Source organism: Humulus lupulus, chromosome 2, assembly GCF_963169125.1.
Source record: "Humulus lupulus chromosome 2, drHumLupu1.1, whole genome shotgun sequence".
Lineage (NCBI taxonomy): Eukaryota > Viridiplantae > Streptophyta > Magnoliopsida > Rosales > Cannabaceae > Humulus > Humulus lupulus.
Window position 1 is genome coordinate 244,027,180 of NC_084794.1, and position 72,089 is coordinate 244,099,268.

The following is a 72,089-nucleotide window of genomic DNA, read 5'->3' on the forward strand; positions in this document are numbered from 1 at the left end:
TTCTCACCTTTCCAATATACCCCTTTGCTCCAAGCTCTTTTATATTCTACTAAGTGTTGGAAAGCTGATGGGTTCTTCTCTATGATAGAGAGGGTTTCCTTGAAACCAAAAGTCGAAGTTGGGGATAGACCCATGTATGGGAGATGTGCTCTACTAGTGACACTTACCATAGAGAGTAAGGCAGGGCCACGTCAGTGAAGCATGTGTCTTCAAACGGGGCGAGGCCGCGTGGCATGAGACAATGGTCTTCTGAGGCGCCATTCGTGGTGTGAGGTGTTGTCCGTGGTGCGAGACAAGGGTCTCGCAAAGCGGCACTGCTTGGTGTGTGAGGTGCGAGATGATGGGGGTCACGAGGCGTCTTGGTGTGATGCGCTTGCTCCTTCAGCGAGGTGGGGGCCTCGTGAGGCGCATAGGTGCACGGGGCCTTTGCGTTAGGTACTCCGACCTCTAGATGCACGATGCTTTGGCTCGAGGCACTTGGACTTCCAATGAGGTGGGGTCTCGCGAGGCACCTAGGAGTGTTGTGAGCCTTTGTTTCTTCAACAAGGTTGGGACCTCGCAAGGGACATGGGAGTGCTTGTCGAGACTATATGTCTTGTGAGGCCTATAGGCACGGGCCCGATTGCATGAATAAATGACTTATTGCGATTAATTCAACAAAGGGTTAGACATTTTTTCTTTGGTGGATTTTTGGCATCCACATCATTATATGCATATGATTGCTAATTATTGTTGTTGTGGTTCAGTAAAAACAAAACATTATCTTGAAGGTGGTATCTAGTTACTACCATATCAATTATATTATTTTATTTAGTTGTAAATTACAAGGTAACTAGTTACCCATTTTGTAGTAATATGAATAACCAATTACCTATATTTGTAATAATATGGATTACTGGTTACCCAAATACCAAAACATACACACACATAAGAATATGATAGTAACCAGATAGTACCAAGTTACCTAACCCATATCTAATAAGAAAAATCAGATTTGAAAAAAAAAAGATAGATTTGATTTGAAAAATAATATTAGAAACTAAAAATAGGAAAATTCTAAGGTAAGGTATAGTCATGTTTTAGGCACGTAAATCAATTTTTACCACAATTTTTTTATGATGGTGTTCATTATATTCATAGCAGATCTCCTACAAAATTTTGAGAAATTTCAGATAATTTACGGTGTCAAAAACAAGGTTTAAATAGTTTGTTGCATGCATACCTCTTTTTTTTATATGTGTAGGAAAACAGACTGTTTGAACCCTGTTTTCGACACCGTAAATTATTTAAATTTTTTCAAAATTTTGCAGGAGGCTTGCTATGACTATAATGAACACCATCATAAAAAACTATGGTCAAAATTGATTTACGTACCTAAACGGAACCTTGCCTGACCGGTGCCTTACCGTAACATACCCTTTTATAAGAATTACCCTCGTAAAATATTATTAAATTTTGATAATTTAAATAGAATATTTTTATAAAATTGAGGATAAAATTAATTGTCGATATCATTTGTAAGAGTATATTAAAAAGCCATAAATTTTAAAAGATCCCAAGGAAGAAATCAAATTTTTTTTTTCTCAAACAAGGAAGAAATCATTTCATTATTTCAAACTTAATGGCCTATGAAGAAAGACTGTAACATCCCAAATTTCCTAATGTGGCTTAGTGCCTGGATTAGGGGGCCGGGAGGCAACAATTGAGTTATTATGTGAATTATACTATAATATAATTATGCTTGCATGTTAGAAATATTAAATATGTGTATATGAGCCCGTTTCTTATAAGAAGGGTATTTTGGTAATTTGACCCGTTCAGGGTATAAATGCAAATATGTGCTTGTGTGATTGAGACCACATTATTATGTGGATATATTTGGGTTACTCGACACGAGGCGATCCTAATGAGCAAGTTAGCGGAAAAGTCACAACGGGGTTTTATACCTGGGCTCGGGGTGAGCTTAGGGGCATTTTTTAGTAATTTAGAACATTACCGAGAATTAGTGGGTAATGGGAAATTATCTAACAATCATGTGGGAATATTTGAAGTAACGGGAATTATAGGATATAGTTGTGAATTAGCGGGATATGAGACAAAGGACAAAATTGCCCTTGAGAGCATATGAAGAATAGGCTAAGGGCAATGGGCAAATTAGTCATTTTCTGTCTAAGTATAGAATTTGGTGAGCTGGGATTTTTTGAGAAGGTTAAGGAAACTAAAGGAAAGAAGACTCAGCAGATCTCTCTCTCTCTCCCTCGTTTTCTCTGTTTTCATGAGGCTTGAGGATTTGTGAGGAAAAAATTGGTGATCAAGCCTAGGAACTAAGGTACTAAGCTTGGGGAGCTAAAGGATTAGCTCAAGAGGATCATTATAGCAGAGGTAAGGTCTTTAATTCAAAGTTCAATTATGAAGTTTCTGTGGTTTTTTACTGAAGTTTAAAGTTTTTGATGTTTGATAGTTGGGGAAAGAATTTTGGGTTATTGATGGATTTTAATCGGTAATTAGTTAGGTTTTGTTGCTGGAAAGGGTTGTGTTAATTGTGGGAATTGAGTTGGAAGATTGGGATAGAATTGGGTGGTTTTTGGTTAGGTTCGGTTAAGGGAAAAACCTAGAAAATCTGGGTTCAAAGGGCTAGGTCGCAGCCTTGTTCTTGCTATGTCGTAGCCCTATGGAGCAAGAAGAAGCCAAGAGGGCTTGGAGGTAGAGGCGGGTCGCGGCACCACAGGGGAGCGCCGCGGTGCGTGTTGGTTTTCTAAGGGGGCCGAGCCTCTGACTTAGAGGCAGGCCGCGGGATGGGTCCTTAGGGCCGCGGCCCTTAAGGGGATTTTTGGCCCTAATGAGGCTTTTAGATTGGGAACTTAACCATTTGGGCTCGGGGTCGATTCTACTTCCTTGTTGAGTGGAATTCGACATCCCGGAGACTAAGATTTGGTCTGGAAGCTTTTATTCTCCCGTTGTTGATGGAATTCCTTATTATGGTTGTGACCGGGCTACGCTAAGGGCTCAAAGCGTCGCTAGTAACTTGCATTCGGATTAAAGGTAAGAAAACTGCACCCATTATGTGAATGCGTGATTAGAGCTTAGTCAATGAAGAATATAGACATGATTAAGGCTTTGGCTCTGTTAATGAACATGATTATAATTGTGTTTGTGGATATCTGATTAGGTACACTGGAATGCACTTAATTATGATTATGCCTATGACTGATGTTTGAATGTATTATAATGCATTGTAATTGTTGATATGTATGCTATATGAGTTATGTGATTGTCTGTTGTGACTGGGAAGCTCGGTTAATAAACCAGAGGGTTATTAAGATATTAAATGGGGATCGACTTATTAGTCAAGGGCATACTGGACTTCGAAAGACTCGTATTATAAGTCGAGGGTCCTAAAGCTTCGACTTACAAGTCGGGGGCATGTGAGGCTTGGCTTATGAGTCAATGACTTAAAAGACTCAGTTTATAAGCTGAGATTGGCACTGTGCACGTGGAGGGCAGGCCACCATGGCTGGGCCACCCTGGGAGTGCAACATGCACTTGACTGGCTCGGATGCCAACAAATTGAAAGAAAGTGTGACACGCACTTGTGTGACCCTATGGTTGTTGATTTGTGTAATAATTTCACCAGATTCAGTTATTACTGTTTGACATATGTGTTACTCTGTGAACTATTTAATATGTTTTATTGCTGAGTCTTTTGGCTCACAGGTGCTTTGTGGTGTAGGTAAAGGTAAGGAGAAGCTCAACCAACCATGAGTCGGAGGGCGATAGCAGTGACATGTACATATGCAGTCCGCTCAACCACCGTGGCCGAGATGCTCAGGGGAACTAGGGTTAAACCCAGCTTTTGCCGCCTAGGTCGGCTTGTTATGTAACTTGAGTGTTGTAACCAACTTTTAAACTGATTTTTTTGGGATCCTATGTAAAGAACATGCTTTTAATTTAATGAAAATGCTTACGAGTTGACCAAAAGTTTTAATACCTAAACCTTTAGTGGCTTAATCACACGTTTAGTCCAAATGACTTGTTTAGCAAGTCTAGCACTTGTTTTAAACACACTTGGTGACGGACCCTAATTAGCAGGGCGTTACAACTTGGTATCAGAGCAGCCAAGGTTTAAGGGTTCCTGATGTTGGATTGGGCATGTACATTCACTGCTAAAGACAAGCTCGACTCAGGGTTGGATAACTATTAATATAGTTATGTGTATATTTGCTTAAATGAAATATGTGTGTGCTTTACGTGCTAGTCTAAATAAGAAGCATGAGTTATTCTGACAGGGCCTGGCCCTTGACTACTGTATGTAGGTTAAGAACGTGTTTATTAGCATGATAGATATTTGTAAATGTTATAGGATTGCTTATTAGCGTCATTGAACTTGATGAATGTCAGAAACGCTTATTAGCGTTGTTGTATGTGTACCCTGGATAGAGGATGCTTATCAGTGTCATTACATGCTAAAGGAAAATGTTTATTAGCATTGTTAAGTGGTTATGCATGCCCAGAATATGCTTATTAGCATCTTGTTTTAGTGATATCATGAATTTCTCTGCTTATTAGCATGATTATCGTATGTGAATTATTGGGATGCTTATTAGCATTGTCAATGCATGTGGATGTTTGTTCGATCAGTTTTGAACCGTGGGTAAATGTGAGATACTGTTATTACCGCCTGATAAGCCGAGTCATTGATTACAGATAGACTTGGAAGTATGATTCCAAGGAAATCTAATGAACCAACCTGCGCTAGGAATCAGGCCGAAAGTAATGATTAGGGCCAAAAACCCTCCACCAACCCCTAAGAACTAGCAACAGATGCTTGCAGACTTGCAAGCTCAATTGCAGAGACAAAATGAAGAGATTCGACAGTTGAGGCAACAACAAGTTTCGGCTAGGAACGCTGCATCAGGGGCCCCATCTACTATTCCAGTACCGGTCGTACAGCAGTAAACAGAGTTGGAGAACCGCTGGGAGTTGGTATATGAGCGGTTCAGGAAGCAACACCCTCCGGTTTTCGAGGGTGGCACAGATCCACTTAAGGCAGAGCAGTGGATGGCCATGATTACGTCCATCTTGTACTTCATGAGAGTTGTGGGCAATGAGAGAGTGGCCTGTGCCACGTACATGTTTTGGGAGGATGCCCGAATCTGGTGGGAGGTGGTGTCCCAAATTAGAAATGTAACTACAATGGGTTGGGAAGTGTTTAAAACCCTCTTCAATGAAAAGTATTACAACGAGGCCGCTAAAGCTGCAAAGGCCGAGGAATTCAGTAAATTGTTGCAAGGGAGTATGTTAGTGACTGAATATGCCCTAAAATTTGATAGATTAGCCAAGTTTGCTCCAGACTTGGTGCCCACTGATGGGATGAGGAAGGAAAGATTCCTTCAGGGGCTACAGCCTATGATAGCCCGGGATGTTAGAATTACCATTGTACCTAGAGTGACGACATGTGCTCAGGTAGTGGAGAGAGCCCTTACTGCAGAGGGAGCTGAGAATAAGATCTGGCGTGAGAACGCAGCCAGGAGGGATATGAGGAGGACGGGACCACCCTTCTCAAGATCAGGTAGGGGCGGAGGCCCCAGCGACCAGAAAAGGAAGACCCCGGATACTAGTTCAGCTCCTAAAACTGATAGGAGGCCACAGGGTGCACAGATTGGCCGCCACGGCGGCAATGAGAACTAGAAGACATACCCAGAATGTGCCAGATGCAGGAGACATCATCTGGGTGAGTGTCAGACGAAGGCCTGTTTTGTATGTGGACTTGTGGGGCATCTCAAAAAATATTGCCCAAGACTGAAGAAAGAAGAACCTAAGAAGTCAGACAGCTCAACTCCAGCTCGAGTATTTGCATTGACACAAGCTGAGGCTGAGGCTAAGCCCTCAGTGGTCACAGGCCAGCTTTCTAGTGCTGGCATATCTTATTCTGTGCTGATTGATTCTGGTGCTACACAATCTTATGTATCTAGTAGGATTATCGATAGTTTGTGTAGGCCCTGTGAGTTTTATGCTGTGGGATTTGGGACATTACTACCCACTGGGGAATTGGTGGTTTCCAGGAGATGGGTTAGGTCTTTACCAGTGATGGTAGATGACAGGGAGTTATCAGTTGATTTGATAGAGTTAGCTATGTCCGACTTTGACATGATTTTGGGAATGGATTGGTTAACTAGATATGGAGCAATCATTGATTGTAAGAAGAAGATGGTAACCTTTGAACCTGAGAGTGAGGAACCTTTCATATTCATTGGCACTATGCATGGACCCCGATTACCTATGATTTCAGCATTAAGGGCTAGAGACCTACTGCAAGGAGGCTGCATAGGATTCCTAACCAATGTGGTGGACACCACTCAGGTCATGCTAGTGGGACCATCAGAGACTAGGTTGGTCTGTGAATTCCTGGACGTGTTCCCAAAAGATTTACCAAGGTTGTCGCCACATAGGGAGATCGACTTTGTTATTGAGCTGGCACCAGGGACAAAGCCAGTGTCTAGGGCACCTTACAGAATGGCCCCAGCATAGCTAAAGGAACTCAAGGTACAGTTACAGGAGTTGTTAGATCTGGGTTTTATTAGACCCAGTCTCTCGCCATGGGGTGCGCCAGTGTTATTTGTGAAGAAGGACGGTTCTCTAAGGATGTGCATAGACTATAGAGAACTGAATAAGTTGACCATCAAGAACAAGTATCCTCTACCAAGGATAGATGACCTATTTGATCAAATGCAAGGTAAAATGGTATTTTCAAATATAGATCTTCGATCTGGTTATCACCAGTTGAGAATTAAGGATGAAGACATACCCAAGACGGCTTTCCGTACTAGATATGGGCACTATGAGTTCCTCGTTATGTCATTTGGTTTGACTAACGCCCCGACAGCTTTTACGGACTTAATGAATAGAGTGTTCAAGGACTATTTGGACCAGTTCATGATCGTCTTCATTAGCGATATCCTGATTTATTCACAGTCATAGGAGGAGCATGAGCAACACCTCAGGTTGGTCTTGCAGAGACTGAGAGAGCATAAGTTATTTGTGAAGTTTAAGAAGTGTGAATTCTGGTTACCACAAGTGACATTCTTAGGTCATATCGTTAGTAGAGATAGGATCAAGGTAGACCCAGCTAAGATTGAAGCTGTTAAGAACTGGCCGAGGCCAAGGAATGCCTCTGAGATTAAAAGCTTCCTTGGATTGGCAGGCTATTACAGGAAATTTGTAGAAGGATTCTCAAGAATATCGTCCCCAATGATGGAATTAACACGAAAGAATCAGAAGTTTACATGGTCAGATAGATGTGAGAACAACTTCCAGGAGTTAAAGCGGCGTTTGATTACCGCCCCAGTCTTGAGTCTTCCAACTGGTCAGGAGAAGTTTATGGTTTACTGCGATGCTTCGAGGCAGGGGTTAGGCTGTGTCCATATGCAGGCAGAAAAGGTGATTGCCTATGCATCACGTCAGTTGAAGGATTATGAGCAGAGATATCCATCCCATGATTTGGAGTTGGCAGTTGTGGTCTTTGCGTTGAAGGTGTGGAGGCATTACCTTTATGGAGAGAAGTGTGAGATATATATCGACCATAAGAACCTCAAGTACTTCTTTACACAGAAGGATTTGAATATGAGACAGAGGTGTTGGTTGGAACTGGTAAAGGATTATGACTGTTATATTCTTTATCATCCAAGGAAAGCCAACGTGGTGGCTAATGCCCTAAGTCGGAGAGGTCCAGGGCAGTTGTATAGTATGAGGCAGATATCCAAGGAATTAGCAAAGGATATGACCAGGGCAAGGATTGAGTTAGTAGTGGGCCAGTTAGCCAACATTACCCTACAGTCTACTCTCCTAGAAAGGATAAGGGAGAGTCAGTTACGAGAGCCACAGTTGGTGAAGATTAGAGAGGATGTTCTAGCTGGAGCAGCTAAGGACTATTCTTAATCAGATATGGGCCTGCTAAGATATAAGGGTCAGATTTGCATTCCGTTGGATGCTGTTATTAGACGAGAGATTCTGGATGAATCTCATACCACTCCGTATTCCTTGCATCCCGACACCACGAAGATGTACCAGGATTTAAGAACTTTGTATTGGTGGTCGGGGATGAAGGGTGATGTAACTGAGTATGTAGCCAAGTGTCTGACGTGTCAGCAGATCAAAGCTGAACATCAAAGACCTGCAGGATTATTACAACCCTTAGACATTCCAGAGTGGAAATGGGAAGACATCGCAATGGACTTTGTGGTGGGATTTCCTAAGACGATGGGTCAGCATGATTCAGTATGGGTGATTGTAGACAGATATACTAAATCACCTCACTTTTTACCAGTGAGGACGACCTATACCGTTGACCAGTATGCAGATCTCTATGTAAAAGAGATAGTACATCTTCATGGAGCTCCGAGATCGATTGTGTCAGATCGAGACCCCACCTTTACTTCCAAGTTCTGGGGAAGTTTGCAGAAGGCAATGGGCATGCAACTAAAGTGCAGTACAGCGTATCATCCTCAGACCGATGGTCAGTCTGAGAGGACTATCCAGATACTGGAGGACATGCTAAGAGCATGTGTACTGGATTTTGAGGTGTCTTGGAGTAAATATTTACCCCTGATAGAATTTTCCTACAACAACAGCTATCAGACGACCATAGGAGTGGCTCCTTATGAGATGTTGTATGGTAGGAAGTGCAGATCACTTGTTCACTGGGATGAGTTGGGTGAGCGTAGATACTTGGGTCCTGAGGCAGTTCAGAGGACCAATGAAGCTATTGAGAAGATCAGAGCTTGGATGCTTGCATCGCAGAGTAAACAGAGAAGTTATGCGAATCTGAAGTGTAGGAACGTGGAGTTCCAGGTGGGAGACTATGTCTTCCTTAGAGTCTCGCCACTCAAGGAGGTGAGAAGGTTTGGCAAGAAGGGCAAGCTAAGCCCTAGGTTCGTAGGACCATTTGAGATTCTGGAAAGGATCGGTCGAGTGGCCTATAGGTTGGCGTTACCTCCGGCATTGTCAGTTGTGCACAACGTGTTTCATATCTCGATGCTACGGAAGTATGTTTCTGATGAGACTCATGTGCTGAGTTATGAAGATCTCGAGCTGCAGACGGATTTGTCCTTTGAGGAGCAGCTAATCTAGATATTAGACAAGAAGGACAAGGTCTTGAGGAATAAAGTTATACCTTTAGTGAAGGTATTATGGAGGAATAGGAAGGTCGAGGAGGTGACCTGGGAGTTGGAATCAACTATGCGGGACCAATATCCCCAGTTGTTCAGGTAAATTTCGAGGACGAAATTCCTATAAGGAGGGGATAGTTGTATCATCCTAAATTTCCTAATGTGGCTTAGTGCCTGGATTAGGGGGCCGGGAGGCAATAATTGAGTTATTATGTGAATTATACTATAATATAATTATGCTTGCATGTTATAAATATTAAATATGTGTATGTGTGCATGTTTCTTATAAGAAGGGTATTTTGGTAATTAGACCAGTTCAAGGTATAAATGCAAATATGTGCTTGTATGATTGAGACCACATTATTATGTGGATATATTTGGGTTACTCGACGCGAGGCGATCCTGATGAGCAAGCTAGCAGAAAAGTCACAACGGGGTTTTATACCCGGGCTCGGGGTGAGCTTAGGGGCATTTTTTAGTAATTTAGAACATTACTGGGAATTAGTGGGTAATGGGAAACTATCTGATAATCATGTGGGAATATTTGAAGTAACGGGAATTATAGGACATAGTTGTGAGTTAGCGGGATATGAGACAAAGGACAAAATTGCCCTTGAGAGCATATGAAGAATAGGCTAAGGGCAAGAGGCAAATTAGTCATTTTCTGTCTAAGTATAGAGTTTGGTGAGCTGGGAATTTCGAGAAGGTTAAGGAAACTAAAGGAAAGAAGACTCAGCAACTCTCTCTCTCTCTCTCTCCCTCGTTTTCTCTGTTTTCATGAGGCTTGGGGATTTTTGAGGAAAAAATTGGTGATCAAGCCTAGGAATTAAGGTACTAAGCTTGGGGAACTAGAGGATTAGCTCAAAAGGATCATTATAGCAGAGGTATGGTCTTTAATTCAAAGTTCAATTAGGAAGTTTCTGTGGTTTTTGACTGAAGTTTAAAGTTTTTGATGTTTGATAGTTGGGGAAAGAATTTTGGGTTATTGATGGATTTTAATCTGGTAATTAGTTAGGTTTTGTTGCTGGAAAGGGTTGTGTTAATTGTGGGAATTGAGTTGGAAGATTGGGAGAGAATTGGGTGGATTTTGGTTGGGTTCGGTTAAGGGAAAAACCCAGAAAATCTGGGTTCGAAGGGCTGGGCCGCGGCCTTGTTCTTGCTATGCCGTGGCCCTATGGAGCAAGAAAGAGCCAAGAGGGCTCGGAGGTAGAGGTGGGCTGCGGCGCCTCAGGGGAGCGCCGCGGTGCGTGTTGGTTTTCCAGGGGGGCCAAGCCTCTGACTTAGAGGCGGGTCGCGGCCCTTAAGGGGATTTTTGGCCCTAATGAGGCTTTTAGATCAGGAAATTAACCATTTGGGCTCGAGGTCGATTCTACTTCCTTGTTGAGTGGAATTCGACGTCCTGAAGGCTAGGATTTGGTATGGAAGCTTTTATTGTCCCGTTGTTGATGGAATTCCTTATTATGGTTGTGACCAGGGCTACGCTAAGGGCTCGAATCGGGGATCGTACTCAAAGGGCGTCGCTAGTAACTTGCATTCGGATTAAAGGTAAGAAAATTGCACCCATTATGTGAATGTGTGATTAGAGCTTAGTCAATGATGAATATAGACATGATTAAGGCTTTGGCTCTGTTAATGAACATGATTATAATTGTGTTTGTGGATATCTGATTAGGTACACTAGAATGCACTTAATTATGATTATGCCTATGACTGCTGTTTGAATGTATTATAATGCATTGTAATTGTTGATATGTATGCTATATGAGTTATGTGATTGTCTGTTGTGACTGGGAAGCTCGGTTTATAAACCAGAGGGTTATTAAGATATTAAATGGGGATCGACTTATTAGTCAAGGGCATACTGGACTTCGAAAGACTCGTATTATAAGTCGAGGGTCCTAAAGCTTTGACTTACAAGTCGGGGGCGTGTGAGGCTTGACTTATGAGTCAAGGACTTAAAAGACTCAGTTTATAAGCTGAGATTGGCATTGTGCACGTGGAGTGCAGGCCACCATGGTTGGGCCACCCTGGGAGTGCAACATGCGCTTGACTGGCTTGGATGCCAACAAATTGAAAGGAAGTGCGACACGCACTTGCGTGACCCTATGATTGCTGATTTGTGTAATAACTTCACCAGATTCAGTTATTACTGTTTGATAGATGTGTTACTCTGTGAACTATTTAATATGTTTTCTTGCTAAGTCTTTTGGCCCACAGGTGCTTTGTGGTGTAGGTAAAGGTAAGGAGAAGCTCAACCAACCATGATTCGGAGGGCTATAGTGGTGACATGTACATATGCAGTCCGCTCGACCACCACGGCCGAGATGCTCATAGGAACTAGGGTTAAACCCAGCTTTTGCCACCTAGGTCGGCTTGTTATGTAACTTGAGTGTTGTAACCAACTTTTAAACTGATGTTTTTGGAATCCCATGTAAAGAACATGCTTTTAATTTAATGAAAATGCTTATGAGTTGACTAAAAGTTGTAATACCTAAACCTTTAGTGGCTTAATCACACGTTTAGTCCAAATGACTTGTTTAGCAAGTCCAGCACTGATTTTAAACACACTTGGTGATGGACCCTAATTAGCAGGGCGTTACAAAGACCATCATGATTATGGACTTAACTATCCTAGACATAAAGTTAAGTAACATTATCATCACTAATTGAAGCCAACCCAACCGTTTAATTAAGTTTCAACAGGCCCAACTATTCAATCCAAAAAAAGAGTTTCTGCCTTCTAGGTATGGATGCACATCTTCCCCGTGGGGACGGGGCCCCGCCGGGACCCACCCCTAATGGGGTAGGGAATCCTCGTCTAAATGGGGAATGAGGCATGGACATGATAATTTTCAATCCCCAAATGTTAAATGGGGCGGGGACGGGGATTGCACTCCTCGCCCCGACGGGTTCCCGTTTAAATTTTTATATATTTTTGTAATATTTTATATGTATTTTATATATTTAGTTATGTGTTATTGTGGTATAGTATTCACTTTTTTAATATTTTAAATAATAAATATTATGAAATATTTTAATTTACATATAATTTATGACTTTTATTTTAAAATTTTAATTTTATTTTTTAAATAAAAGGTTTCCCGTAGGGATTCCCCAGCCCAATAGAGGATTCTCCACCCCGCCCCCGACGGGGAACAAGCGAAGATGGAGCGGGGACGGGGATTAAAAATATAAATGGGGACGGTGACGGGGGGAACACTCCCCGCCAATTCCCCGCCCCTTGTGCATCACTACTTCTAGAGTGTTTGTCAATCAACCATTTAACCCCTACCCAAAAAAAAGAAGATCAATTTTTATGAAATAAATGAAATTGGTACTTAAAAACCTCTAACACACAAATAAAATAATATTTAAATAATATATATTTATGCATTCATTTCATTTCCACAAATGCGAAGAAGTCTAAAAATCACAATCATTATTGAAGTATTGAGTTGAGCCCTTCTACAGCTGACTTGCTTGGTCACCAAGACAATGACTCCTCCATTTCTTTCATTACACACTTTTATTAATGCTTAACTCTAAAACCGTGTTAAAGCACATTGGTTTGATCAAATCAATTTGAACCTTTTTTTTTTAATTTGCAAACGAATTTCCAATACTTTGTAATATTATTGTTTGCGGGCCTACCCATCAAAGCTCGTTCTCTATCAAAAAGTATATATTTTTTATTTCTCTTGATATAAATATTGCAACTTATATGTAATATATATTCTTGGGTGGTGGGTCATATTTCATCAGCAAATTCAAAATTTGAAAGTCAAGGACAAGATTGATCGATCGAAATACACTACCAAATCCCAAACAAGCCCCATAAAATGCCAAAATTGCCAAATTATAGAAGCGTTATCTCCATCCCCGGGCACCGACAGCCCAACTTTTACCTCTATCCATTTCTGAAATACTACTCTACGCGCTACTACACACTAATTATCTTGTGACCCTATAAATATCTACCGTTCATTAAAGTCATTCATATGCACTCTTCTCTTGATCTAACTAAAACCATACAACTCCAGTCCCACCTAGGCACGCGTGCACCTAATCAAAACCTCAATCGATTAAAAATCTAAAATGAAGTATCATTCACTAAAATTATGGCTTAAAATACCATCAAACAACATTACTACTCAACAATGCTTGCTATAGCTACCTTCAAAGTCACCAAAACAATGCTATAGCTACCTTCAAAGTCACCTCATTTTTCACTTTCCAAAAGAGATTAGCCTCGCCTAAATGGCATCTAGTCAATTAAAGACTCTCAAAGTCAATGTTCCGGAAACCCATGGTGCACGTTAGCTTTGGTAGCACTTTCAGCACTTGATCCCAAAACTTATCCATAATTAGGATGTTTGGTAAAAAATATAACACAGATATATTATTTGGATAATATATTTTTTCAATAAATTTAATATTTTTCTTACCATATTTGTATCTCTTCTATATAAAAAATATGTAGATAATGAAAATTCTTAGTTTTAATATTTTTTTGTTAATTTTAACCGAATATTCTAAATATTTAACAAAATATACTTTTAAAGTAAATTAAAAATATATATTTATTAATTATAATAATATAAATTCAAATATTACCAGATATTTAATAATTATATTAATATAAATTCAATGTTATAAATATTATTGTAATAATATATAACATATAATATATAATCTTAATTTTTATAAGAATTAATATTTAGTAATTATAATAATATAAATTCAAATATTATAAAATATTATTATTATACGAGTTTTTTTTTCAGCTGCAATTCTCATTCTTTACACTTTGAAACATAATGTCCAAAAAGTTGATTTTATATCAATTGAGTCTCCAACATTTTCAATTCATATCATTTAGGTCCCTAAATGCTATTTTTATTTTTTTTTCTTTCAAAATACATAAATAAAATATAAAAGAAAAGGTGAATCAGTCTAAAAAAAATTAGACCACTTAATCTTTTACAATACCAAACATGACATTGAAAAAAAATCATGACATTTAAAAAAATATTTAATAGTTTTACAAATTAAATTAATTTTTCATTAAAAAAATTCTTACCTATATTTTTTTAATATTAATAACTGAACTATCACAAGATTATCAATATTTATCATGTACATATTTATTTTTATTTTGTAATTTTTTTATAATGCAACTTAAAACAAATCATATATATATATGCACATAAATAACTTTATATACACTATTAAGTTTAAAAAATATATGAAATAAACAAATATAAACATAATAAAATTGATAATATCAAGATAATCGAGATTATATAGTTATTAGTGTTATCCTTGTTTTCCACCCATGACACGTGGCATGATCCAAAAGGTACATGAACCCTCTTAAGAGGTCCGAGCCCATCCTGAACCTGGTGAACAGGGAAGGATGAAACCTTAGATAGCCCAAGCACCATCGAGCCCAACAACGTTCGATGGGCGCGAGCATAACAAAGGAACCGGGACTAAGATGCAGGCCCGACTCATCTTCCTGGTCCCGACCTATCTATATCCTCTGGGATGCTAACTGAGGTGGCAGACTAACTAGTCGATGAAGATAGACCTTATCAAGAATCCAGGGGAGATACTCAGTGTCACGATGTCCATCTTGGCAAATGAGTCCAAGTCTTGGTGAATGAACCAGGACTCCAGTAAGTGAACCGGGACATGAGTAAACGAACCCGAACCAGACTTCCGGATAGGGCAAGCCTAGCTAGCCCCAATGCTGACCTATCCCCATGAAATTCAGCATTTGGTCTCCTTAACTAACCCGTAGAAGAGGGTACGCTCGGAACGTACATTGTTCCTAAAAAACAGTACTGCCACTACTCTAACAGATCATATCCCCAGGATCCCCTTAGAAGCCCATGGAGACCAGTCCAAACTAGCATATAATGGGCAGCTGTAAGGCTTAGCCATGCCTGAGCCAGCCAAATGGGCCTAGATTAACTACATTTTACTATGTAACATTTTTTGTATTATGACTCTTGTTGACGCAGTTTTTCGTCAACTTAAATAGTAGAGCAATTAAACAATAAAATATTGGTGCAAATGAATGAAGAGGAAAACCAGAGGATTTTTACGTGGTTCAGCAGTTAACTCTGCCTATTCCACGAGTTTGTGTTATTAAGCCTTGGGAGTCTGTGTTCTCTGAAAAGTTTCCGGAAAACCCCCAAGGCTTAATAACACAGACTCGTGGACTAGGCAGAGTTAACTGCTGAACCATGTAAAAATCCTCTGGTTTTCCTCTTCATTCATTTGCACCAATATTTTATTGTTTAATTGCTCTACTATTTAAGTTGACGAAAAATGGCGTCAATAGTTTGGTGCTTTCATTGAGAGCCATTAAACAGTACGTGCGTGAGTCTGTTCAGTCAGAGAGCCTCCCGAATCAACAATGGCAGCAAATGATTCCAATGTTCCTGAGGAGGAAATTTTAGATGAAGCTGAGTACCCCCGACGTGCTGGAAATCATCCTATGGTGAATTCAAATCCTGACGCGAGGAGTGGTTCATCCAACTCTCGGGGACCACCAACCCCCATGGATGACGAGGACATGTACTACAATCCTGAACGATATGTCCCGATAGTGGAGCTCAAAAATCGTCAATTGCGAAAGCAGTTGGCAGAGGCTAAGAAACGCAATGAAGAGCTAGCCAGACTAGCTGCTGAAGAGCAGGCGGCTCAAGCCCCACCTCCGCCAGATGCCCAGGCTCCGCCTCTGCGGGACGTTCACGTTCCACCATGTAAGGGCGGTTTAGCAGCGGCAATACGAAGCACTCATCCTTCCATGATGTATGCCTCGAGGACGGCCACGCAAAAACACTGCCACCCGAAGAGCGGAGCAGCCTCCGCCACCAATAGAACAGCCTGCTCCATCGAGGCCCCAGAGAAGTAACCGGGCTGGAGGTCCTGCCAACCCAACTACGGAGGCACCAGCGGGAGTAGGGAATAATCGAGCCCCCTCGGAGGCTCGGACCCAAAATCCTAGTACTGCACAGAACGTTGCAGAACCTTCTAGGCCCCGTAATGGATGGCAGCCACCATCACCAATAAGGCACCTACCATCGCCAATAAGGCATCCCTCACCAACTCGGAGGAACACACAACCGACCCATGGTGATAAGGAAAGGCGAGCTGGGTAAAGGCGTGGAAATGGGGAAACTGTTAGGGAGCATAGGGGTCCCCAACCCATGACAAGCCAAATGTCTCGATCTCACACCATTGAGACAAGGCAACCGGCAAGAAACCCGTCTCGAAACAACCATGCAACGAGTCATGTCAATGAAGGCTCGGGTGACACTAGATCGATTAGTATATATGACCAAGAACGTAGAAACACTGGGAATCGAATAAATCACCCAGATTTACGGGAATATTTGAACCATAATCGGGGGAATAATTATCCATCGAATCCAGATCTGAGGGATCATCTCAATGGATGTAAGAACCCTGGGCCGAGGCGCGAAACTGGAGTTGTAATCAATGATAACCAGTTCCCACTGCTTCAAGTCAGACCCCCCATAGATCCAGTCCAAGAAAGGATTGAACAATTGGAAAGAGCATTCAGGCTCTTACAAAATGAACAAGGTCTGGAATGGGACGAAGAGTTCGATGAAGAACTTGAGCCCTTCGCCCCGCATATTTCTAGCACCCCATTTCCTCAGGGATTCAAAATTCCCCATGTCCCACCATTAAATGGGAATTCAGACTCGTACAATCATTTAAGTATGTTCAACACAATCATGCGAGCTAGTAATGTGGGCTACGAGCTCAGGTGCATGCTGTTCCCAGCCTCTCTCACAGGACCAACAAAGAACTGGTTTGAAAAATATAAGAGACACTCGATTGCTTCTTGGAATCAATTATCAAGAGATTTCAAGAAACATTTCAAGGCCATGGTCGGCATTAGGCCCAAGGCATCTGCCTTGACCAATGTCCGACAGCAGCCAAATGAAACACTAAAGAGTTATCTCACAAGATTCAATTTGGAAGTCGCTCGAGCTCGTGATGTCGATGACAGTGGCCATTTAATGGCTATCCGAGCTGGAGTAATGCCTGGAAGTTCTCTCTGGGAAGATATGCAAAGGAAGCCCGTAAGGTCCTTAACCGACTTCAATCGACGAACTCAGAGGTTTGTTAATGTAGAAGAAGTAAGGTCAGCATTGAATATGACCTCTCAGCCCATAACTACAACAACAAACACAAACTCTGCATTGACCTCGGCGGATCCTATGACCTCAAAACCCCCTGTGGGCAACCCTTCTAAAAGGAAGAAGAATGAAGGGAATAATCCCGAGGCGGAAGGGGGAAAGAAGAAGAAAGGGGAAAGATATTTCTCCATATACAAGGTGTATACCGAGCTCAATGAGTCTCGGGAGAATATCTACCTGGCTAATGAAAACCAGGTCCCTTTCAGATGGCCTGACCCCATGAGAAACCAAAAGGCGAAAAGAGACTCCAACAAGTATTGCAGATTCCATAGAGATATCAGACATACAACCGATGAATGCAGGCAATTAAAAGAAGAGATCGAAGACCTGATCTTGAGAGGATATTTCAGGCAATATGTTAGGAATCAAAACCCCAATCAGGCTTCCACTAGCCATAGGGCAGCACCACCACCACCTGCCTAAAACAGCAACTCCCGAGCAAGGGAGGACGAACGACCCCCTCTGATTGATGGAGAAGATGTCACAACCATCTCGGTGGGACCACATATTGCATGATCGGGCAGGAACGCCCATAAAAGATATGTGAATAAGCTGAAAACCAGTGACGGGTCTCCTTACAAACCCGAACCCAGAGCTCCGAAACAGCAAAGGGTTGAATCTCAACCCATAACTTTTACTGAAGATGACACATCCCATGTGCACACTACTACAATAATTACATGATAAGTCGGTTAAAAACCGACTTCTGAATGTTCATAAGTCGGTTAGGAACCGACTTCCCATGCAATGACTTATGATGTGAAAATACGGTAAGTCGGTTGGCGCCAAACCGACCTTTGGTGTAAGACATGGTAGGTCGGTTACACACCGACCTCTGGTGTAAGACATGGTAGGTCGGTTGTACACCGACCTTTGGTGTAAAACAGGGTAGAACAGTCAACAACCGACCTTTGGTGTAAATCATGGTAGGTCGGTGTGGCACACCAACCTCTAGTGTAAAGCATGATAAGTTTGTTCCCAACCGACTTATGGTGTAGACATCTATTGTCTATTTTAGTAGAACCGACTTATGGTGTTTTTTATTAAAAAAGTGTATTATGCCCAAAACAAATCCTGCTTTTTATAAAAACAAACCGAACAAAACAAAAAAAATGTCACAGTAATATAAAATACTATAATTTGAACTGAGTATCCAAAATAACGAGTCTTAAGTTAATTACAAAATGACTCATATAAGCATTGTAAACTATAATTAGACAACAAAAGTGTGTATATCTTCAAGAAAGTCTAAGTTAACATTGTAAGTATATCTCCTTAAAAGTCTAAGTTAACAAAAGTGAGTGGACCTATGTAGTACTCATCAAATCCATGATGCATTGTGCTCATTCTTCACGTACTTCATTGATCTCCTCTTTTGTGTAAGAGTTCTTCTCGCCACAGTAAAACAAAACTCATTGCATGAGTTGAATTAATATACTTAATCTTGAGGTAAAGCTAGAACTTTAATAATGAATATTTTCACTTACGTTACTAGTTAGCCATCGCATTGAAAACTCATTTGTCACGAAGTCTTTCATCATCCTCATAACATAGAATCCACATTGTACTGGTTGTAATGGTTGATGAGGAAACTTAACAGTTCTCCACGCGACTTCCTTAGTTTTCGCATTATTTGTGCGTAAATGTTGAAAGACACTAAGCAATAAAAAGTAAAATGAATGTTTACTAGTGTCTGCTAAATGTGTTTGTTATTTTTAACAAAAGTAAAATGAATCGTAAAGGCAATCTCTAATCGCTTATTAGGATTACAAGCATTTATGGGCAGCTATTGTACATAATTGTCCATTGACACAACAAAATGAAGTACAAAATTATTCAGAAATTGTAACATCATATTGAGTGTTGATCAAGCTTAGACAATAGTCCATTTATGTACTATGTAACCGAAAACTTAGCTGAAACATAAAACAAGAAGTTATTGCAGAAAAAACAAAAACAAAGTAAGAAGTACTCAACAAGCATTGTCATAACAACACATTCAAAACCACCACCACCACACACATATATAACTCAATAACTAAAGAAGATCGAAACTTTGTTGTTTGTAGATATAGTATTAGTCTCATCATGTCTTATAATGAATGTTATTTATTATTATTGTTACGGTTATTTTTTCTTTTCTTTTCACATTTAGACTACTTACTATTATGGCTAGGATTTGTGAAATCGATTCAGGTATAAAGACACCAAGGAACAGTTTGAAATGTGATGAGGGTACTTCACTATCATCTATCATAGAGGAAGAAGAAGATAAAGAAAATTTCAATTTGAATATCCCAACTGTAAGAGTCTTAATTAATTATAAGGCTACAAATTACATTATTTATTTTAATAGTACTTTTCTTTAAATATTCATGAGGGTATTTGAAAAACCAGGTAGACATTCAAATCAAAACAAATGGAGAGTCAAGATCATCATCAAAAGTTGGAGGAGCTATTCGTGATTTTTCCTCCCTATTACTTTTAAGGTGCCAAATGTATCTTACAACATTCATTTAAGAAAAATCAAAATATGTGTATGTATATGCATGGCTTAATAAAATTCATACGTTGAATATTGAATGAATGTGGAACACATAATATACTAGTTCTATTTCGTTATAGCTTTAATCATTATACACACAGTCAACAACTTATTACTAGTATATTATATATAAATATATATAGGTTGACGTTTGACTAGTATATATACATGTATACTGTACACGAAAGTTATCCGTTGAATTAATTAATACAAATATAACATTCAAAGAAAAATAGGAATTACCTTAGACTCTTTCGTGATCACACCAATTCGTACATATCAGATACTAGCAGCTCACCAAGTACCAAGATCCCAAGCTTGGTAGCAAGATTAATGGGCCTAGTTATCTGCTTTAAGAAGAAAGCAGTTAAGAGTTCACGAAGACCATCATTACAAGAGTAATACTAGAAGTTCAGGTCATTACGCTAGACAGATTATCAAGCAGGTCAAAGAAAGTGTAAGCAGGAAAGTTGGTTTGGACATAACAAACACTTGCAGGAACAGAGAATATCAGAGCAAAGATGAGCTTGGTAAACAACTCAAATCCAAGAAAGTCTCAAAGGTTTTGGCTAAACTTGATGACCAAGAAAGTGGCAAAGAATTACTCGATATTAATATCAAGCACTTCCTGCGTAGTGGAATACGAAAGGCATCTGATTCATCATATGGTGCAACAGCCAATTTATATACGATATATATGGGGTGATTGAAGAAGAGGCTGACCTGACCGAAGACTGTTGGTGAACGAGGAAGGAGGCTGCTGAACGGTATGCTAGTGAAGCTGAGGATGCCGCGCGAAGCTGTTGCCAAACAATATGCGGAGTGAGAGTCGCTGTCGTAACCGGAGTTGAGGAGGGTGAGCTGTTGTCATTTGGGTCGCTCGTAGAATGAAGAAGAGAAAAAAAATATTGCGCGAGGTGTACAGTAAAGAAAAAGGTTGCGCAGGATACTTCAAATTTATTTGGGTTTTTATTTTCAATGCCCTAATTTTAACATGGTAAGTCGGTCCATTAGCAACCGACCTATGATGCAACATGATAAGTCTGTTCTAGAACCGACCTATGATGTTAAAATTAAAAAATATATAATTTTAATATATTGATATTTAATTTTAATATTATAAGTATAAGTCTCCAACTTAATTAATGTAAGTCTTTCTAATATTTATAAATATGTAATTTATTTAATTTAATTTTAAAATTTTAAAATATATGATTTAATTAAAAAAAAATTATTTTATCCTATGATGCTTACATGATAAGTTTGTTCTAGAATCGACTTATAATGCAACATAATAAGTCTATTCTAAAATCGACCTATGATGTTAAAATTTAAAATTATAAATCTCCAATTTATTTTTTTATAATATTTATAAATATGTCAGTTATAAATTAAAATATTTTCTTATTTTTAAAAACTAAATTAATTTTTTTATTCCAAATAACTAATTAATTAATATTTTAAAATTTTTAATATATGTAATATTAATAAGTACATATTTTTTTAATACTTATTTCACACCCAAAATAATTATATTTATAATTTAAATAAATTAATATATTTTAAAATTCCAATAATCTAAAAACATATTAGAGTATCTTTAATAATATATTTTTATAATGACATGGTATGTCTCTTCACATACAACCGATCACCCATGTCACATAAGTAGTCATTTCCCACACAACTGACCTACTATGTCACATGAGAAATCATTTATCACACAACCGATCTACCATATTATTTAAAAAATTATTAAAGAGATACTCTAAATTGTTTATAAGTTTTTTTTTTTATTTTAAATTACAAATACTATTAAATCAAAATATTTTCTCATTTATAAAAATCAAAAAAAAATTTAATTATTAATAATTTATTTATTTATTCATTTATTTATATTTCAAAAATTATAATATATATAATATTAATAAGTATATTTTTTTAGTACTTATTTCATACCCAAATAAATTATATATATATGTATTATTTAAATAAATTAATATATGTTAAAATTCTAACAATGTAAAAACAAATTAGAGTATCTTTAATAATATATTTTTGTAATGACATAGTAGGTCTGTTCCCACACAAACGACATACTGTTATCCCCATTTCCTGTCGGGGTTTTGGGCCCTCGCCCCGACCCACGGTCAGAGGGACCGGTTCGGTATTTGGGCCTAGTCCGCGGGCTACGGACTGGGCCTGTGTAGAAGGGTCCGGGACGTCCCTCCGGGTTCATGTTCAGCTTGAACGGTCCCAGCACTGTCCGGAGTGCCCCGGACCATCGCGGCCATCGCGTCCCGGTCCCGGGCCCAGAATGGTCCGGGCCCGAAGTAAACGCAGCGGGCCAAAGGTAAACGAACCTGGACCGCTTCATCCCCAGGCTATGGGTCAGGCGTCCAGGACACTGAAGCCGCCTCATTTCGCGTGGGTCTTGTCCCCCTACTTTTCACCTGCAGAAAGGGTCTCCTTGGGATTATCTGCTGGCGTGTCAGGACTGCGCAGCCAAGTACTCTGACCGGTCTTGTCCCCTGAATCGGCCTCGTGATTCGAAGTGGTCAGAGCCAAAGTGCCGTTTTGTCGGGGGAATGCTTGCATCTCAGGACAACTAATTGGGCCTGAGCTGGTTCGGGTTTGGTGTTCTGTATATCTTTTTAGCTCGGGCCTCCACTAGGAAGGCCCCTTGTGCACATTCCCCAAATGGGTCCGGGTCAGGCCCGGCCCAAACCTGATGTCCCCCTCGTCCTATAAATATAAGTTGTAATGCAACGTAGAAAGGGAGAGAAGGCAGAAACTCTGCTCAAATACAGTTAAACAACTCCATTGTAAAAGCTTATCCTAGCTCTAATACAGACTCGTGGACTAAGGCTAGTTAACGCCCCAACCACGTAAAAATCTTGGGTCGATCTTCCATTCTCATTATTATTATCAGTAAATATCCTTCTTTAAGATAGTTGCCGAAAATCTCGGTTAACAGTTTGGTGCTTTCGTTGAGAGCTGAAGGAAGCTAGCGCCAATGTCAGGCCTTTACTACGATGGTGAACACTCGTAACACCACCTTCGACCCTGCCAACCCGGAGCAGGGCAACGGAGACCCACTGCCTTCTCAGCGCATCCCTCAAAACCTGCCTGAAGACGTGCCTCCTCAGACGTCTCACCAAGACGAGTCGCAAGACTACGAGGGTGAGACAGAGTACGAAGTAGGAGACGAAGAAGAGTACTATGAGGAGGAGAACGAGGGGGAGTATCATGATGAAGCCGCGGATCCCGAGGTCCCTCGCGACAATCATCAAGACCCGGAGGTGACAAAACTGAGGCAGCAGATCCGGGATCAGGAAGCCAGGATGGCTGAGCAGGCGGAGGCACATCGCCGGGTGCAAGAGTCTCTCCATGCCCTGCAAGCACTGATGGCCGCACAGGGCCCGGCGGCCAACCCCGCAGTTGGCCTGCACCCAGAAACGCAACAACCCGCTCCCCAAGCGCAAACCGGGGGCCCCAGGGGGGCCAGCCCGATCCGTTTCCCAGAGCCTCCCCCCGACACGGCTCTGAAAGTCCCGGACAGGGAGCGACGGACAACTTGGAAAAAGACTACCCCCGTCAGTAAAGCCGGGGCACGTTCACGGCCGTTACCTAGGAAAGAGAAGGTGTGTCCCGACCCAGGACGAGGCCACCCAATCGATCCGCAGGGGGTACGGCCGCAGGACGGTCAGCCCCGGCCCGTCCCAAGGGCGAACGGGAGGGAAAAGTCTTTGCACCCGAGTGCCTCGGTCAACAAGAACCATCGGGAACAATCCCGCCGCGAGGATCGTGATGCTCTCAGCTCCGGGGACGACACTTCCCGGGTAGATTTACGTGACGGACTAAATGCCCGGAAAGAGCGGGCCCGCAAGCAAAAAATCCTTCCTCGAAACGGCGACCTCAGGAACGACATAAACGACAGGCGGAACGAGAGAATCCCCCTGGAGGACGGCGCGGCCAGGCAGCTCATGGAGCAACTGGCAGCATTAAAAAAGGTCACCGACCGCTTGGTCCGCAAGCAAGAGGGAGCGGACACTGACTCCGACGAAGAGGACAAGGAGCCGTGCGCGAGACATATCCTAGACGCCGTGTTGCCCAAGGGGTTCAAGATGCCAAGTCTCACCGCCTACACTGGAAGCACGGACCCTAGGGATCATCTGTCCCAGTACAACCGACTCATGACCGTGGCTCACGTCAGCGACAACGGCAAATGCCTCTGCTTCTCCATCACGTTGGGCGGTCCCGCCGAAGAGTGGTGGAAAAGGCTTAAACCGGGGTCCATCCAAACATGGTCCGGGCTACAGTCGGCTTTTCGGAAGCAATTCGTGGCCGCCATGAGGATGGACATGCAAATCAGTGCCCTCGCCAATATTAAGCAAATGCCCGCAGAAACACTGAGGGCCTACATCCAGCGCTTCACTGAAGAAGCCTCCAAGACAAAGGTCGACGACGGACAGCGCCTGGTGGCACTACAGTCTGGAATCCGGGTCGGGTCCCCGCTCTGGGACGACATGCAGCACAATAAAGCCGCCACCCTAGAAGAATTTATTAGGAGGGCCCAAGGATTCATCAACTGGGAGGAGGCCCAGATCCAGGCCTTCGGATGGCCCTCGGCTCCTCATCCAGTCCCTCAGAAGATTCCAGGAGGTGCGGGACATTTCCCCGCGCAGTCCTACGCATCGCCCCCCATCGTCCCGGGGGCGGTTGTCGCGCCCGGCATTAGTTACACGCCTACGGTGTACGGTCCTGCTGCTTCGGGATACGCCCCGGCCCAGTCAACGCCCTTCTCCGGGTATGGTGTCGCGCCAGCAAGGCACAGCATGGCCCCCGTCGTGGCCCAGCAATCGCAGACCGGGGTAACCGAGGCAAGCGTGAATCCCTCCCGGAGTAAGCGGGCCGGCAAAGGCCAGAACCGGCCGGAGTCGGCCAAAAAAGGGAAGAGGGGCTATGAGCCCCAATACTCGGAATACACTAACTTGGTGGATACCCGGGAAAACATCTACCTGGCTACAGAAAGAGCGGTCCATTACCAGAAACCTAGCCCCATGTTTAGGGGGGGGGGGGGGGGGAGGAACCCCAGAGACACCAGCAAACGGTGCGCCTATCACAAAGATGTGGGCCACACCACCGACGAATGTCGGTAGCTCAAAGATGAAATTGAAAACCTCATCAAGCTGGGACACCTCCATCAGTGGGTAAGGATGCCCATAGGCGTCCCGGGCATGACAGCAAATCCCGGGCAGTCTGCGGCGCCGGCAACGACTCGTGCATACCCGCCCCAGGGAGGGTATGCGCAAGGGCTCCCGGCACAGACCCCTCAGGGGGCCGTCGCCACGCAGGCCCCCGGTCCTGGGATGCCCTATCCTTCCGGGGCAGCGCCCCCTCGAGTGGACGGGCACGTGTCGACCATATCAGGCGGACCCCACCTAGGAGGCCCTTCGAAGAATGATCAAAAGCGCTATCTGAGCGAGCTGGACCATGACCAAGAAGTTTGCGCCCTCGTCCAGGCCCCTGCTCAGTGCCCCAAACTGATGAACCTCCCCATCACGTTCACGGAAGACGACGCCCGTAACGTCCATTTCCCGCACCACGACCCACTGGTCATAGATGCTCAAATTGCCAACAAGATGGTGTCCCGAGTGTTGGTGGATGAACGAAGCTCCGTCAACTTGTTGTTCAAATCCGCCTTTGCCGCCATTGGCCTGACGGAGGCTGATCTGGCGTCGTGCCCGACCCAAATCTACGGCTTCAACGGAGACGCACTCCTCCCCATGGGAAAGGTCCAGCTGCCTGTTACTCTGGGGGACGCATTGCAGCAATCGTTCAAGTTCTGCACCTTTGTGGTGGTGGATTGCCCGACCGCTTACAACGCCATCTTTGGCCGGCCCGCCCTGGTCGAGTTCGGGGCCATCACCTCCATCCGCCATCTATGCATGAAGTTCCCGTGCAGCAACAGAGGGATTGGGACGGTCCGCGGAGACCAGAATAGCGCGCGGAAGTGTTACCATATCTCTGCCCGTCCCGTTTGTATGGTCCGGGATGAGCCCGTCGGGCCGGCACTCCGCCCGCCCGAGCAAGCTATCCAGGACGAAGACGATCTGGACCCACGGTTGGGAGAGGAACGCACCCTTGAGCCAATGGACGAAATAGAAGAGGTATGCATCAGCGAGTCCGACCCTGCCAGGGTCATCCAAGTGGGAAAGAGCCTGCCGGAAGACATTTGGGCCGCCATTATCGCCCAAGTCAAGGAAAACCAGGATCTTCTGGCATGGTCCCACTCCGATATGACCGGGATCGACCGCAATATCATATGCCACGCGTTGAGTATTGACCCAAACGCGACCCCGGTCCGCCAGAAGCGCAGACCTTTGGGGACGGAAAGGGCCGAGGCCCTCAAGCTGGAGGTAGAGAAGCTGTCTTCCATTAACTTCATCCGCGAAGCCGTGTACCCCGTATGGCTGGCCAACCCGGTCTTGGTGCCGAAGCCTAACGGGACGTGGAGGACCTGCATCGACTTCACGGACCTCAACAAAGCATGTCCGAAGGACTGTTTCCCGCTCCCCCGGATAGACCAAATGGTGGATGCTACGTCCGGTTACGAGATCTTGAGTTTCATGGATGCCTACTCAGGCTACAACCAGATCTCCATGCACGTGGCAGATCAGGAGCACACCAGTTTCCAAACTGACAAGGGCATCTACTGCTATGTCGTCATGCCTTTCGGACTCAAGAATGCCGGAGCAACCTACCAGAGGCTCGTCAATCGAATGTGTTAGGGCCCAGCTGGGGCAAAACATAGAAGTATACATCGACGATATGCTGGTCAAATCCAAGACGTCGCGGGAACATTCGAGCGATTTGGCGGAGGCTTTCGCGGTTATCCGGAAGTACGGGATGAAGCTAAACCCTAAGAAGTGCACCTTCGGCGTCGCATCCGGGAAGTTCCTGGGCTTTATCGTGAGTTCCCGAGGAATTGAAGCCAACCCCGAGAAGATCAAGGCCCTGATCAACATGGCCTCTCCCCGGAAGCACAAGGACGTTCAAAGCCTGACGGGGCGAGTGGCCGCTCTAAGCCGTTTTGTCTCCAAGGCCACGGACAAGTGCGTCCCTTTTTTCAACGTCCTCCGGGGAAGCCAGCGGTTCGAATGGTCACCTGAGTGCGAAGAAGCCTTCCAGAAGCTGAAAGAGCACTTGGCCAAGGCCCCCATCCTAGCGAAGCCAGTCGAAGGAGAGCCTTTGTACTTATACATGGCCGTAACCGAGCACGCCATCAGCGCCGCGTTGGTGCGCGAAGAGGAGAGGACTCAACTCCCGGTGTACTACGTGAGCAAGCGATTACTAGACGCCGAATCTAGATACCCACTAATCGAAAAACTGACTTTCTGTCTGCTGACGGCATCCCGGAAGCTTCGACCTTACTTCCAGGCCCACACGATAAAGGTCTTAACCAACCACCCCCTGCGGCAGGTGTTGTAGAAACCTGAGGCGACGGGGAGACTCCTGAAATGGGCCATGGAGCTGAGCCAATTTGATATATCTTACGTGCCCCGGGTGGCCATTAAGGGGCAGGCCCTGGCCGACTTCATCGTCGAATGTTCCGGGGTCACCCCAGAAGAGAGTGCCCCCGCGGCCTGCACTTCTCCCGTTTGGAAAGTCTTCGTGGACGGAGCATCGAACGAGAACGGGGCCGGCGCCGGGATCATCCTGGTATCCCCGCAGGGACATCAGCTACAAAACGCCCTCCGTTTCCAGTTCAAAGCGTCGAACAACGAGGCGGAGCATGAGGCCGTCATAGCCGGCTTGCGTCTGGCCCGAGAAGTAGGGGCGGCGAACCTCGAAATATACAGCGATTCTCAGCTGGTAGTCAGACAGATTTCGGGGGAGTATCAGACCAAGGGAGAGCGAATGGTGGCATACGTAACCCAAGCGAGGGAGATGCTCCAAGCGTTCGCGGCGCATTCCATCCGCCAGATACCCCGGGAGAAGAACGTCTTTGCGGACACATTAGCGAAGCTAGCAACCGACGTAGAGGCCGAGTTGGCCGGGCTGGTCCCCGTCAACCATCTCCCCATCCCAAGCATAGGGACTCCGACCGTCCATGCCGTCGATCACTCCAATTCATGGATGGGGCCGCTGATCCGCTACCTGTCCACCGGGGAGGTTCCGAACGAGCGAGCCGCGGCCAGGAAGCTCCTGTACCAGGCCCACCGATACGTCATGATGGACGGGAAACTTTATCGCTGGGGACTGTCTATGCCTTACCTCCGGTGCATGTCCGGGACTGAGCTGGGCGCCATCATGCATGAGGTCCACGAAGGCTTTTGCGGAGATCACACAGCCGGACCCAGTTTGTCCAAGAAGATTCTGCGCCAAGGATACTTCTGGCCCACCATGAAAAGGGACTGCATAGACTACGTCCGCAGGTGCGAACAATGCCAGAGGTACGCGAAGATCCCTCGGGCCCCCCCAACAGAGATAACCTTGATGAACAGTCCCTGGCCCTTTGCAGTGTGGGGGATCGATCTTGTGGGATCCCTCCCAACCGGGAGAGGAGGGGTGAAGTATGCCATTGTGGCGGTAGACTATTTCACGAAATGGGTTGAGGCGGAGCCTATGAACACGATCACGTCCAAGAAGGCCTTAGATTTCGTCGTTAACAACATAGTGTGTCGGTATGGCCTCCCCTACAAAATCGTGTCTGACAACGGGAAACAATTTGACAGCCTCCACTTCACGGATTTCTGCGAGAGGCACGGTATAGTGAAGAGTTTCTCCGCCGTGGCCAGGCCCCAGGCGAACGGACAGGCCGAAGCCGTGAACAAAATCCTAAAAGGGACACTGAAGAAAAAGCTTCAGGCCTGTAAGAGCAAGTGGCCCGAAGAGCTCCCCCGCGTGTTGTCGGCCTACCAGACAACCGAACGGACATCAACCGGGCACACCCCATACTCAATGACGTACGGATGCGAAGCCGTCATCCCAATTGAAACGACCATCCCGTCCCATCGTCGCGACACGTATGATCCCACCCAGAACCATGCCTTACTCCAAGAATCTCTGGACCTTATCGAGGAAATCCGGGAAGAGTCGCAGGTGCAGTTAAAGATGTACCAGGGCAAGATCGCTCGGCACTTCAACTCCATAGTCAAGAGCCGTAAGTTCGAAACCGGCGATCTGGTCCTGCGAAGGGTCTTCCCTGCCACTCAGGATCCGGGGGTAGGGGTTCTGGGCCCCAATTGGGAAGGGCCGTATGAGATCCAGCAAGAGATATGCCCCGGAACATACCGCTTGAAGCGGCTCGATGGTTCCGAGGTTCCGCGAGCCTGGAATGCAGAACACCTCCGTAAATACTACCAGTAGCCTAAGGGCTCGTCCGAGTTTAATGTTTACGCTGTAACATGTACGCCTCAGGGCTAATTCCCTTTTATAGAACAATGAAAATGACGTGTGCAAAACGTCATAAAGGGCTATTATTTCCATGAAAATGTGTGCCTCAGGGCTATTATCTCAAGTGACCCCAGACCAGTCTCTGCTCACTTGCGGGGGGTGTCATCCCAGGCACAAAGATAAAAAAGGGAACCGAGCCCAAGGCCGGTCCCACCCCGGACGAACGATGTCCGGGAGTATAAAAATAAGAGGACCGTGCCCAAGGCCGGCTCCACCCCGGACGAACGACGTCCAGAGGTATAAATAAAAGGGAACCGTGCCCAAGGCCGGCTCCACCCCGGACGAACGACGTCCGGGGGTATAAATAAAAGGGAACCGAGCCCAAGGTCGGCTCCACCCCGGACGAACAACGTCCGGGGGTATAAATAAAAGGGAACCGAGCTCAAGGCCGGTCCCACCCCGGACGAACGACGTCCGGGGGTATAAATAAAAGGGAACCGAGCCCAAGGCCGGTCCCACCCCGGACGAACGATGTCCGAGAGTATAAAAATAAGAGGACCGTGCCCAAGGCCGGTTCCACCCCGGACGAACGACGTCCGGGGGTATAAATAAAAGGGAACCGAGCCCAAGGCCGGCTCCACCCCAGACGAACGACGTCCGGGGGTATAAATAAAAGGGAACCGAGCCCAAGGCCGGTCCCACCCCGGACGAACGATGTCCGGGAGTATAAAAATAAGAGGACCATGCCCAAGGCTGGTTCCACCCCGGACGAACGACGTCCAGGGGTATAAATAAAAGGGAACCGAGCCCAAGGCTGGTCCCACCCCGGACGAACGATGTCCGGGAGTATAAAAATAAGAGGACCGTGCCCAAGGCCGGTTCCACCCCGGACGAACGACGTCCGGGGGTATAAATAAAAGGGAACCGAGCCCAAGGCCGGCTCCACCCCGGATGAACGACGTCCGGGGGTATAAATAAAAGGGAACCGAGCCCAAGGCCGGTCCCACCCCGGACGAACGATGTCCGGGAGTATAAAAATAAGAGGACCGTGCCCAAGGCCGGTTCCACCCCGGACGAACGACGTCCGGGGGTATAAATAAAAGGGAACCGAGCCCAAGGCCGGTCCCACCCCGGACGAACGATGTTCGGGAGTATAAAAATAAGAGGACCGTGCCCAAGGCCGGTTCCACCCCGGACGAACGACGTCCGGGGGTATAAATAAAAGGGAACCGAGCCCAAGGCCGGTCCCACCCCGGACGAACGACGTCCGGGGGTATAAATAAAAAGGAACCGAGCCCAAGGCCGGTCCCACCCCGGACGAACGATGTCCGGGAGTATAAAGTCTGTCCGACCCGGACGTGCTGATCCTCGGAGCACAGAAGCATCAGGTCAACCCCGGAACAAACCCAGGACCTAAAATTCCAGGGAAAGCACACTCCGGGTTAAACAAAGTCCCAAGGGCCCCGAACAGAGCAAAGACTAGTCGTTGGGTCCAGTCACGACCGTTGGAACCGGGACAAAACCCCCTGCAATCAGTTAGTCGCGACATCAACTTCTTACTGAATGGTGAAAGGAGAAGTCTTTTAAAAACCAAAGGAAGAAGCAGTGTTTGAAATTAAATTACAAGCTAAACTAATTAACAAAAAGAACGAGGCCGAGACAAGGGCCTACAGCGCGTCCGCCCGGAGGTCCGCATCCTCCCTCTCCTTGGCCTCGTACTCGGCACGCTTCGAGTCGGGATCGGGGAAGATAAGGAGGTTCATGTTCTTGTCCTTGCACCAGGCCATATAAATGGCCTCGTTAAAGGTGACATCCACTAAGTTGTCGGCCTCCTCCTTCTCCCGACGGGTGGTGTCGTGTGCCGCCTTCTCCTGAAGAAGGGAGTCACCCAGCTCAAGAACACGGGCTTTCAGGCTCCGGATCTCCTCCTTGTCCAGGACGGACTGTGCCACAGCCGTCTCCAAGAGAGTCGCCCTTTCGACAGCAACCTTCGTCGTCCGGGACAACTCCTCTTCCACCCTGGTCTTGGCACGGCTAATTTCCTCACGCTCCGCCTTCGCGCGGGCCAGCTCTCCTTGGAGGCGGGCTGTCTCCTTGCTGAGATTTTCCTTGACGGTCTCCCTCTGGTTCACGGCCGCCTCTATTTCCAGCTTGGCCGTCTCCATCTTGAGGGCAAGCTCGGCCATCAAATCGGCACTCCTTTGAGATAACAAGGCAACCTGGAGCAAACGAAAGTTAGAAAAAGAAGTCACCACCAACGAATGACTAAAGGACATGAGATGAAAATTACCGCGGTAGCCTGGTGGCGGAGAGCCTGAGAGATGAACATCCCGTCCGGATTGGCTATCGTGGCGTACCTCTTCAGTTGGAGGTTAGACATAGTACTCCCGACCTGATCGAGCAGATCAGCGGCCATGGGGGCAATGTCCTGGCCCAGCTTGGGGCGGAAGCCCATCTCAGCAGCTAGCCGATCCACGATCGGCTGAGGAGCGCTGAACTCGGCGGGACGATCCGAAAACTCGACCTGGCAACGGATCATCAGGGCCTTGTAAGCGTCGTCTCTCCAGCATCGGCCGCTCTCCCAGGTCCGGTTGACCAGCCGGGACTGCTCGTCCCGCAGAGCGGACTCCCCCTCCTCGAGAAGGGTTGGGCGGAGAGGAAGGACAGGCGGAGCAGGGATCTCCTTCGCGGTTAGCCTACTCTCCCCGTGTGACTCCTCGGCTGTCTCTGACAACATCGTCCGAGGCCTCTTCCCGAGTTTTCCCACCTGGGCATCATCTCCGGGGCCTCTCTTCCCAGAGCTCCGGCTTGCGGCTTCGCCCGTTTCCAAATCAATTACTGGGGGCTGGTCCGGGAAGCCATCTGCGGCCGGCTCCACGGCCCGGAATTGTACCACGGCCAATGCCTCACCTGGGCCGGGCGTTGTTTCGGATCTTTCACTGGTTGGGGGGAGCTCAGCGCCGGCCACGACATTTGACCTCCTGGCCGCCTTCAAGGCTGATCTTTCCTTGATGAGCCTCCTCATCTCGCTGGCTGGGTCAGACATGTTGGAATCCTCTGTAAAAATACAGGAAAACGAAGTTAGTATGATAAGCCGAACGAGAAAGCACAACAGTAAGAAGAAAGTATAGCCCGGGACAAACCCTCGTCTAGGCCCCGGGCGAGACTCAATTCCCTTAAAGCAAATGAGTGTATCCGGTCTCCTACGTCGTCCGGGATTAGAAACCCCCCATACTGGAGGAACCCGGACAGGAACATTAAGGTTTCTGATCCTACAGGGATGGGAGATGAAGGCCTCATCTCCCCATCAGCCCCAAACGCGGGGCCCGGCGGCTCTAGCCTATCCCTAGCTAAGCCCCCAACTTGAGGGGCATAAATTAAGACTAAAGGGGAGTTACCTCGCCCTGATACGCTAGCCCCGGGAGTCCCAACGTTTGGTAGGGCATCTTCGAAAAGCTCTTCCAGCTCTTCCGAGGTGGCCTCTTCCACCGGGAGCTGATTCTTCTTACGTTGGGCTGCGGTGGCCCGCGCCGCTCTCACCACCTCGGCGATGTGGTCAAGGGCTAGCTGCTCCAGGGCCTCGACGTTCTTCTCAAACGGGATGCCCCGGAGGCTAGGGGCAACAATGGTCTGGGTGGCCGCGAGTAACCCTACTAGCCGGAGGTTTTTGTCGTTGACATAGCCCCTTACGTCCAGCTCCTCCGCGGTCAGCTTGGCGTAGAACCTCCTCCTTTCCAGGAGAAAGGCGGTGAGGGGGGTTTGTATGAAGGGACTTGCGACCCTGAAGATACGATGAGAGATGGAAAGCGAAAGAGGAGTGAAATAGAGGGTCCGGGGAAATACTTACCCACTCGCTGGAAGTCTAGCAGCAGCGTGGGATTCTTGTCAATAAGGAACCCGGATGTCATAAACCAGTAATGCCTGACATCCGGGGGGTGCTTCCAGGTGCTGGTAGGAGCCGGATAGCCACTCCGCAGCTGCAGCCTGTAAAAGCCGTCCAGGCTCTTGTCTTTGGCGCTGACCTGCGGCACCAGCTTGTAGAAGTACAGGACTTCCGCCGGGGTAGGATCCGCGATCTCTTTCCCGACACAGAACACCTTCCACCCAGCAAGCAGGCGGTATGCTTGTGGCAGCAGTTGGAATGGTGCGATCCCCACATACGTCAGGAACCGCACGAAGTAGTCATGAAGCGGGAGCGTAGCTCCCGCGCTGATGTGGCCGGCACTCCAGGCCCCGAATCCATCCACGGACGTATGCGCCCGCTCCTCTAACCTGGCCATACGATTGTGAAATAGGCCCGGAGTCGATTCGATGCCCAGCCCCGTCTCCAGGAGCTGCATCATCCGGTAGTTCCGGAACAGGTTGGGCGTTACGTCCATCTCCCACATGTTGCCTTTGGGCACCTTGGAGCCGGGAGTGACTACAGGGGCCCTATTAACCTCCTCTTCGAAGTGAAGTGTGACGCCCGTGGCCATGATTGACGATCTGGGAACAAAGAAAGAAAGGCCAAGCAGTCAGTACCTGAACCTAATAGAGTCGGTCGAGGTACAGGGAGTCTTCTAAGGACTGCTCGGAGTCCCGACGGATCAGGCCCGGGACCCCGAAAAGCCCCGGGACCCTGATCGGGAGGAAAGGCTACTACGGCCCATCCCTTGTCCAGGGATCATCCGAAACGGTGCCACCCAAACCGGGCAGCCTTCCTAGCAAATTCTAAAGCACGGAGCCTAGGTGCATGCGTCTAGAAAGCCTAGGTTCACAAAGTTGACAATAGAATCAGAAGATACTTACTGTGTGGTGTCGACGGCTGAAGCTGGCAGTTGTCCGATCGTAAGGACGGCAGGACCTCGTTCTTGAAGTGGCACAGCCGGTGCAGCAGTTCGTCGGCGGGGCAAGTCCGAGAAGCGCCGTCAAGTTGCAGAACGAAAGTTGAGGCCCTGGGAAACAGGCGGTGGCGCAGAACTAGTAAACGGCGAAGTATTTCGTCGGCGAGGTTGGACATGCAAAGCTCTGGCGAGCGTTCTGGTTTTTCTTTTTCTTAAGCTGGGTCGGAAGTGGAAAAATGCCGAATGTCTGTAGTCTGAGTCTTTATATCAGCCCCCAAATACTGGCCCCCGATCCAACGGTCAGATGCCTCTTCATTCGACGGCCGAGGATCGCGCAGAGGACATTTATGAGCTCTTTTTTGGTCTGGATCCTCAGCACCTCCAATCCGACGGTCCAGGAGTGGTGGATGTCAAAGGACGCCCCATCCTACGGTCCACCCCTTTCCAAGGAAATCAATGATGACTCTCCCCGTGCGGATGGGACGCCTCGTGACGTGCGCTGACACCCTAGCCCAGGCCTAGCAGACTTTGGGAGGCCTAGGCGACTCTTCGAGGCCCTTGCAACAGTCACATGGCGACACGTGTCGCTATTTTTGAAGCAGGTCAAGGGTAAACGTCCCCGGGGTACATCAAATGGTCCGGGCTGGGTAACCTGCCCCAGCCACTGCCTTCCCGCGAGCCTCCTGGCCCTGGCAGAAATTGGGGAGGCAACTTGGCAAGAACCGCGGGGGTGGTGCAACCCTCCCCCCGGCTAACCGGGGTGAAGGCTTGGGGGGTAAATGTTATCCCCATTTCCTGTCGGGGTTTTGGGCCCTCGCCCCGACCCACGGTCAGAGGGACCGGTTCGGTATTTGGGCCTAGTCCGCGGACTACGGACTGGGCCTGTGTAGAAGGGTCCGGGACGTCCCTCCGGGTTCATGTTCAGCTTGAACGGTCCCGGCACTGTCCAGAGTGCCCCGAACCATCGCGGCCATCGCGTCCCGGTCCCGGGCCCAGAATGGTCCGGGCCCGAAGTAAACGCAGCGGGCCAAAGGTAAACGAACCTGGACCGCTTCATCCCCAGGCTATGGGTCAGGCGTCCAGGACACTGAAGCCGCCTCATTTCGCGTGGGTCTTGTCCCCCTACTTTTCACCTGCAGAAAGGGTCTCCTTGGGATTATCTGCTGGCGTGTCAGGACTGCGCAGCCAAGTACTCTGACCGGTCTTGTCCCCTGAATCGGCCTCGTGATTCGAAGTGGTCAGAGCCAAAGTGCCGTTTTGTCGGGGGAATGCTTGCATCTCAGGACAACTAATTGGGCCTGAGCTGGTTCGGGTTTGGTGTTCTGTATATCTTTTTAGCTCGGGCCTCCACTAGGAAGGCCCCTTGTGCACATTCCCCAAATGGGTCCGGGTCAGGCCCGGCCCAAACCTGATGTCCCCCTCGTCCTATAAATATAAGTTGTAATGCAACGTAGAAAGGGAGAGAAGGCAGAAACTCTGCTCAAATACAGTTAAACAACTCCATTGTAAAAGCTTATCCTAGCTCTAATACAGACTTATATACAGACTCGTGGACTAAGGCTAGTTAACGCCCCAACCACGTAAAAATCTTGTGTCAATCTTCCATTCTCATTATTATTATCAGTAAATATCCTTCTTTAAGATAGTTGCCGAAAATCTCGGTTAACACATACCATGTTAAATGAGAAGTCATTTTCCACACAACTGACCTACCATGTCACATGAGAAGTCATTTCCCACACATCCGACCTACCATGTTACATGAGAAGTCATTTCCCACACAATTGACATTTCATGTCATTTAAAAAACTATTAAAGAGATACTCTAAATTATTTTATAAAGTTTTGTATTTTAAATTATTATTACTATTAAATTAAAATATTGTCTTATTTATTAAATATAATTACTTTTTTAAGTTACAGATAATTTATTAATTTATTTATTTTTCAAAAAATTATAATGTAGATTAATAAATATAAATGTTTATATTCATTTCATACACTAATAACATATATATTTATAGTTTAAATAAATTAATGTATCTTAAAATTCAAATAATGTGAAATGCTAAGTCGGTTCACTTAGTACCAACCTACCATGTCAGCAAGGTAGGACATGGTAGGTCGGTCCATACAGAACTGACCTGCCATGACAGCATGAGAGGTCGGTTCCCACACAACCGACCTCCCATGCTTACCTTTGGCATACATGGCAGGTCGGTTTTACAGGAACCGACCTACTATGACATCTACAATCATGGGAGGTCGGTTCAATGTGAACCAACCTATTATGTCCACAAGGTAGGTTGGTTCCCACACAATCGACCTCCCATGTTTACTTTTCACATACATGATAGGTCAGTTTTTTGTAAACCGACTTATGAACATGTGTTAAGTCGGTTTAAGCAGAACCGACCTCTCATGGTTGATGGCTGATGTCCAAATTGTAGTAGTGGCAGTTCCCTCATAATGACCCATTGGTCATAACCCTTCAGCTCGTGAACAAGAGGGTACACCGAGTCCTGATTGATAACGGGAGCTCAGTAAATATCCTCTACAAGGCCACTTTAGAAAGCTTTGTGACCTAAAGGCCTGTGCAACAACGTTGTACAGCTTTTCAGGAGAAGGGAAACTCCCCGTAACCTTGGGAGACTACCCAGTCTCGACAACCAAGATGATGGAGTTCGTAGTGGTGGATCTTCCATCGCCCTACAACATACTACTCGGGAGACCCGCCCTAGTAGGGCTGGGGGAAGTTTCATCCGTTAGGCACCTGGTCATCAAGTTCCCGACTTCTAGTGGCATTGGGACGCTAAAAGGAGACCAACTCGCAAGAAGGGAATGTTACAGCATTTTCTGTGAGGGGGAAGAAGCAGACAAGTGCACAAACACTAGTAGTAATTCAGAGTAAGGATGGGACAGTCTTCGAGATAGACGAAGAGATCGATCCAAGAATAGAAGAAAGGGCTGACCTCGAGCCTTTAGAAGAGCTTGAAGAGGTCAAGCTCGAAGAGGTCGATCCCCCGAAAACTGTGAAGGTGGGAAAAAACCTTTCAAAAGAAACAAAGTAGCAATTAATCTGCTTCCTGAGGAAGAACCAGGATGTCTTCGCATGGTCACATTCGGACATAGTGGGGATAAGCCCGAATGTGATAAGCCGTGCCCTTAACATTGACAAGAGCTTCCCCTCGAAGCAACAAAAACGAAGACTACTGGACGATGACAGGAAAAAAGCTATGAAGGAAGAGGTCGATAGGTTAAAGGCGAATCGATTCATACGAGACGCCTTCTACCTTGATTGGGTCGCCAACCCAGTGCTAGTTCCAAAACCTAATGGAACATGGCGGACTTGTATCGATTACTCTGACCTCAATAAAGCATGTCCTAAGGACTGCTTTCCCCTACCTCGAATCGACCAGCTCGTAGATGCCACAGCCGGGCACGGACTTATGTCATTCATGGACGCTTATTCTGGATATAACCAGATTTCCATGCACGCCCCGGACCAAGAGCATACGAGTTTTATGACAGAAAAGGGTTGTACTGTTACAATGTCATGCCTTTCGGGCTCAAGAATGCTAGAGCCACCTACCAAAGGCTCGTAAACATGATGTTCTCCAAGCAGATAGGTAATAACATGGAAGTGTATGTTGATGATATGTTGGTCAAATCTAAACATAACAATAACTATGTGGACGACCTCGAAGAATGCTTCGTTGTGCTACGAAAGTTCAACATGAAGCTCAACCCCAGAAATGCCCCTTTGGAGTATCATTGGGGAAGTTTCTGGGCTTCATTGTGAACGCACGAGGAATAGAGGTTAATCCTGACAAGATCCAGGCGTTAATTGACATGCCCTCACCTCGAAAACATAAGGATGTCTAGAGTTTGACTGGACGGATGGCGGCATTAAGTAGGTTTATCTCGAAATCTACAGACTGCTGTCTACCATTTTTCAACCTTTTGAGAGGGGGCAAAAAATTCGAGTGGACAGAGGAATGCGAGCTGGCATTTCAGGAGCTCAAGAAACATCTCACGGAACCTCCCATCTTGTCGAAGCCTATCACAGGAGAAATTTTGTACCTATATCTCGCCACAACTGAGCACGCCATCAGAGTCGTACTCGTCTGAGAAGACCAAACGGTACAAAAGCCAGTATACTATGTTAGCAAAAGGTTATTGGGGGTAGAATCGAGATACCCCTTAATGGAGAAGTTGGCTCTAAGCCTAATCCACTCATCTCGAAAGCTCCGACCTTACTTCCAAGCACACCCCATCCATGTGCTGACTGACCAACCACCACGACAAGTCTTATCAAAGCCAGAAGCCTCGGGCCGATTATTAAAGTGGGTTGTTGAGATCACTTATCATCCAAGGACAACCATAAAAGGACAAGCCTTGGCAGACTTCATAGTGGAATGTACTGGAATGATTGAAGATGAAGTTATAACCCCAGCCCGCGAGCTGTGGAAACTTTATGTCGATGGGTCTTCCAACGAAAATGGATCGAGGGCAGGAATCATATTGATCACTCCAACTGGAAGAAGATTTCACTCCGCCTTGAGATTTGACTTCGAAGCATCTAACAACGAGGCTGAATACGAATCTCTACTGGCAGTACTTCGAATAGCCAAGGAACTCAAGGCTAAGGTGATACATTGCTGCAGTGACTCGTAGTTGGTGGTCAACCAAATTTTAGGGGAATACTAGGCTCGCGGAACAAAAATGGCTGCATATTTAGAAAAAGCAAAGACAACACTCGAACATTTTGAGTTCTACACAATAGAGTAGGTTCCCGAGAAATTTTTTTGAATGCAGACGCCCTAGCCAGGCTCGCCACATCCACCGAGGTCGACGAGCTAAATGTTGTGCCGATCGAGCATCTGTCGACACCCCGTATAAGCGAGCCTGAATAGGGAGATGTCTGCATGATTAACTCCGAGCCAACTTGGATGACCCCAATAGTTGATTACCTTGAAACCAGCATTCTCCCAGCAGAACTGAACAAGGCTCGGAAACTGATGTATCAGATTCCTAGATATACTATTGTGGAAGGAAGGCTATATCGGAGAGGATACTCTATGCCACTACTCCGATGTGTAACTCCACCCGAGGCCAAGAAGATCCTAGAAGAGATACATGAAGGATTCTGTGGTGACCACACTAGGGGGCATAGCCTATCAAAGAAAATTATATGCCAAGGATACTTCTGGCCCACTATCAAAGCAGACTCATTTGATTACGTCAAGAGATGCGATAAGTGTCAATGGTTCGCTACAATCCCACGAGCTCCACCTTCTGAGCTAACTATGATGACCTCCCCATGGACATTTGCGGTCTGGGGAATTGACCTCATAAGCTCATTGCCAACTGGCAAAGGTGGAGTTAAGTACGCAGTAGTCGCGGTAAATTATTTTATAAAGTGGACCGAGGCCGAACCACTGGCAACAATTACCTCAAAGAAAATCCTGGAATTTGTGGTAAAAAATATAATCCGCCGATATGGAATGCCAAGGAAGATAGTATCAGATAACAGTACTCAGTTCGACAATGAACTGTTTACCAATTTTTGTGAGAAAAACGGGATAATAAAGAGCTTTTCCTCTGTGGCCCATCCCCAAGAAAATGGCCAAGTCGAAGCTGTGAATAAAACTCTGAAGAGTTCTATGAAGAAGAAATTGGAAGAAGCTAAGGAAAAATGGCCCGAGGAGTTGCCCCAAGTCTTGTGAGCATATCGGATCACAGCTCGCACTTCAACATGACGTACCCCTTTTTCTCTGGCATATGGATGTGAGGCTATGTTACCAATCGAGGTTGAAATACCCACTATTCATAGCCATGCTTATGACCAAGCCTCGAGCAAATCCCATCTCGAAGTAAGTCTAGACCTGATCAAAGAAAGAAGGGACGAGGGTCAACTAAAAAATGTAGCATATAAGCAATGAGCTACCCGATATTTCAATAAAAAGGTTCGGGACAAAAAATTCGGATTGGGAGACTTGGTGCTAAGGTGTGTATTCCTAGCTACGCGGTACACATCCGTTGGTGTGCTCGGGTCTAATTTGGAAGGACCTTATCAAATCGAATCAATTATCCGACCTGGCGCCTACAAATTAGCAAGATTAAACGGGGAATTGGTACCACAAGCATGGAATGGCGAACATCTACGGCCTTACTATCAATAATGTAGGAATGATGTCACCTGTAACCATGCTTGTTTATCTTTACAAAAGTTTATGTTGATAAATTGTTCAATTCTGGATAAAGTTCATTTTCGTTTCAATATGCTGTATTTTTTGCAAACTCTCTTAATTTAATAACCTACGGTCACACTCATAGGATATTAAGGGGGAATCAATGGTATATATACCGTAAGCTTGGAAAAATAAAAAATAGCATACATGAAAATAAGCAAATGTCTAGATCATTAACTAGATTATTAAAAAGTAAAGTGTTTGGATATAACCAAATGTGCGAGCCAATATAATTTGGACATAAACAGATTGTTAAAACTAAAGTGTTTGGATATAATCAAATGCGCGAGCCAAGATAATTCGGACATAACCAGATTTTTAAAAGTAAAGTGTTTGGATATAACCAAATGCGCGAGCCAAGATAATTTGGACATAACCAGATTATTAAAAGTAAAGTGTTTGGATATAACCAAATGCGCGAGCCAAGAAAATTTGGATATAACCGAAATATTAAAAAGTGTCTAGATATGCGAACCAGTGTGATTTAGATATAACTAGATCGAAAATAAGTAAGTGTATGGATTACAAACCAAACACGACCTAAATAGGTTTGGAACAAACCAGCAAAAACTAATCAACGAAAAAATGGGATGTAAATAAACCCACTTCAGTTTAAGTCGAGATCGAGGCTGAAATATCTTGCAAAAAGATAGTTTCGACCTCATAACTTTGGGGAGCTACCGGAGGACGAGGAAAAGTAACTAAAAAAGCAGAATATAACTAAACTACCTACCTTACACTCCATATAAGTACCTTCGGGTGCATGGTAAAAGTAAGTCTCGATCTTGACAAATAATGAGACCGGACACGGATATATCGAGCAAACTATGCGAGAATGCATAGAAACTCGAGCTGAAATCCACCATGTGTTTGTATGAATAAACAAACATAAAGGAAAACTTTTAATATAAATTGCTTAAAATATTTCAATTTAAGAGATGTAAAGAAAAATTATTAAAGTAAAGTCAAATATGGTATTATAAATATCATAAGAAAATAGCTCTTTTACGAGCTATAAATTGTCTTAGCCCCAATGGCATAAAAAGCAAAAGATAAAAACTATTACAAAAGTCTCAAAGGGATGCAGCCCAGGACCGAGATTTAGGAGGAAGGAGCATCCTCCTTAGCCTTCTCAGCATCCTCCTGAGTAGCCTCCTCCGCATCAAGCCAAGCTTGCCATTTGGTCACAAGCTCTTCCTCAAAAGAGCCTAGGAAGCTGGTGTCGAGATCGGCGTTGCTTGGCCAAGTTAACCGCTCGATCCTTCCTCTCCTTGAACTCTTCGAGAAGATGAGCCTTTTCGCCCTCCATTATCTCGAAAGTGGCCTTTTTCTCCTCCTCAAGCTTGGCATTGATCTTCTCAAGCTCCTCAAGCTTGGCATTATGCTTCTCAAGCTCCTCAACCCTGGCCTTCATCTGCTCGCCCTCAGCCTCCAGCTTTGATTTTGCGGTCTTAAACTCTTCAGCAAGCTTGAGTTGAAGATTCTTCGACTCCTGGGCATAGGACATGCTCGCATGGACCTCGTTGTTCAGCTTGTAATTTAGTTGTGCAACTGTAGTAAGAGACTAACACACAAACAAATCAAGTTAGAACATACAATACGCACAATTACAACAAATAATAAGGTGAAAAAGGTTACCGCAGCGGCGAGCTCGACACTCTTGTCATAAAGGACGTTGCAGTCCCGAGCATTGACTTAAAACTGCCACTGGGGAGCCTCAAGACTACTGATGCTTTGGCCTACCCGAGATAGGATGTTTGAGCCAAGTGTGGCTCCATGAGTCCCGGCAGCGTTGTCGATGACATACTCATCAACATGAGTAGAAATCGACAACAGGCGCCCTTTAGAGGTCGCTGGCTTCTTTGGACGTAGGCTGAGCGTTGGGAGGATCTTGATGGCAGGAGGCAAAGAAGGAGCACCTGTTGTGGAAGCATCGACCTGGGAAGTGGGATCTGCGGCTGGGCTCGTAGCAATGGGAACTGAGGGAGGAGGAGTCTTCTCGGTCCTCTTAGGGACCTTAGCAGGACGATTAGACTTTTGCGAGGCTCTCAGGCGCTTACTCTTCTTGGCCCCCTCACCCCTGGCGAGCATGTTCTCGAGATCGGAGTCCATAGTACCTGCACATTCACATCACATTAGAAAACGATCTCAAGACGCTAAAATTAGCATAATGCAGGCAGTTAGAGGAATTAAAGTCAAAAAATGAGGAACCTAACTGGAACTCTCCCCCGAGCTCGTGCTCGGCGACCACGTAATTCCCCCATCTTTGGAAGAGGCAGGGGGAGTCTCTTCCCTATATGTGGAAGTCAACCTCGAAAGGTCTCTATAGTCATTCATCCCGTATTGGACAGCTATTCCGTCCCAAACTTCATTCAGACTATACATTGTGTTGTACTTCCCTAGCCAGCTACCAAACCTATAGACCCTATCGTCTACCCAAGACCATACATAAAAATTGTCCCTATCATCTAGGCACAAGATTAGGGTGTTGTAATGCCCCGGATTCCCTATTATGGTTTAATGGCTGGATTAGTAGGCCGGGAGGGCCATAACTGTTTAATTATGCCATTTAAATGTATTTATGCATGTTTATGAGAATTATATTATGATATGATGTTAAATGCATGCATGTGAGTCCACATTTGTTTACAGGGGTGTTTTGGTAATTTGGCCCGTTGGGGGTATAATCGTATACTTGCTTGTATGTCAGTGATATATTGTGAGACCACATTATAATGTGGATTGGTTCGAGTATTTCGGCATGAGACGATCTTTAATTGTGATTTATCGGTTTGGTCATAACAGGTTTAAGCTCGGGGCTCGGGGCTCGGGGTGAGTCTCGGGGTGATATTAATGATTATAGCGTTATCGGGGATTTTAGGGTAACGGGATATGAATTATTGGTGTTTGAGGATATTGAGATTAGCGGGAATTGGGAAGCGTTAATTATGATTAACGGGATAAGTGAAAGTGCCAATTTTGCCCTTGAAGTGGTATTAGAGGCTTTAGGTGGCTCAAGGGTATTTTGGTCATTTAAGTTTGGGATATATATGACATAAGTGGCTGCTGGCTGTAGAAGCTAGTGGATTAAAACAGAACAAAAACAGAGATTTGCTTCTTCCTTCCCGTACACCATCTTCTTCATCTTTCCTTTGAGGTTTTTGAGTTCTAGGTGGGGATTCAAGCTAGGGAATTCAAAGGCTGGGTTGATGGACTTGGTTCAGCTAGTGAGGGAGGTCCAAAGCTGGGTTTAAGGTGAGTTTTAGTCATTGAACTCAGGTTATGCTCTGTTTTTCTTTTTAGTTTTTCAGTTTTGATTTCTTGATAGAAGTGTGGATTTGAAGAGGTTTTGATTGATGATAAGTTTGGGTTTTGATGAGGGTGAGTTATGGGTGATGTTTGGAGGTTTAAATGAGTGTTTGGAAGAGGTTTTGAGTTGGTTTGAAAGGCTGGTTTGAGAGGAAAAACGCAGGGGAAAAAGTGAGTTCACGTGCAGCCTTTATGGCTGGTCTGGGCTGGGCGCTGCGGCGCAGCGGGGGAGCGCCGCGGCCCTTGGCGTCTGGCAGGGGGAGTCCCTCTCTATTTGAGGGCGCGCCGCGGCGCAACAGGGGAGGGCCGCGACCCTTAAGGTCATTTTTGCCAAAATGGGGTTTTTAGCTTGGGGATTCAAACCTTAGGCCTCAGGATTGAACCTAGTACCCGGTAGAGTAGTGTTTGGTGTCCCGGTGGCTAGATTTTGGTTTGGGAACCCTCAGTTATCATTTTTATTGATGAATCCTATATTTTGGTTATGACCAGGTGCCCGTCAAGGGATTTAAACGTTGATCGTTCTCAGGGGTCGTTCATATAATAATTCTCACTCGAACCAGAGGTAAGAAAATAGTGTATGAACACAGTTGCACCCTGTATAGGTATATGACATGCATGGTTTACTATTGAAGCATGTTGGTTGATATTTGTGGACATGGATTGCATATTAAATGCTAGTGAACGTTGATTACCTGTTTATGGCATTGACTAGTCAGGGACCGACTCTAAAGTCGATGATCACGCATTGAATAGCTCCACGGCATTAATGCGGGACCGACCCTAAGGTTGAAGAACTTGTAAGCGCTTGCCTGGTCTAAGACCAGATGTATTTAGTCAAGGTATATGACCCCGGTGACCGTTTGTCACATGGCTAGGGGAGGTTGTCCACAGTTACGACTCTAGAGTCGGGAGGAAGGTTATGTTGGTGACCAATCACCATGCACCTGTCCTGATCAAACTTATGAAAGAACCACTTATCAGTTAAGCCCTGGTGGCCCTATCGTCACATGGCTAGAGGGAGCTGTACCCATCTTTGTGACTTTTGCTATTGTCACCCATCTGTATTGGACTGTTGGTCTTGAATGGTTATTATGATCACTGTTGATATTATGTCATGCTTTATTGTGTTTTCTTGCTGGGCCTTGGCTCATGGGTGCTGTGTGGTGCAGGTAAAGGAAAGGAGAAGCTTAACCAACCCTGAGTGGAGAGCTTGGGCGATGTGGTGTACATAATGGGCCGCTTGACCACCACGGTCAAGGAGTTCTCAGAGGGACTAGGGGTTTACCCTACTTTTGCCACTTAGGTCGGCGGGGATTGTAAATTTGAAACTGTAGTGACCCTTTTGTATTACGAACTACTTGTAAATATTTTGAAAGGCTCATGAGCAGTTTATTTACTTAATGAAGTGTATCCTTTCCTTTTTACTGGTTTTTCACCTTAACCCAATAATAACACTTAGCTCACGTTTTTAACCAAAGGACTCGGATAGCGAGTCAAATTTCCGGTTCACTGTTCACCGTAACTGTCAAGCTTATGCTTAAGTACGGAAGGAGACCACAAGGCCGAGCTGAGAATGACTTTACCTCTGTCGCTCGAGCTCGATGCCTCATCATTAGCATCGTTCCTCGAGCCAGGACTCCTGTGACGACGAATTGGGGATCGTGCCTTAGAGTTTCGCCTCGGGGGAAGGCTGCCAATTGGAAGAGGCACAAACTCCCACTTGGTGTACTTCTTGTAGGCCTATTGTTTGTGGATTGATCCTTCTCCAGGAGACCACAGGCTCGAAGATTATCTTCATGAAGAAGATAAGACAGGGGGCGCCTACCATAAGGGAGTTGAAGCAAAGTTTCCTTGTGCTCCTTCATCTCATCCATGGGAGTAGGGCAATAATGGTTGGTTGAAGAATCGAATATTTAATTTAAAAAATATTATGTATTATTAAAAATGTCATGAAAATATTTTTTTCTCATGTTATGTTTGTTATTTTCATAAATTAAATGTATAAATATTTTAAGAGTGATTCACCATTTATTTTTGTATTTTTTTTATATATTTTAAAAGAAAAAAGAAATAAAAAAAACATTTAGGAGTCTAAATGATACGATTTGAAAATGTTGAGACCTAACTGATACAAAATCAACTTTTGGGACCTAAGTGTAAAGAATTGAGACTGCAGCTGAAAAAAAACCCTTATTATAATAATATTTAATACAAAACTAGATATTTAATGATTATCTTCTATCAAGAATAAATAAGTTTCTTCTCCAATTATTGATGTGTGATTTGAATAATATCATGAATGCTTTGTGCCTTAAATATGATTGTTTGTGATCTAAAAAATTATCATATTATTTTAAAAAAAATATAAACAATGTTTTAAGTTAATTTTTCTTTTTTAATATGTTTATGTCATTCTTTTATATATATAATATTATTTATTTATTTAAAATTTACATGACAAACATAAGAACTGAATAAAAATAATTAGTAGTTTTTTTTAAATAAAACTAGACAAACGTGTATATTATGTTGCTTACACCTAATTTTATTAAATACACTCAACATCTTATTTAAAAAATTAATTTATAAAGAATTATAAAAAGAATGACAATAACAAATTTTATATTTTCACTAATTACAATTATAAGATATAAAGATATAGTTAATGTCTGATGTTATTGATTATGAGTACTAATATGGTAACATAAAATATATATTTTTTCTAACTAATTACATTAATATGGAATCTATATACCATGTTATTGAGTTTAAAATTGTGTATACATATCATAACATAACATAGTATATTTGTTACACCATTTGATATATTTTTTTGGTGACTCCAAGAGGAATATACACACATTGATAGTTTCGTTTTGGTGGGTAAGAAGAGTCAAAGTTTGCAAATTGGCTAGAAACTACCTATATTAATAGAGAGACTCCACCTTTTAAAATAAACTCGCCTTTACTTAATCACATCCTTAATTATTAATTTACATAATGGGTTTTTTTTTTGTCCAATTTTAATATATATATATATATTTCTAGAAGTAATCGCAAAACCCTGAATATATTTTGTTTTCATTGTAATAAAGGCTTCGAGTTAGACTAAAAAAATAATGGTGTTAAATAAAATGACGAATTTAATTACGAAAATAAAGGTTTTAACAAAGCTTTAAAGAGAAGGAAAAGGACAAAATGGTCAATGGAACTTTGCAATGACGTATATTCCTTCTAAAAAACCCAAAGGCTAAAACACTCCTAAATCTGTATCATTTTTCTCTCTCTAAACTTTGCTCTAAAAAACTTCTCTGCGAAGCTCTGTCTTTCTCGCTCCATTTCTATTTCTCTCTCTATCTCCGTTGGTGTGCTTCACGGAGTTTAGTGCAGTATCGATCTCCATTGAACCCAGCCGATCCAACCTTATGATCTCTCTCGCTTTCTAGCTTTTGATATGTAATGCCGTTCACGTGAATCAAGCGCGACTCCTTTTAGATCCCTCGGACTCGGGCCACTTCGATCAGAGTACACTCACCGCATTGACCGAGTCGAGTTGATTTGGTTGAACGACCTCAATCAATGGGGGCCGTGCCTTCAACCCCCCGCTGGAGCAGCGCACGACCACAGGACACGGCGGAGTACCTGATCGCTACCTTCGTTGGCGAGAAGTCATTCCCCGTCTCCTCAGATTACTGGCAGAAATTGCTTGAACTCCCTCTCAATCTTCAATGGCCACCTCACCGTGTTCGTCAAGCTTGCGAGCTTTTTGGTTTGTTTCGCTAATCGCTCTATCTTTCTGGGTGGAAACATCTTTCTTTTTCTTGTTGTTGGATCCTTTAGTTGAATCTTCGCATTTCATGGTGTTAATTTACGTAGTTGAACGAATTATGAGTCTGAAATTATGGTTCTTATCACAATTTGCCTGAAAAAGAGAAAAACATTTGTAATTGAAGAACTCTGTGCTTGAACATGGTACTTACCGACTAACTTTTCCTGTAGATGTAAAAAACCTTTAGAATGAAGAATTACACAAAACTCTTTGAAATATATGGTGGTGTGGCGAAAGATAGAATCTTAGGAACTTTTCTTTTGGTATAATGTATGTAGCCGTAGTATCTTTGCAATTAGAACGCGTCTTACAGTTTGGAACTGGAGTGGAGGAAGTTAAATGCTTCCTCAAACTTTCTTGAGCATTTTTTTTTGTTTGTTTACATGTAGAATACTCACAAAGAACACAGGGACATTCACAGCCAAATTATGGTGGTGTTACTTAATTTTGTGGAATCAGTCCCATCAAGACTTATTTATTTAATTTTAAAAGATACATAAATAGAATCTCAGACCACTCACACACTCACCCGCCCACCCAAACAATTTGAACAAACCTCAAGTGGCCAATCTCTTTGTTTGGAACTTGGATATTATTGCCAATGAACAATTTTGTGAGAAGGGTAGAAAAAAGATAGAGGAAAACATTTTTCTAAAATTCTACAACAGACTTTTTTTTTTCTTTATCTTTTGAATATATTTATAGAACTTCTAAATTTTATAAAATTACACTAATTTAATCCATATTCTCTGGTATCATAGTTAATGTATGTTGAATCCAACTATTTTGTTTTTCCTTTCCTAAAATCCAAGTAACAAACAGAGGGTCAGCATGTCAAAAACGCAACTGCATTTCAGAAATTAGGCTCTCATGAAGATTTTGGTAATCTGTAGTCGGAAATAGATTTTCTCCTCAAATACTTAAAATGTAATGGTGTATTGTGTCAGTGGTAACATTGAGGCTGGATCTGGATAGAAGAGCCCAAAAACACAAAAACTAATAATTTATATTTATTAATTTGCCAAAATTTATGCTTACTAAAGAATCAAAAAGTTTCTGTGTCTTGAACTATTGAAAAATAACATACTAGTAACCAATTAAGCTAACATGCTTATTCAGTTTTCTATTGTAATTTACTATTTATGTCACTTAATTTCACATTCTATATGTGCAGTGCGAAATAACTATGATACCAGGCATCTTGCAAAGATTCTTATCCATCTGGCATGGTGTTTGCAAGAGTCTCTTTCAACTCCTGTTGAACCATCTGTTGTTTATGGGAAAGCTCTGAACGCATTGTACATTTCATCTATCTTTTTAAAGTACTTGATAGAAAATGCAAAAACTGAAAGGATTGAAGAGTTGTATCTCTCCCTAGATGAAAATGAAGCAAAGCCAGCAGATGTTACGCAAGGTATATTACTTTCTGTAAAAGCTGGTTGGGTGCATATGGTTAATGTATTTTCATTCTCTTTCTTCCTTGTTTGTTGACCAATTATCTCCCTAGCCTGTATTGAGTTGGAAAACTTTAGGATTTAGCCTCACTTCTAGAAATCTGAGATGATCTTGGTAAGTGGTAACTGCAACATGCTGTTGTGTTAGCTGAATTGGCTTGTTTCTATGTTTTTCTCATATTTCCTGTAGTAGGGTTTTACTTTAAACCCCTCTCCTCTGTTCTTCTAGAAAGGCATCATGGCATGATTAGCATCTAGCCATCTACTCTTCTTGTTGTCATTGTTTTTCTTGTTTTGCAGGACAAACAATCGAGGACTTTCTTATGAATTCTGTGCTTAGATTCATAAGTTCCATAGATGTAAGGTACGTACTGGAGTATTCAGTTTTATTGTTATTATTATTATTATTATAGCCACTATCTTCCTGACTCTTTGTCATCTCTGTTTCTTTCAAGTTCCAATACTTATGTCCTCCATTTGGAACTGCTCAACTTATTGCTGATTGCAATGTCGACTCAGCTTCTTTCTGGGCCTTCTCCTGGACTGAAGGATGTGAACCCATTCATTGATGCAGCAATGACTCAGGTTACTAGAAATTTTGGTAAAGCTTCATAGATTTTATTTATTTATTTATTTTGTTTCTTACATCATTACTTTAATCTCCAGGAAAGGTCTTTAGTTATACTGGTAGTGCGTAGGCTGATACTCAATTACATCACACGCCTTCCCTTGAACAGTGCCCCTTATTCTATATTTCCAGAGGGAAGTCAGCCTGGTGTTCTACAAAAAGTGGGTTCTGCAGCTGGTATGTAGTTTCTATTGTTAAATTTAGTTTATTTAATATCTATAATAAACTTAAGGTGTTGTCATACTGTAATGCAAGACTGTATCAGAGTTTCATACTCACCTTAATATATACTTTATCGCCATCAAAGCAATTCCAGCTTTCAAGCACGAAACTACAGAGACAAAAGTGATCTCCGTGGAAAACATTATTTAGGATAATCTGGAGATGAAGCCTCAATTTATTTTTCTAGTACATCTCTTCTATGACCCCAAAAGATTTTTTACATTTTGTAAAATTTTGAAGTTTGTAAACTGATTTTATTATATTATATGTTTGACTTGCAGCAAATATTGTATTGTTACCATTCAATTATCTGGTCAGTTCAAGTGGTGAAGGCTCAAGAAGTCCATTGGCTGACAGCAGTCTTCATATTCTACTCATTCTCATTCATTATCGCAAATGCATAGTAGGGGATGAGTTTATAACTGACAAAAGTGATGACACTACTGCATCAGATTCCAATTTGAAACAAAATACATGTTTTTCTGACAATCCTTTCTGCAAAGCCCTTGAGAATGCAACAGATGTTGAATGTATGGCTTGCATATATGATTTATCTCAATTATCTATTTCCTCTTCTTTGTAATAAAATAAAGATTATTAATGGTGACTCTTCTTGTGGTGCTGCAGTTGACCGCCTAGACACAGAAACAAATGTGCTCAATGGACCAGTTTTGAGGTTACCTTTTGCTTCTCTTTTTGATACTCTCGGAGTGTAAGTTTTTCTTTTCCTTTAAGGTTACACCTTGTTTTTTGGGGGGATAAGAATGAAAGTTACACTTAATGTGAAGAAATATATGAAATAATTTTGATTCTTGGCTGCTTCTATTTATCTTTGACTGGAGTAGCAAAATCTTTCATTGAAAATTTTCTTGTTCCTGAAAATAAAGCTATATACTGCAGTGTTGATAATGACTTGTGTAAATTTCTTACCTCATGTTCCATGTATGATTCCCAAAAATATTACCCCACCATTGATTGAATATGTTTGAAAAAAAGACTAATTAAGCTATTGTATATATTATAATAGCAACTAAATCCAAATGTAGAACATAAATAAGTAGAATCTTTTTTAGCAGTGCTTGGAGTGCACAGTTAACCTAGTGTATTTTTCCTTTTTGTCTGGAAAAAGTATTAAGTGATTTCAGATGATTTCTAGGTTACCAAATCACTTGCTACTTTGGTAACTTTGTTTGGTTGGTTCTTCCTTTGCAGGTGCTTGGCAGATGAGGCAGCTGTACTGTTGCTTTACTCATTACTACAAGGCAACTCTGACTTTCTGGAATATGTTTTGGTGCGAACTGATTTGGATACATTGGTATGCAACAACTAATATTTGCCTTGGAATAAATAAATAAATAATGAAGAATTTGACATTTCCATAACTGCAAACGTTTTGAGAAAATTTTGCAACTCTTACACTTTCCATCGCCTAATATTTGGTACACTTCATAGTTTTATGCATGTAGCTAGTTACTCTGGCTTGGCCGTAACACTGGCTAAATCTGAAATGGGTTTCTGTGATGAAATTGACAGTTGATGCCTGTTCTGGAAGCTTTATACAATGCTCCAAAGAGGTCCTCAAATCAAATTTACATGTTGCTGATTATACTTCTCATGCTCAGTCAAGATTCTTCATTTAATGCAAGCATTCACAAATTGGTATGACTACCTCTGCTAATTGTTTCCTGATGTATGCCTTTTGAGATAAGGATCATGATAATAAGTTTTGTTCATCGACAGATACTTCCTAGTGTTCCCTGGTATAAGGAACGCTTACTCCATCAGACATCTCTTGGTTCCTTGATGGTTATTATCTTGATAAGGACTGTGCAGTATAACCTATCGAAGCTGCGGGTAAGGCTTGAAATATCCACATTCTTTCATATAGTATGCCAGATTTCTTATAAGGTTCAATAGCAGACTGCCATGTAACTTGAGATAAAATTAACAACACCTTTGTAGTCTATACTAAACTGATGCTTGTGAGATTCCCTACAAGTTTATATAGTCATGTTGTAGATATCAGTGTATGAGAGTAGATACCAAATTGATATCAATTAGCCATGTCAAGAGTTTTGGTTGAGTAAAACTTACCTGATTGGAAGTCACTCTTGCCTCCACAAGTTTTAATTTTTTGAAGCTTACACATACCTGATGAAGTTTTCTATAGGATACTGGGCAACCTTCTAACAAATCACCAGGAGAAAATCACTGAACTTTCTCTGCATTCACAAATATTCAGGCTGGTCTTGGACCAAAACTCAGAAGTCAGAACTGTACAGTAAACGAATTAATTCATGAGGCTCCTTTCTCCCAAAGACGACCAAAAATTCCCTCACTAATCCATTTAATTTGCCCACAAAATATGCTATTTTTTGTGTGTTAATGACAGTGTCAACAAATTTAATCCATTGATATCTTAGAATAAAGATAATTCTTTTCTGCTGTACATATTGATGATTTGTAACATGATGTAAACTTGTGTTTTCATAGATTTAGTAATGTGTTGCCGAGGTATTCCAATTGTGTTTTTGCAACTTTCCAATTTTTTTTCATTTTTCTTCTGATGAATTGAACAGGATGTTTATCTCCATACTACTTGTTTAGCTACTTTGGCAAACATGGCACCTCATGTACACCGCTTGAGTTCATATGCATCACAAAGGCTGGTCAGCCTTTTCGATATGCTATCACGGAAGTATGTCTTGTTCTAAAGAAGATTTTTGTATTTTACTAATCCTTTAGTATGTTTATAGTAATTCTAGATCATATTTTATGTGGTATAATTTTACTGAATTATGCATTTTGGCATGATGTTTGACATAGGTATAACAAATTGGCTGAGCTACGAGGTAATAACGGGCATTTAGTGAAAGGGAGCTCAATAGAAGAAAATGGCCTTGCAGATGATACGGTGATTACTGTAGACCATATAACCCTGTATATATGATTGTGAAATAGATAATCTTATAACACTGATGGAAAAAACATGTTTTTGTTGTTGCTAAGATTGATATTTCTTCTTGGCAGTCAACAGAGATGCATATATATACAGACTTTCTGAGACTTGTCCTTGAAATATTGAATGCAATTTTGACTTATGCCTTGCCACGAAATCCTGAGGTAAACCTAGTGCTCAGAAAGAATTCATGTGGTCGCCTTTTATGTTTTCTGAGTTATTTTATTTATATAATGTGCAGGTAGTATATGCAATAATGCACAGGCAGGAGGTTTTCCAGCCTTTCAAAACTCACCCTCGCTTCAATGAGCTCCTTGAAAACATCTATACCGTATGTCTCGTATATTTTAGACATTATAATTTTTCAGTTGAAATGCTAAATTGACATACCTGTCTAAGTTCTCTTTCGGTATCATAATGTTATGCTAAAGTTCTTCAAAAATGCTATTAATCATGGTGGAATTCCCATCCTGAACTGATATGGAATTCCACCATTGGATGATAAAATAAATTAAATTACATGTCAGATTTTTTTGTTTTAACAAAAACCAATAAAAAGTGGCTATTCAGCCACATCTGCTTGGGGATGCTACTCGTCCTCCGGGTGAGTAGCAGTGCTTATAGTTCTCACAACCCTTTTGTCTTTGCAGGTACTGGATTTTTTCAATAGTCGCATGGATGCCCAGACAATTGATGGAGAATTGTCAGTAGAGAAAGTCCTCCAAGTTATAATTGTGAACTGTCGATCTTGGCGTGGTGAAGGGATGAAGGTAAGAAAGGAGTGTACAATAAGGGTTTTAGTCTATATTTAAAAATGCTTTGCTTTGCTTTCTATTCTTGTTTTTTTGTTAAAATCTTGACAATCCTATTTTATCAGATGTTCACTCAACTTCGCTTCACGTACGAACAAGAGAGTCGTCCAGAGGAGTTCTTTATTCCCTATGTGTGGCAGCTAGTTCTATCTCGGGGGTATTCTTTATGGTCCTTTTCCTTCCGAAAATGAAAATTAAAAAGAGATGGAAGTAATATATTAGTTTCTATTCGAAATATGTAATAATTCTCAGCTTAGCGTATAACTTTTCATCAAAATAATGATCACTACAAAATAATTTAAGGTCCACACAACCTGACATATCTGGATATTCTATTCTTTTCACTTTTATATCATTATTTCACATTTTATAAATCTAATTCAGCTCCTATTTTATTTCATTGTATGTCCTTCCAGTGCACTAGATTTCAATCATGAAGTCATAAACTTGTTTCTAGCTGATCCACTGGAGGAAGTAAGTACCTGGATTGCTGTTAAGAAATTAGAATCAGCAGTAATTGAAGTTCACTAATTTGTTAATTTCATTGACCATAATCTCATAAGAAACTTCTCTTAATCACTTGCAGAGACAAAGCAACTATGGAATGGCTCCAAGTAGTGATGTCAACAGCGAGTCAGAGCGAGCGGTTTTCTTAGATGCCTAGGCATCTCTGTAGAAAGAAAGGAAGGAAGAAAGATGTTGCTTCATGGTGAATCGTGAATATGTATATACATTAAAAAAAAGTAGTAGAAAGTTGTATTCTTATCATTCTTTTCTGCTCATATATGATGCCTCTCTCAATCTTGATGATATATTTTGAATGTATTAAATAAGAGACGAGCGCGAATTCTCAAATTCCATTGTTATAATATAGTTTCGTAGAGAGAAATCAAGTTTTGCAACCTCAAATCCAGCATTAATTGTAAGTGCTTCGGTCTTTGCGAGTACAAAATAGTTGGACGAATTAAGCAATTGCGGTAGAAGGAAACATCTACATGGTACGTACTATGGAAAGCAGCAAGAGTGACAGGTTAGATGAATTCAATAGAATGTTTATTTATTTATTTTTTTCTTTTATCTGTATTGAAAGGTTCACTTGACTTTATTGTACATATATATTTTTTTTTCCGTTGAGGACTAATCTAGAAGGTGAAGTGTGTTCAAATTTTTAACTTTATTATAGGTTCCCACTCGTTAGGCAAGCCATAATCTCTTTAAAAGAAAAAGAAGATTGTAACTTTTTCAATGTTGACAAAAAAAAAGTTTTAAGGCAAGTTATATGATAAATAGTAGGTGTTTAATGATTTATTGCTAATTTTTGGAATTACATAAGAAGCTTTACATCATTTTTGCGTTAACAAATGCTTCCAAGCCAAAAACGAAAAGCGAAAAGTGCTTAGATAAGGGTCCCGCCCTTGACGTATTCAGTGAAGGCCAGTGCAACCAAGCCTAACATGGCGAACCGCCCGTTCCAAAGCTCAGCGTTGGAGGTCATAAGCCCACTGGACTTGGACTCCACACTGACCCCTTTGAACAGAGGAATTAGTGAAGCCAATGTGAGGACTATACTAGTTCCCACGAACCACGACATACCACCGTTGCTTATCTGAGCAAATACATCTTGACCCTTCGATAGCTCCACTGCCATTGCAGCCATGAACCCAACCATTGCTAACCTACCATTGATCCTTTCTGGTGCTGGACCACTGAATGCCAACACGTCTGTGAAACTCGTGCTCACCTGTATTGCCAACCCAAAAATAAAAAAGACAGCCTTTTAAGATCAAACAAAGTGACAAAAACACTACACATGTATGTATATGTACATGTATATAAAAAGAATAGTAGCTGTAGCGTAGTTGAATACTAAGCTACCTTAGGCTTTGGAGGGGGAGAGGGCGACGCTGGCTTTGGTTGTGGTGGCGTTGACTCTGTAATAGGCGTTAACGGCTCCTTTTGACCATCCTGAAATATATTAACAAAACGCAAACATGTTAAGACATATAAATATGTTTATATATATATAAATTATATTCATGTGTAAAAACTTATGTGTATGCATCGACATACGTACCTCGGCCATGCATCTAACAACTCTCATGGTCAAATGGGTATTATTCCTGTACATCCTAGGAAAATCTACAGTAGTTGGACGAAAGTGGCTACCGATTCTATTTTTGGTAGCAGCATATGTAAGTGAGCTAGCCACAACGGACTGCATGGTGGCTGATCCGGCCATTTTAATTTACTCTAAAGTACTAAAGTTCAGAGCACAGAAAATTTACAGCAAAATCTACAAATAGCTAGTGTTGTATAATAATGTATACGAATCGTTGAAGTAAACGACGTAGGAAGCTTAATTTCTCTTTGTAATTTTGAGTAGTACTAAGTTGGTGGGGGTTGGGAGGCTTTATATAGAAAAAGAGTGGAAAGAAAGTGATGGATATTTTGGCTCCACGTCTGTGATAAGATTTCCCCGGAGTTAGATGGGTCACGCTTCACGTGGGTTCTGGAGAGACGTGGCTCCTAAATTCACCAGTGCCAAGTTTGAGGGGTTTTGAGGCCATAAATGACTCGACCTTTTTATTACACTAGTGGGGTGTTAGGTCAAGTGGCAGTGGAACATTCTAGATGAAAAAAGATAATTTATCTCACATGAAATCGTTACGTGAAAGGTTTGAAACTCAATAGAAAACAATTGTTTAAAGTAGAAGATTAAAGATGATCATGATTATGATTATGTTATGTTGAAGATAAGTAATTAACTTCCAAAACTAGACTGATATAGCCTGCAATAAATGATTACCATAAATAATTTCAGGCATTTAGTGTTGTCGTGTGTATAACTGATGTGAATCCTTGCATCATAATTAACTTATTTAACATTTAAATCTGATGTGAATCCTTGTATAATTTTTTATAACTATGTTGTGGATTTTTTTGTCTTCTTTCTTAAACTACACATTACATGTGCTGTTTTTATCTTCCTATGAGCTGTCCCCATTATTCTGGAAAAGATCCGAACTTTCCAGGTTTATGTTGATTTTCCTTGAACAAATATGTGGTTAGTAACAGGACACAGAAACAAGTGGGGCACCTTGTAAGCAGAAAAACTAAAATCCTGACTTCATAATTGTTGGAACTTGTAAGCATATAACTTTCTTCATAAAATCCTGAAAATATGATTGAATAAAAAGATACAAATGAAAGCTCCTCTGATTTCACATGTTTATTAACAGGACTAAGCATACTGCAGATTTTTAATTTAAAAGACAGTTACATTTTCTTAGGAGTATTTGCAAACTTCCAGGCATATTTAGACATAACAGAAACATCTCTTTCTCCAGCCACTTCATTTGCTGGCACAGAATTACATATTTCTTTCAAATAGTCATCTGAAAGCTTCATTGATAAAGATCCAATATTGTTATCTAGATTTTCAACTTTAGTTGTCCCTGTAAAACAATCACAAACTGTTGTTAAAACCATGTTCACGAGATTAATTAACAAACCTACCTTTGTCTGCTTTGTCACATAAAAGAACAATTATAGTTTACATAACAAGTTGTTGATCATAATACATTATTGAAAATATGTGTTAAAGGAGTAAAATGGCAGATGCATTATATGTTATGTACCAGGAATAGGGACTATGTCTTTGCCCTGATGAAGAAGCCATGCTAGAGCTAATTGAGGAGGTGTGCAGCCATGTTTTGCAGCCAACTTAGCGTGTTGAGTATATGTAACTTTATTCTTCTCTAAATTTTTGTTTGTGAACCTTGGATGACCAGCCTGTACCAGGAATATCAGCATGATTCTATGTCTGAATAAATTTAGCATGTTGTGACTTGTGACTTGTATATATGAAAACTTGAACTGTTGTTATGATAATGTGTTTGTGGTCAAGTACCAAGAGACTCCCATTAGGCAAGCTCTCAACAACTGCTTTCCCTCCGAAGAACCCATGACCAAGGGGGCTGTATGCCACTATTCCAATACCAAGTTCATTGTCAATGCAGAGAAGACCCGAAAACATGGTGAGGTACAATGATCTAATGGAAGTTCTAATGAAATTAGCTAATCATAAACAAACCGGCAAAGTGGGATTATTTCCTCTTCAATTTCACGAGTCCATAAAGAGTATTCCATTTGTATGGCAGTGATGGGATGAATTCTATGAGCTCTTCTTATTGTGCAACATTAGCCTCTGATAGCCCAATGTACTTGATTTTTCCTTCCTCTACGAGCTTCTTCAGCTCTCCCATCTATCATAACAAAGCATTTCAAAACAAATCAACTTTAGACTTTTTAAGTTTAGTCTCAGAAAGACCATTATGCTGCATATTTGATTTACAAAAATCCAGTCTTTTGTTACTTTTGGACTAATTCCTTACTGTATCTTCTATTGGCACTGAAGTATCCACACGATGCTGATAATACAGATCAATGTACTCAACTTCCAGCCTCTTAAGACTAGCTTCGCAGCATTCCCTCACATATTCAGGGGTACCCTTTACCTCAAATTGAAAATTCTCTGATACAATTACACCAAATTTGGTTGCTAACTGGATTTTCTCTCTTGGGAGCTGCTTTAGAGCCTGAAATTATGTTAAGTACGACTTTCAAAACACTGCTATCTAAGTTCCCTTTAAAAATTCGAAAAAAAAACCTAAAGTACCTTGCCAATCATGATCTCGTTGTGATGTTTATTGCCGTAAATATCAGCCGTGTCAAAGAAGGTTATACCTCTATTGTAATCCTCCTTTATAATGTTACATCCGGCTTCATGAGGCAGAGGGGCGTTTAATATTCCAGAGAGTCCTCCACACCCAAAACCCAATGCTGAGACCTATAAATTACCCATCAAAATAAAGGCTGATGGCTGTTGTTTGTTTAGTAATAATCAAATCAGTTATTGTACCATTTTTCTCCAAACTTTACTCTATCCTTTTTCTGAGTTCAATTTCAAACTTCAGCCTTTTTCCAAGGTTAAGAAGAAAGTACAGTTAAACTGACAAGTGAAAAGATTTTACAAAAGCCTCAGTACTTCCAAGAAGGAATCGATCAAAAGTCAGTTAACATCACAATATATCGAACACTTCATAGGCTAAGTCAGCATAAAATGGTTAAATTTGTATTCGTACATGTACAATTGATTATGTTACATATAATAGCTCTCTGGACAGATATTAGTGCTACTCTTGATTTCAGAACTAAATTTCTCTGGGTTTTGCTCATGGTTTTATAATCACTAGTACTGTAACAAGCAGACTTTGATTGCACATCCGATTACATTACATGTATACATAGAAAAATGGGTTGGGGAAGAAGAAGAAGAAGAAGAAAAATAAGCCTACCTCCAATCCTTGACTGCCCAGGGTCACTCTTGGAATCTGGATTTGAGACTTCATCTCTATTTTCAAGAAACAAAAGAGAAGATTTAGATGAAGATGAAGACTCTTTTACTCATAAATACTGCTTTTCCATAGTTTTCTTTTTCTTTTTCTCAGTGCATACTTATTAATAACAGTTTTATATTAAGATACTTTTTTGTTAGCTAACTTCCTAAATAAATAAATTCCTTAAATATGCTCATTCCTTTTATATCGAACATTTATTAGATAAAATGTTACAAATATTAATTGTGCATATCAATCTCCAAGTTCTGTAGGGATTCATTTTTATGTGCTTCACAAGCTTGATGTGAACTGAATGTGTTCCTCGAACTAGAGGATATACGCTTGGGCGATCTAACCCAAATGATGCTCGAAGCCTAATGAGGGCGATTTGGAAGTTGTGTTACTTGGTCTCTATCACACACATCTGAGGCGATCTAGAGGATCTCTAAATAGCCAAACTCAGTGACGTAACCTCAAGCTATTTAGTTTGGATTTAATAAGACATCTTCAGAGTCCAATAACCTTCATTTATTGCTAGCCAGCTGTACCCCGAACAAGACGATTGAGCTCGTATTTTTAGGGCACAACATTTTCCCCCAACCCCTGCTCGTATATGATGTCACTTCTGACGCGCACAGTAGGGGATTTTCTACTTCTGTTGTGGGAAAACGTGCCCACCTACCCACTCGAGTGTAGGACACGTGTCTGTTTGCTATAGGCGTCATTTTAGATTTCGAGTACTGTGACAGTTGTCTTGTCAACCTTTTGTCGCTGTTTGGTTCATTTAATCTTAGCCCTTAGATCTCGAATTGCTTTGATCATGTGGCTCTGATTTCCCCGAAATTTATGTATATTGTAACGTCCTGGATAACCAAGACAGTTACACTGTGTAGTTGAAATAGTGCAAGACTTGCTAATCAATTCATTTGAATAAAAACGTGATCCTAAGGTTAACAAAGATTTTGAACATAAACAATTATTTTCCTTAAAACAGATGTTTAAGACATGGGATCCCAAAAACAAGGTACAAGTGATAGTTACAATTCTTAACAGTTTAAATACAAACAACAACCACTCTAATGGAAAAATACAAGTTTTAGGCCTCTGTTCCTGAACTTTCCCTCAGCCGTGGCGGTCGAGTAGCTGACTATGTACACTCCTTCGCCCCTAGAGCTCTCCACCTCATGGTTGGTCCAACTTCCCTTTGCATTTACCTGCACCACATAGCACCCGTGAGCCAAGGCCCAACAAAAAACCAGAAACAACAAACACATGTAACAATAAGAATATTCAATCAAGCTTATCTCATTCAAACATAAAACATGGTACAAATATTCAACCAATCAATGATAAACACATAATCTCAAGTTCTCAAATAATCAGGGTTTGCACACTTAGGTCGAGCCCCCTGCTGATCTAGCTGGCCCCGACTCGCTTAGGCCGGGCCGCGCTCAGTACGCTTACCATCAACCCCGGCTCCCTTAGGTCGGTCATTCTTGTATATCACATCAATCTTATAAGCACACAGTACAAGAAAACAATAATTGGGAATCTCAGTTCTGTTCACAACCACGCAAGGGTGCAGTTTTCTTACCTTGAATTCCGAGCGGAGGATACAGAACATGTTAGGAAAATATATTTTACCTCAATGGAAATTGATAATAATATTACAACTCTATGCAATATATTACAAATAAATAATGATTGATTGAATAAGATTACAACTCTATAACTGAAAATACAAATAAACTAAAGAACAAGAAGAGGAGAATGATGAAAATACAACTCAAAGCAAAATGTTACAAGTAAAGTAAAATGTTTGAAATAAAGAAAAGAAGATTACAACTCAAAACAAGAAATACAAATAAACAAAAGAGAAGAATATGAAGATGAAGAGAAATAGAATAGAAAGAAAGAACAAACAAACTAAATAGAAGCAACTCTCACTCACACTACCAAAGTGAAGAGTGTTGGGGATCACCAACTTGAACAAGGTTTTAAACCTTTGTCCAAAAGCTTATTTCCCCTAACTCAAGCACTAAGGGATCTCTCACAGATTATAAGAAAAGCTTTCTGGAATTATCAAGCCTCAAGGTGCTTCGAGCCAAGTGCTCTAATGGATAGAAATGTTGTGTCTTTCAAGTGAGCTATAGGCTCCTATTTATAGAGTTTAGAGACACCCTTTGAATTTCAAATTCCACCAACCCCCATGGCTGTTACCAATGTTTAATTGGATTAATATGGAATTAAAAATGAGATTTGGGAGTTATTTGGGTTTTTTGAGCCGTTCAACAAAGATTGAAAAAACTGAAAATTGGTCAGTTTTGGCCTGTGGCCGCGGCTAGAGACATTAGTGGCTGCGGCCACTGGTCTCTGTCCCACAGACCGTGGCTACTGAATGTTGGTGGCCGCGGCCACCGACCAATTTCAGCATAAAAAATGTGTTGTTTTTCCAAACGGTTTCAAACCCTCCCAAATGATTTTGTAACTCCCAAAACACATTATTGAGGTTAAAATCATATCTCTAACAGCCATATCACATATGGCTTTATGAAATTCATCTCAATATTGTGTAACAACAATTTTACACAATAAAGGGTAATATTTGGAAGTTACAAATTTGTAACACCAAATATGTTACATTATTTGGATATATCTCATATATCTAAATATTGTAACTCTTTATTATATGTTACAATATGTGACACACTTTGTCACATTTATTTAATCTAAAACATTATATTATAATATAATATAATATTACATTATATTATAAAATAATATAACAGAACAGTCCCGAGCTCGATCCTTAGTCTTGAGCCTTAGCGATAAACCTAGTCACAGTGGCCAATGGGTAATAATCAATTTCTAATCTAAATTAATGCTTAGGAGACAAAACCTAGCCCTCGAGACCTCGATTTCTACTAAACTGGGTAGTAGACATCATCCCGAGCGCTTAGGTTCGAACCCCCAAGCCTAACCAACCCTAGAAGCCAACCTAAGGCAAAAATCCCTAGGCAGGCCGCGACCTGCCCCTAAGGGTTGCGGTGTGCCCCCAAGTCAGAGGCTAAATCCTTAAGCTTCAGGGGGAAGGCGGGCCGCGACTTGCCCCCTTAGGGTCGCGGCGCGCCCTCAAAACAAAGAGCACACCCATGCGGTTTGGGCATGTGGGTCGTGGCGCCCATGAGCTGGGTCGCGGCGCACCCCCTCGTGCCCAGAATTCCTGGGTTTTCATCACACTTTCCCCAGCCAATTTTCCCAAAATTCAAACTCAGCAAAACCTCCCAACCAAAACCAAGCTAAGCTACGAGTTTAAGACTTTTAATCACCCAATTTAAACACAAAACCACAACCCCAAATCAGTAGAAATTCATACTTTCATTGACACCCAAATTCAGAAGCTAACCAAGCACTTATAACTTGATCTAAACCCAATCATAAATTCAAAGGTGAAGAATTGGATTTTTTTTTACCTCAGTTACAGCTTGAGTTTCCCCAGTAATCCTCTGCCCTCTTTCAACTTAATTCCTCAGTCTAACCCAGCCAAGAATCAGCTTTAAGTCCCAACTTGCTTCCCTTAGCTTTCCTTTCAAAATTCAGAAATCCCTTTAGGCTTCTTGAGAGAGGAAAAAAACGTGAGATGGAGAGAGATGAGAGTGAGCTGAGTGTATTAAGGTGATTTCTGGCTATGTCTAGAATCCCCTGAGGTATATCCTTTAACCCCTAAAAAGACTATTTTGCTCCTCATAGCTTATTAGTCCTCAAATTGTCCTTAGGGGTAAAATGGTCATTCCGCTCCCGCTCTCCCGCTAATTCCTCAAGTGTTCCTACTATTAGATAATTAACCCCGTCGTGTCCAATTAATCACCAAATACTTATTCAATACTTAATAAATCCCAAAATATTCTCTAAATTCCCAAAAATACCCAGGCTCCCCCTGAGCCAGGTATTAAACCCCACTGTGACTATTTCGCTAATCCGCTCACTAGGACTGTCTCAAGCTATATACTGCAAATATATCCACATAATAATATGGTCTCAATCATTTATTACATTTAATCACATCCAAAATTACAAATATGCCCTGATAAGCTAGAAAGAGCCCACATGCATATTTAATACTCATAAACATGCTCATAACATACGCATATAATCACATTAATCATATTAATCGCGCATGCCACGTAGTTATGCATTTAACCAATTAAACATACATATAAACCAATTATGCCCTCCCGACACACTAATCAAGGCCCTAAGCCTTATTAGTGATTTAGGGTCATTACATATATATAGGACTGCAGAACCTGATTTTTCACCACCTTTGCATTCAAGCTTTCTTCTTTTTCTCTTCTATGAAACCCTCGAGTTTTCCAATGCACTTTGACGATTTCTTCTCAGAAGTTCATTTGCAATCCTCACATTTGTTCCAAACTCCGACCAATCATTCAATCCGTAAGTGTATCTATTTTTTATGCTTTAAACTTCTTTTACACGTTTATGTACGAGTTTATGAAGTTTTTCTGGTTTTTCTTTCTTGTTTTGATTCTGTAAAACCCTCAATTTGAGTTTGGTACGCTAAAGTTGATGGGTCATTTATAGAACCCAAAACGGTAGAATGAAGGCCATAAAATAGGTAACTTTCTGGGTTTTAAGATTATTTGGTTAGCAATTCATGCCAAAAGTTGGGGATTTAGGGACTTGAAACTAGGTGGCTTAAGGGGCACGGTTCCTGGGCGGTTTTGCATTAAAACTGGATTTCAAAACCACTTTTCTGACATGTGACTTTCGAGGTGACAATACTTCCCGAGATTAGGGCGCGTGAATTAGGGGCACTCATGGATACACGTTTACGGACTTTAGTTATGATTTGAGCTCGTATAAGCTTTAGATCAAGTTTTTCCACGATCCTGTCCTAGGTTACATCCCTAGGTCACCTCTAATAGTCATTTTGTAACAAAGCAAACTAAACCATTTTAAAATGAGCAACAAAAAGGGCAAAGCTATTGTAGGCTCCTCTTCCCAAGACAAACAGATCGTCGAAACCCCCATCCCTCACTTCGGACCAGTGGTGGAGCAGGAGGTTGAGGTAAACGCCAACAACTTTTACGAGGTCGAGAGGATCGTGTCTCGTATAAATTCGATGCCCCAAGTGAAAAATAATGAGGGGCCATGGGATTGAAATGGACTCCAAGTTTTACGTCAGGTCTGCGATGGACGGTGAGCGGAGCTGCACTCCCCTGGATGATAACTTCAGGGCATGGAGCAATGAACACCTAAAAGCAGGGGCGTTCCTCCCTCTGAGTTCGTATTTCACGCCCGGTCTGCACTACCAAGGATTGAAATGGACTCAAGTTTTACGCGTGGTCTGCGATGGACGGTGAACGGAGCTACACTCTAATGGAGGATAACTTCAGGGCATGGACGAACACCTAAAGGCAAGGGTGTTCCTCCCTCTGAGTTCGTATTTCACGGACTTTCTGAACTTCGTGAAACTAGCTCCATTCCGGCTTCCCCTGAACACTTATCGCCTCCTCGTGGGGCTTAAGCATTTATTCTTCAAGAATGAGTGAGACAACCTCAGTGTAGAGGATATTCTTTATTTTTTCTTCTTGAAGGTGAACCCGGACACCGAAACTAGAGGTGATGGCTTCAACTACCTCACCCAGTTTCCCAAGACCGCCAATATCATTGACCTCCCGAGCCGTCCAAACGATTATAAGGACTAGTTCTTTATATTGAATGGGTTTTGGACCTGCGACTACTGCTACTTCAACTGACCTCGTAAGTATCCTTTCCTTTTAACCTTGTTTAAGTTTTTGTTGCTAAGTGTCTTGCATATTCTGATCGATTTATTTCCTTATACAACTATCTACAAGAGGTATGAGGCATCTCAGGTCCGCTTGAGACAATACCAGACCTTTGATTTTGCTCCTGCTGCTGAAAGAGAGTATTGAGCAGCTGTAAACGATGCCACCATGGTGGCATGAGGTTTGATCAAGGAGGGTCACACTTTGGCCATAAAACCCTGAGGTCCTAATAGGCCTCTGGCCGCCATTGAGGAGGTCGAGGATGAAGAAGAGGCCGCACCCCTGGTGCGCAGGCAGAATGTCCAGGGCGACCAAGATAATAATCAAGGTCGCAGCAGAGTCGGGGACAATAGCCAGCACCTCCAGCTAAGGTAACATTAATAGTGAAATTAATCGAGCTCCTGCCAGTTTTGTACTAACCCGACACGATCCAAGGAAGGTTGTGATTAGGCACCCTGAGGATCCAGACATGGACGTCACCCTACAACAATGTGTCGACCTCCTGGTCCTCCTCACGATTTTAGCTGCCCAAAGTATATAATAGTTGTAGATAACACCTTCCATTTTAGGTCCACCCTTTTTGAACAATGTGGGACAAACTTCCGTCCCGGGTACTCCTTAGATTACGGTGATTTTACCCAGGTGTTTAGGCAGCTCGAGTACGAATCTAGCTCGGATGAAGAGATCAAGCCAAGAAGGGTTCCTGATATAATTTTGATAGAGTCTCCCCCACCCCTATAGTTCATGAGTTAGATGTTCCCACTGTAGCTAGCCTGACCCCAAATCCGGAGGTAGTCATTGTAGCTTCCTCCTCTAGTTCGGAGGGTAGGACTCTTCTACTTTTACTTCTTGGTGTTTACTTAATTAGAATTTGTCTAACTCTTTTGATCATTTTGCAGAAGACTACATGAACCTCAAGAATGCCTTCACCAGCTTTGGCCACATTATTAAGAGACAACCGGTCTCGAAGAAGGTCATTCCCGGAGCTGAAGTTTGGACGGGAACTCCAGCCAAGGCTAAAGATATTACCTCTTCTCAATCCCAACAACCTCGAGCTTTGACGCTAACAAGCAAGGACGCTCCCTCGCCAGATCCCTGGGTAATCGAGTCCCCAGCTCCCAAGGTTGTCCAAATAACCCCTCCGGTCACAATTCTAGCTCCCCACATCGAGGTAAGCAAGCATCTGGAGCACCTATGAGTTCCACTCCAAGGGCTTACCAGCCATGTGGTCGGGCACATCAACCAGCTCACCTCAAAGGAGTTGGAGGAAATTGAAGTAAATCACGCCACGTCTGTCATCGATTCAGCCTTGGGGATGTCTTTGACCGCGAGTTCTCTTATTGTCTTTAAAGTTCCCCATATTTCTCATAATCTAACTCTTCATTTAAATTTTAATGTAGTCATGCTTCGCCCAGATACGGGCTGTAGAGCGGATTCACTCTGCCCTTGAAGAGGTCAAGGTAGACCTGGAGACCTCTCGAAACAATGAAAAAATTGCCAAGGCGCAGGCCCTAGAGGTGATCCAAAATCATGATCAACTTCACAAGAAAGTCGAGAGGCTCAAATTGAAGGCCACAGAGGATGCTGCCCAAGTAAAAAAAACTCCAAGCGAATGCCAAGGAAGATGCGCTCAAATCGAGGAGCTTAAACTAAAGTGAAGGAAGTTGACGTCGAGTTGAAGGAGGCATTGGAGAAGATGTTTTACCAGGTCTGGTGTTTCAACCAGGACGGGGACTTATCTTTCCTTGACACTGAGCTCTAGGGGCATTACCTCGCTAAATTTCAAGATCTGTTGGTGAAGGAGCCATCTAAGACCATCGGCCCGACCTCAGGAGTTTGAGGAGAAGGCGGGGAGGATAAGGTCTTATCTCAAGAGCAAGTTGTTGGAGCTTAGAGTTGAGAGGCTCGTCTTTTTATTTATATCATTTATTGTTTTTTTGGGATATTTTTTATCCTTTGTACTTAGGCCTTTTAGAGCGAGACAATTGCCTTAGGGCTTAGTTCGAGTTTAATTATCCTCATTTTAAATATATATTGTTTAACCGCAATCTTTACACTTTTTCCCTTCTATTAATTTATTATTGTGCTTTTAAACTTTCTAAGCTTTTATACACTTGCATAGTTACAGGGATTGCGTTTAGATCGAGGAATATGCTTGATGGCTGACCTGTTAATTTCAAGTTGCGGACCTAGTTGTATCCAAGGTTTTAATTGCCTGTTCACATGTACAATTCAGGCCTCGTACCTGGTTTAGTCTAGGGTTTTTGTACCCAGTTTAGTTCTAGGATTTTTGCTTTGAATTTTCTTAACTTACTTCATATTCAGAATTACTTTGAAAACCCAAGCTTTACAAAGCCACAAGATTTCCAAATTCTAAGTTGCAAAAATTTTCCTTAAATTTGCAGAATTTTTCAAAGACTGATTTGAGGGTTATATGCCTCCCAAGCAATCAGAATTTATGAATATTCTAGATCATTTCTACAAAATGAACTCGTACTAAACAAGATTTAATGATAAATTCTGGTATCGTGTTTAAACTACACATCCACCTTTTTATTAATTCAAAAGTAAATTAAAAGAAATGGATTTTATAAGTAAGTCGTACAAAATGATAGCATAAGTTTAAACTTAGAAACAAACTCTATTATTGATAGTATTTCTTCAAATACAAGGCGTTCCAAGTTCGCAGAACTGCCTCTCCATTTATCCGAGCTAGTTTGAAAGTTCCTTCTCGCAAAATTTCCACGATCTGGTATAGTCCTTCCCAGTTCGGTCCTAAAACACATGGTCCTTGTTGGCTAGGAACACCCTTATAAGCACCAAGTCTCCTAGTTCGAGCCTTCATTCTTTGACCATTGAGTTGAAGTATCGCGTTACCCGTTGATAATGGGCGAGCTGTATCTGTGACTCTTCTCGCTTCTCTTCAATTAGGTCCAGGGATGCATTCAGCAGGTCTTAATTCCACTCCTAGTCAAAGGTTCTTTTCCTATGTGAGGTCACTAAGGTCTTGACTGGGAGCATAACTCCACTTCCAAAGGTTAATGAGAAGAGGGTATGTCCAGTAGATGTGCGATGTGAAGTTCTATAAGCCCAAAGCACTTGTGGGAGATGTTCATGCCACAATCCTTTAGCATCCTCCAATCATTTCTTTAAGTTGGTCTTGAGGGTTTTATTCATTACCTCGACCTATCCATTAGCCTGAGGGTATGCTACTGAAGAGAAACTCTTGGTTATGTCGTACTTTTCACAAAAGTTCATGAACAAATCGCTATCGAAATGAGTCCCATTATCTGACACATTCTTCTTCGGGAGTCCAAAACAGCATATTATGCTCTCTATCACGAAGTCAAGTTGTAACGTCCCGAATTACATAATAAGGCTTAGTGCCTTGATTAGGGGGCTAGGATGGAAAATTATGTGGTTATGTGATATATATGTGTGTAATTATATGATTATGTGAGTTATATTATAATATGACTAGACATGCATGTTTAGGTGTATTAAATATGCATGTGGGTCCGTTTCTTATTAGAAGGGAAATTTTCGTAATTTGTCCTGTTTCAGGTATATTTGGAATATAAATGCATATTTGTGATATATGTATGTGAGACCACATTATTATTTGGATATATTTGGGTTATTCGCACGAGGCGATCCTAGGGAGCAAGTTAGTAGAAAGTCACAACGGGGCTAAATACCTGACTCGGGGTGAGTCAAAGGGTATTTTGGGTATCTAGTACATTACCGGGTTATCGGGTAATGTGAATAAATATTCGAGGATATATTTGGAGTTAGTGAGATTAGGAGGGAATTTCGAGGATTTTGACCATTTTGCCCTCGGGGACGTTTTTGGTACCCTGAGCCTTGGAATTTGCTTAAGGTTACTTGAACCCTAAGTAAACCACACAAACACCAAAATAGAAGAAAAAAACGTTCAACTCTCTCTCTCTCTCTCTCTCTCTCTCTCTCTCTTTCGTTCAGACACTCTCTTAATTTTCCTTGGGAATTCTTGTGATTTAGAAGGAATTGAGGCTAGCTTAGGCTCGGGATTTCTCAGGGAGAAGCTTAGCATCATTTGGGGCAACTGAGGTAATGATTTCTAGCCTTGAATCTCTCTGTATCTTTGGTTTTTAGCTAAGTTTCAGAGTTTAGAAAATCAGTTCCGAATTTTGGGATTTGATGAGGTTTTGGCAAAGTTTAGGCTTGGGTTTTGTGTGTTTTGAGGTGCTGAGTTGATTGGGAACTTTACCATGGGGATTTAGCTATGTTGGATAGGTTTTTGGTGGGTTTTGTCATAAAGAAAACAAGGAAATTTATGAGTTTTCATGGCGAGCCGTGACCTCATTGTTGGGGCATTGCGAATCTAATGAACGAGAATAAGAAGAAGGTGCTGAACCTCTATTTGAGCCGCGGCGCCGCGCGTGTGGAAATAGAGGAGAGCCTTGGGCTCTCTGACTTGGGGTGGGCCGCGACTCTTTTGTTTTGTGCCACGATGCTTGAAGGGTTTTTGAGCCCCGGGAGGGTTTTGAGTGCGGGAACATAAACCTAAGGGCTCGGGATCAATCCTATTACCCGGTTTAGTAGAATTCGACGTCCCGGAGGCTAGGACTCGATCCAGAAGCCTTTATTTTCTCACTTTTAATGGGATTCTGTATTATGGTTGTGACTAGGTCATCGCTAGGGGCTCAGAACCAGGAACGTGCTCGACGATCATTCTTAATATACGTTGCACTTAGACCTAAGGTAAGAAAACTGCACCCAATACGTGATATATGTGATTAGGGCTTGGCCCGGTTGTTGATTATAACTATGAATAGGGCTCGACCCCGAGAATGAACGTGATTAAGTAATGTTTGTGCTTGTTGATCAAACATGCTTGAATACTTCGTGCTGGCTAGTTGTTTAATAATTGTATGCATTGTCTGTGTAGTTAGGGATCATCCCCATTAAGGAACATGGTTATTACAATGTATGTATTTAATTGACTAAGATACATGACTAATAGGTATGCATATTTGTATTGTCTGAAGCCTACATGTATCTGTATCTGTTTGTCTGGTTCTCTGAATATCTGGTTAAGGCCTTGACTTATTAGTCTAGGGTGGCAATAGCGAGCTCGCACTGGTCGAGAGGCTTAGGCCCCAATTAGGGACGTACTATTACGTTGGTCAACACTATGGTCTTTGGAAAAAAAAGTGCTTGGCTAGCTCTATGGCTAGTTACTCAGAGCTAAGGGCAAGGGCCTCAGGTGACTCTATGGTCACATAGCTAGGGCATAGCCTCGGGTTGAATCTATGGTCATCTATTCAGAGCAGCGGGTCCCAGAATGTTCCAATGATCATTTATTTGTAATTGTATGCATGCATGAGTAGGTTATTATTGTTGGGCATGCTAGATATGTATCTGGAATCTGTATTTACTGTTCATGCACATGTTTAAGTTTTCTTGCCGAGCATTGGCTCACGGGTGCTATGTGGTGCAGGTAAGGGGAAAGGAAAGCTGGACCAGCCATAAGTTGGAGAGCTTCGGTGGAAGCGTGTACATATGCGGCTGCTCGACCCCCACGACCGAGGATGTCTCAGAGGAACTAGGGTTGTATCCCTTATTTTGCCGCTTAGGTCGGCTAGCTATAACATTTGATTTGTATATACCCTTTTAAACATCTGTTTGTAACATTTTGGGATCCCATGTATGTATTAAAATTTTAAATGAAAAGTCAATGTTTCATTTGACCAAAATTTTTAACCCTAACCCTTGACATCAACCTTAGTTACACGTTTAAAACCAAGAGACTTGATTAGCAAGTCTGTGTTGGGAATTATGCCCTTAAAGTAATTGTAGTTGACAATGATTTTAATGAAATGAATAAATGAATTGAATTACTGTGTATATGTAGCTTATGTACTATATTATTGTTAATAATATTAAGTAAATATCAAAAATTCCCAAGTTCATCTATGTGGTCTCAATCTCATATTGGTATGAGAGGATCGAGATTGAAATAAGGGACTTAAATAGTCCGTAGTAAAATAAAGTTGTGGAATATTTAGATTAATTACTACTATTACGGTCCACTAGTATTATGAATACATGTGACCTAGATCTGAGTTACTAGTGTAGTAGGACACTTTAGTGGAGGTACTTTGCACACTGAGAGTATGTAGAACTGGACCAGATGTGATTTGATAATACTTGTTTAAATACTGTTTCATAGTATTATAAAACACACCAACTGATGATCATATACCAACTGATCTTAATCTTGAAGTTATTATGAACTCCTATATATGTCATTTGATCCTTTGATTCATGTGTTACGGTTTGTCAGAATGATCATGCTAAGAACTATTGTTTTGGGGACTCAATGATGTATATGGTTGTGGACATAACTTAACAAGTATGGAATCTATACCTTCTTGTAGATTGAATGATGGTTCCCTATTGAGTTGGTTTTTGGAACTAAAAAGGTTATTAACATCAAATTCATAATCAGATTATGAATTAACCTTCATTAGTAAAGTCAATGACACACTAGGAATCAAGATATAATTAAAAGGGTAAAACACTAATTTTATTCCCACTTAATTATGAATCATCAATAGAGAATAATTTTTATCTAATGATTATATCAATGGACACTTTATGGTTACAATAAAGTACTCAGTAAATATGTCTTTAATTCTCAAGAGTGCAGTCTCATATTTATAGTGGAGTAATCATGAGATTAATAAATATGATTATTGAATCAAAGAGTTTTGGTTAATAATATTTTATTTATTGGAGCTTGGAATTATTGGTCCATAGGTCCTTGGGGCGACTCTATCAACACTATTCAAGGTAAGAGTTGAAACAATGGTCAAACTGTGAATGAGCTATTTGAGAGAATATTTATTATTCGTAATAAATATACAATTATGTGATAATTGAAGTTACACAATTTATTATTGTATTAATGAAATTTTCGAAATTGTGTAGAAATAAAAGAAATTGATTTTAATCAATTATTTTATTTAAGTGAGAAATGATAAATATGGATAGTCAAAATTGGTTTTGATTATTATATTTATTTAATTAATAATAAGATGATAATGAAAATTCAAATTATGAATTTTGAATTTTGAAATTCACGTTGTTATCTTTTCCTTAAAATGATGATACCTTATTTGAATTCTAATAATTAATTAATTATAATAAATATGCATGAAAAATCAAATCCCCTTATTTTAGGGAGGTGTTACA

General features: G+C 42.3%; 2 protein-coding genes and 1 pseudogene across 2 annotated transcripts; 1 reads left to right on the plus strand and 2 right to left on the minus strand.

Moving 5' to 3' along the window:
* Window positions 1–46,994: 46,994 nt before the first annotated feature.
* Window positions 46,995–54,800, plus strand: LOC133819144 (uncharacterized). Its single transcript, XM_062252318.1, has 18 exons — window positions 46,995–47,506; window positions 48,741–48,980; window positions 49,321–49,384; window positions 49,476–49,605; window positions 49,687–49,825; window positions 50,152–50,400; window positions 50,498–50,582; window positions 51,083–51,185; window positions 51,404–51,529; window positions 51,611–51,724; window positions 52,450–52,568; window positions 52,697–52,784; window positions 52,901–52,993; window positions 53,071–53,160; window positions 53,480–53,599; window positions 53,707–53,798; window positions 54,058–54,115; window positions 54,228–54,800. Exons 1-18 carry the CDS (start codon window positions 47,317–47,319, stop codon window positions 54,303–54,305), a joined length of 2,178 nt encoding a protein of 725 aa, XP_062108302.1. The 5' UTR covers window positions 46,995–47,316; the 3' UTR covers window positions 54,306–54,800.
* A 116-nt stretch (window positions 54,801–54,916) lies between these two features.
* On the minus strand, window positions 54,917–56,032 carry LOC133819145 (early light-induced protein 1, chloroplastic-like). Its single transcript, XM_062252319.1, has 3 exons — window positions 55,716–56,032; window positions 55,517–55,606; window positions 54,917–55,382 (listed from the first exon to the last, which is right to left on the minus strand). Exons 1-3 carry the CDS (start codon window positions 55,878–55,880, stop codon window positions 55,038–55,040), a joined length of 600 nt encoding a protein of 199 aa, XP_062108303.1. The 5' UTR covers window positions 55,881–56,032; the 3' UTR covers window positions 54,917–55,037.
* A 791-nt stretch (window positions 56,033–56,823) lies between these two features.
* On the minus strand, window positions 56,824–59,082 carry LOC133819146 (perakine reductase-like; annotated as a pseudogene).
* Between the last annotated feature and the right edge of the window lie 13,007 nt (window positions 59,083–72,089).

What these genes read in the sequence shown, in the direction of transcription:
- LOC133819145 (XM_062252319.1), bottom strand. Translation starts at nt 55,880, where the DNA reads ATGGCCGGATCAGCCACCATGCAGTCCGTTGTGGCTAGCTCACTTACA. An exon ending in TTGTTAGATGCATGGCCGAG is followed by an intron (nt 55,607 to 55,715) that starts GTACGTATGTCG and finishes AATATATTTCAG; the next exon opens with GATGGTCAAAAGGAGCCGTT. An exon ending in CTCCCCCTCCAAAGCCTAAG is followed by an intron (nt 55,383 to 55,516) that starts GTAGCTTAGTAT and finishes TTGGCAATACAG; the next exon opens with GTGAGCACGAGTTTCACAGA.
- LOC133819144 (XM_062252318.1), top strand. Translation starts at nt 47,317, where the DNA reads ATGGGGGCCGTGCCTTCAACCCCCCGCTGGAGCAGCGCACGACCACAG. An exon ending in TTGATGCAGCAATGACTCAG is followed by an intron (nt 49,606 to 49,686) that starts GTTACTAGAAAT and finishes TTTAATCTCCAG; the next exon opens with GAAAGGTCTTTAGTTATACT. An exon ending in ATGCAAGCATTCACAAATTG is followed by an intron (nt 51,530 to 51,610) that starts GTATGACTACCT and finishes GTTCATCGACAG; the next exon opens with ATACTTCCTAGTGTTCCCTG.